Raw genomic sequence first — 72089 nt, forward strand, 5'->3', positions numbered from 1 at the left:
TTGAAATTGCCATTTGTCAAACACATCAATGGAACACTAGCTTAGCTTATATTTATTTACAGGCATTTTACTAAATATAAAATGTATGGAGTTGTGAATGAGGAAATTTTTTAAAATACAAGCTACTTCTGCATATTGGCAATTTTTTGTCACTAACTATAAATAAATAAAAAGTCCTGTATCGCTTTTTCATTATTACTGGAGCAATCAGAGCCGATCCTGACCTCCCTGGGGCCCTAAGCAAAATTCTGCAAAGGGGCCCTCCTACCTGACCCCTTGAGCCATGTAAACCATTTGCCACACATTCACACATGACACCCCACTGCTCCCACTACAAACCTCCCTCCTTTTAAAAAAGGTTTGCTCCATCTCTCGGTCAATGAGTAAAACAATACAGAATTGAATGAGGTATAAACAAATCTTCATTGATTGGAATATTTTAAAAAGAGTTTTGAAGAAATAGAACACAGCTTTGGATTTTGGGATTAACTTTGGCTCCTCTATATGGTCAAGAGTCTATCCCCGACTTACAGTAGGCGCAGATCAAGTTCTCTCCACTTAATCATGTTGTTTGTGTGTTCAGAACTACCCTCATGATGTTTGACCAGTCATTTACACCTTCCTAACTCAGTCCTCATTAAGTCTGTTAAGACTGAGGGCCAATCTGCTGGATCATTTGGTGGAGCAGCAACCAATAGGGTCTGAGCTGCTTGCATCTGATGCTGGCTGTACATCTCTGGTTGTTCTAGTACTGACTGAAGCTGTCTGTACTTCACCAGGGTCTGTGTTAGTACTCGCTGAAGAAGTCTGTCCTGGGTCTATGTTAATATTTGCTGAAGCTGGCTGTACTGGGTCTATCCTAGTACTGCATGAAGATGGCTGTACTAAGTCTGTGATAGTATTTGGTGAATCTGGCTGCACTGGGTCTGTGCTAGTACTCGCTGAGGCTGGAAGTGAATGAACTGAGCCTGTGCTTGTACTGGCTATTGATCCAGCATCTCCTCTACTAAAAAACTTGAGCATAGCACCTGTAAGTTATAGATAACTACTATTATTCATTTTATAAGCTGCATTAAGCCCCACTTAAACTGCCTCCCTCAGATTCCTCTTTATCCATTTTCAAATATAAAATACTATTTATAATATGACTTGGCTCTTGCAATATTCAACAGCAGATATCAGAAATGACGATTTTACTAGTGTAAAATGTAATTCCTGATATCAAAAATATGGTTACTACTAAAAATCACACTCTTAATATTTACATTTTAATTATTGAAAACTGAATTCTTGATATCAAAAATCCATATCATGTGAATGTATAAAAGCTAAAATGGCTTGCCATACCGTATCACTGTGTTTTATAGTATGCATGAGAGCAATACTTGATCCCTGATGGTTATTATTTACTGAGGGATGTGCATTCATATTGACCTGGCATTATGCCCATTCCAATGTAAATCTATTGGTTTCCATATTGCATTAACGTTGTTGTAACCTTGATTGAGAGACTATAAACATTGTCATTTAGGAGTGCTATCACGCTACTTTTTGTACTGGTCCCACACGCAGATGTTGCTGCTGGAAAGCGCGCGTGCCATTACTGTACGTACACGATTGCACGCGCATATGAACGCATGCTCACGCGCGGCGCGGTTATCGAGCTGCCGTTTATAAACACCGTTGCCCTTGGGCGTTTATTCACGCGAATGTTCACGCAATAAATTGTTGTGTGACAGACAGGCCAGGAGATGCACTGGCAGCAGTGCACAGCTAATTTAGCTAGTCAGATAGAGACTAGAGACAGAATCAACTTAACTTTACTGTTATTTGCTCTTGCTGACATCAAACTTGAAGAGAACACAAGTTTACCTGATTGCTGTTCTCGCATTTCACTCTCATTTTGTTTCTTTTTTCTCTTTTCATGGCCAGATGGATAGCTCCGCTTCATTATTGTCATCTACACAGTAAACATTAACACGCGCTGTAAAATGAGGCAGGGGGAGGCGGGGCCTTGCGTAATTTGCGGGGCCCTACGCAACTTGCGTAGTGAGCGTATAGGGCCGATCGGCTCTGGGAGCAATTTACTTTCTCTTTTTTAATGCTTACAGTAGGTGTGTTATTGTGAGTTAGTTAAGTACCAGACACTCCAAGTGTCCCGGATGTTCCGGGAGTCTCCCGCATATTGATAGCGGCTCCCTGATCGCGGCGAGCGGCGAGCGAACAAGTGCGCGCATGCGTGACAGAGACTGCGCTCCAAACCTTGTAGTGCGCGCGCGGCAGAGAGAGAGGGGGAGCGAGAGACCTAGCGTGTGTGTGCTAGTGTGCGTGTGTGCGTCATTAAGCGCATTTAAGACAGAGAGAATCCTGATTGCACTGTTTCTGTAAGTCAACCAATCAATTGTCAGTGTGGGCGGTGTGGTACAGTTTGTAACAGTGACTTCAGCATTGCCCATGGCGGGGTAAATGATTGTAAAAGACATGGTGACGTGACCTCAACACTCTCACTCTCACTCATTTTCTACCGCTTATCCGAGTGAGTTCAACACGTTTCATTTAATTTCATTTCAGCTTATATAAATAGTAAAAGTGATCTACATATTTTAATATAATTAACAAATAATTGGGTAACACTTTACAATAAGGTTCATTAGTTAATATTAGTTTACTACATTAGTTAACATGAACTAATAATGAACTATAAAGCATTTATTTATCTTTGTTAATGTTAATTTGAACATTTACTAATACAATATTCAAATCTTGTTAACATTTGTTAATATATACATGAACAAACCATAAACAGCTGTATTTTTATTAACTAACTTGTCGTCCTTTCTTTTATTTTTATTTTATTTTAATTGTTGTGTGTGTTTTCGGAATACCTCCCGGAAAATACTTTTTGCAGGTTGGGATGTCTGTTAGTACCATTACCACCTCACATCTACAAGGTTCCCAGTATGATCCTGTAGTCAAGATGCTGCTTATTCAGAGGTTCAAACCCAGTGTCCCCAAGATAAGCCCAGATCCTGTTACCTTGCCCAGTTGTTTTTGTTGGGTTTTTTTTGTTTGTTTGTTTGTTTTAACTTAAGGACCCTTGAAATAATTTAGTAGAAGACATTTAGTAGAATTTGGAAAATTTGTGGCTTTCATGTACAAAACAATGAATATTAAATTGTATCTGTTTTATGAATTTTATGAACTTGATCCTTACATCTCACAATAAAAAAATCTTTATTACAGTTTAATTTATGCATTATTAATATGACCGCTAATCTTGCTGCTAAGTCAATAAAATAACAATAATAACAATAATAACAATAATAAATAAACAATCTCACATCAAACAGTCTCACAGCTCCATAACTAGAGTTCTCCCCATGTCCATGTGGGTTCCTCTTAACTCTCTGGTTTTCTCCAACCACTCAATATCTCTCTCTCTCTCTCTCTCTCTCTCTCTCTCTCTCTCTCTCTCTCTCTCTCTCTCTCTCTATCTATCTATCTCTCTCTCTCGGTCGCTCTCTATCTCTCTCTCTCTCTCTCTCTCTCTCTCTCTCTCTCTCTCGCTCTCTATCTCTCTCTGTGTGTGTCTTTACAGTCTGATAAATGTATTGATGACTGGAGGGTGTGATTGTAAACATACAGTCTGAGAAATGTTGTATTGATGACTGGAGGGTGTGATTATAAACGTACAATCTGATAAATGTTGTATTGATGACTGGAGGGTGTGATTATAAACATACAGCCTGATAAATGTTGTATTGATGACTGGAGGGTGTGATTATAAACATATAGCCTGATAGATGTTGTATTGATGACTGGAGGGTGTGATTGTAAACATACAGTCTGATAAATGTTGTATTGATGAATGGAGGGTGTGATTACAAACATACAGCCTGATGTTGTATTGATGACTGGAGGGTGTGATTGTAAACATACAGTCTGAGAAATGTTGTATTGATGACTGGAGGGTGTGATTATAAACGTACAATCTGATAAATGTTGTATTGATGACTGGAGGGTGTGATTATAAACATACAGCCTGATAAATGTTGTATTGATGACTGGAGGGTGTGATTATAAACATATAGCCTGATAGATGTTGTATTGATGACTGGAGGGTGTGATTATAAACATACAGTCTGATAAATGTTGTATTGATGAATGGAGGGTGTGATTACAAACATACAGCCTGATGTTGTATTGATGACTGGAGGGTGTGATTATAAACATACAGCCTGATAAATGTTGTATTGATGACTGGAGGGTGTGATTATAAACATACAGTCTGATAAATGTTGTATTGATGACTGGAGCATGTGATTATAAACATACAGTCTGATGTTGTATTGATGACTGGAGGGTGTGATTATAAACATACAGCCTGATAAATGTTGTATTGATGACTGGAGCTTGTGATTATAAACATACAGCCTGATGTTGTATTGATGACTGGAGGGTGTGATTATAAACATACAGCCTGATAAATGTTGTATTGATGACTGGAGCATGTGATTATAAACATACAGTCTGATGTTGTATTGATGACAGGAGGGTGTGATTATAAACATACAGCCTGATAAATGTTGTATTGATGACTGGAGCATGTGATTATAAACATACAGTCTGATGTTGTATTGATGACAGGAGGGTGTGATTATAAACATACAGCCTGATAAATGTTGTATTGATGACTGGAGCTTGTGATTATAAACATACAGCCTGATAAATGTTGTATTGATGACTGGAGCTTGTGATTATAAACATACAGCCTGATAAATGTTGTATTGATGACTGGAGCATGTGATTATAAACATACAGTCTGATGTTGTATTGATGACTGGAGGGTGTGATTATAAACATACAGCCTGATAAATGTTGTATTGATGACTGGAGGGTGTGATTATAAACATACAGTCTGATGTTGTATTGATGACTGGAGGGTGTGATTATAAACATACAGCCTGATAAATGTTGTATTGATTTCTGAAGGGTGTGATAAACATACATTCTGATAAATGTTGTATTGATGACTGGAGCGTGTGATTATAAACATACAGTATTTTTTCTACGAAGGACAATTAACATTTAATTGTATGTAGCATACTTTTATCTTATATCCAGTTTTAACATATAACAGTGTCAAATCCCCAGGAGTGACGTCACTTCCTGTACAGGTGTCTCGTTGTAACGGCTGAAACATCCACAACAAGAGCAAAGCGGAACGTTTCAGCGATTACAGTAAATATATATTTTACCATTAGACCCACTTAATAACTGTGTTTTGGCTGTTTTTTTGTTTGTTCTGCTGTGTAAGTCATTTTGCAGGTCATTTATCTAAAAGCTCCGGTTTATATTAAAGGCGCTGGTGTTTGTAGGGTTTATTTACAAGCTAATTTGTGTTAACTGTCAGTTACAGCCAGGTTACCAGGTTAGCTTTCTCCTAGAAGGACAACACACGATGCTAATGCTACTGTTTCACACGTGTGTAACACGTCTGTTAGCCTGCAGTGCGTTACATTTTTATTTCTATTATTTCTTTTAAGCCGAATGTTCAGTCTAATGAATGATCAGGCTGTCAAACATAAATGATAGACTAGGGTAGGAATAGAAGATATGTCATATACATCACTGTTTTATTACATTTCTACGATGCGAGATACGTGTGTATATATACACTGGTTTTATATATATATATATATATATATATATATATATATATATATATATATATATATAAGGGCACAATATGTGTAGCGAATGAGGAGTATAAAAAATACAATATGTAATATGTACATTGTATGTATAATCATACAGAAGTTATATATGGGGATGTGGTAGCTCAGTGGTTAAGGCGTTCGACTACTGATCGGAAGGTCATTGGTTCGAATCCCAGGTCCACCAAGTTGCCACTGCAGGGCCTTAACCCTCAATTGCTCAGGTGTATAAACTGAAAAATGTAAGTCACTCTGGATAAGAGTGTCTGCTAAATGCTGTAAATGTAAATATATATATATAGTAAAGAGAGAGAATCTCTCTCTCTCTCTCTCTCTATACATATATGTATGTGTGTGTGTGTGTGAGAGAGAGAGACAGAGAGAGAGAAAACCAGAGAGTTGAGAGGAACCCACATGGACATGGGGGAAAACTCTAGTAATCCTGGAGCTGTGAGACTGCACCATCTTCCCACTGATGATTTTTTTCCATTTAATTTCACACGTATTAAATCCATTTTATTTTTTTACCTTATACCATCTTATCCCATTTTTCTTTTTTTTATAATACAATCCAAGCATTATCAGGAGAGATTAGCTGACTAAATTGAGAAGAGATGTACAGATCTGACACTAATTACTTTTGCTGTTTTACTATACTTAGCAATTGATTTGGGTTCAGTGGTTAAGGCATTGATTCCTTGAGCAAGGCCTCTCAACTGCTCAGTTGTTACACCTGCAAGTTGTTTTTGATAAAAAAAGCGTCACCTATTGTTTTTCAGGAGTTTCCACAGTCCCTCCACTTAAATCTAATTGCGCTGTTTAAATACAGTGAGCAGAGTGGCTTTTCAGGAAACAAGCACACCTTCGCGAGTGGCCCGCCACTTCAGCTTGTTACAGATTTGTAGACGTGCAAATTACACCAGGTAAGAGGGGTTTGTTTGTGTTGTTAATTTTTAGACAGATACAAATGCATGTGAGAAACAGAACACATTTCGTGTGGCTTATATTGGTACGATTAGTTATGATTACATTCATATAACATTAACTTGAGCAATAACTGAGCTGTCTATTGTTAATTTGCTTCTGTTTGAAATCTATTTTCAAATGAATATAGAATTTTGGGTTATTTTATCACAGCAGAGCAGCGGTTGGCAGGGAGTGTTGGACAGGGCCATGGAGGCACCTGAGGGGGAAGGCCGCACATTTATGCAGGTGATCAGTGAGAAATACAGCCCTGAGAACTTCCCCTACCGCCGGGGCCCTGGCATGGGGGTGGTTGTACCGTCAGGCCATCAGGGATCCCCTATGAAAGGTATAACCAAGTCAGACACTGACACACAGTTGCTCTGTATTGTTGTTTATGAAGTTTAGAGATAATGAATTAGGAGGTCATATTATTTTACTACCCTAACAGACCGACTGAACCTGCCCAGTGTGCTGGTCCTGAATGGCTGTGGAATTAGCCATGCAGGGGATGAAGGAGAGATTGCAGCTTTTTGTGCTCATGTGGTTGAACTGGACTTATCTCATAACAAACTCCAAGACTGGCATGAGGTAAGAGTCTTTATTTGCGCTAATTTATTTGGACTGCCAACACATTATCACACATAGCCAGTACAAGTTTTAACTCTGTCACTTTCCTCTGTTCAGATCAGTAAGATTGTTATGAGCATTCCAAACCTGGACTTCCTAAACCTTAGCTCAAACCCTCTGAGTGACACAGTGCTGGATCCGGATTTGGCTGAGGCTTTCTCTAGAGTGCGCCGTCTCGTCCTCAACAACACTCGGGTTTCTTGGGATGTTGTTCACGCCTTTACACGCGAGATGCCTGAGTAAGAAAGTATAGGACTTCCAAAAAAAATTGCATTTCAATGATTCAAATAGTATGATCTTATTTAAATGTTATAGATCATTTAATGCCATTGACTGTCCTTTACTGTTTCTCTTAGTTATGACAAAGGTGAATTTAAAAGTTTACTGATTAACTAAGTCTCAGTTAAAACCACATCCTGGGAGTGGTTTTATAGCTTTAATAGTTATTTGAATCATGTTTATGTTACTTTTTTACTTATGTTTTGAGGTAAAATTATAATAATAACCAGGAGATATTTCTTCCATTGTATTTTTAATCATGTCTTTGCATCATACTGTATGGTAAGTGTATACCGTATGTACTTTTTTTGAACACTGTTGGAAAAGATTGATTTACTCTTGAAGGTCAGGGCAACAAACCTGAAACCATTTTACATCCTTTTATGATGATCACTTTCTGAATGTACTGTATGTAGTTAATCATTGTTTTTAGCTGACAGTTAAGTCCGTGTGTGTCTTTTAGATTGGAAGAGCTGTTCCTGTGCCTTAATGAGTACAGCACTGTGAAGGTGTCTGCGTCTCCATGTCCTTCCCTGCGGCTGCTGCACATTACAGACAACAGTCTGGAGGACTGGGGCGAGGTGCGCAAGTTTGGCATCATGTTTCCCTCGCTCAGCACACTCGTCTTGGCTAACAACAACCTGAACTCCATTCTTGACTCTGAGGACAATCTTCGCCGACTCTTTCCTAACTTGCGTAGCATCAATCTGCACAACTCGGGTATAGTTTTTGATAAAACTCTTTATGTTTAATCTTTCTGTAATGCCAAAGCTTTCAGCTGTAATTGATCGATCACGGAAATACGATGACATGATATAAATATAGTGATAAATTATGTCATTATACAGCTTTCTGAAATCTGAATACTTTTATATCAATAAATACAATCTCTGTTTGCAAACTAGTCGTTAGATGTTAGTTTGGTCATTACCAATTAACACCCACCCACCCATGCGTCCCATTACAGGGCACCTAGTAAACAGAGAGGATGAGGGCTCACATGTTCTTCTTCTGAGCCAGATGTTGACTTCATGTGCATCATCATCAGAGGATGTCACCCAAGATTGTGTTTTGTTATTGTTGCTCTGATTGAGAGTAAAACCATTGCTCCCTACCAGTGAGCATGACAGTGACTTTGCTGGGATTCAGAATCACAATGTCACAGTGACCGAGATAGCTGAAGCTGAACTCGGTCTTTGTTTCAAATGCAAAAGCCAATCTCATAATAATACTCTATGTAGCATTCAAGTTTCATCAAGTGTTTCCATCATTATTATACAAGCTCAGAAAGTATTATATTAAGTACCACATTTTCTTAAATCAGTTAAACCCATATACAGTATTACCCAGCTATCTCTGATATTGCTTGCATGTGTGTTTAGGTCTGAATCAATGGGAAGACATTGAGAAGTTAAATGTTCTGCCCAAACTGGATGAGGTGCGATTGCAAGGCATTCCTCTGCTGCAGTCCTACACTAACACAGAGAGGCGCAGTCTCATGATAGCTCAGTAAGTGTCTCTTTAGCACTCTGCTACTCATATAAGTTCAACCATTTCCTGCAGGACTCTCAGATCATTTGTGGTTCTGCCTCAGATTGCCTTCAGTGGGCTGCCTCAACGGAAGCATCGTTACAGAGGGAGAGCGCGAGGATGCTGAGAGGTTCTTCATCCGTTACTATCGGGATTACTCTGAAGAGGAGCTGCCTCAGAGGTACAGTGCCTTCAATACAGAGAGGGGATCACTTGGAACATATATTTATTTGGCCAATTTAATAGGAACACCTGTACCCATGCACAGTCATGTAGTTATGAAGCTGTTAAACAGAAGAGGGGAAAATGTGATTATATTGTGCAGAATGTGTATAGCTTTTTGTCAAAGAACAATGTTTTATTTTTGTGTGTATTGTGGCAAACTGCAAATAGTGATCCAAATGCACATGATGAGGACAAGTAATATAAAAGAGTTGTTTTATTATTTAGATATTATAGAAAAAGTCTTAGTGTTATTCTCATTTAATTGGAAGTTTAATTAAATATCAACAATTATTGAATAATTAGCAATTACATTCACAGCTCGGTTGATTTATACTTCGTGATGCCTACTAAGCTGAATGAGAGCTGAAATTGACAACTAAACCATTATACAGTAGGTGGTGTGTACGGTGTTTGAAAGCCAATGTTGACATTTGAAATCACCAAAACAAACACGCCCCAACCCAAATGGGTCCCACCCCTGTATTGATAGCTCCGCCCACACATACATACGTAACCCAGGCAACTAATGGAAAGAAATGTGTCTTTATCATAGCTGAAGGGAAGAACAATACGATTGCAGATAAACAAACAAGCAAAAATGACACACTGTCAGGACTCAGCCTGGACTCTGGCCATGTGCCGGTTGTTTACGTTTTCTGTCACATGTCTGCCCTGCCTTCGTCTGCTCCTCCCTGTCTGCACACCTGTCCGTCACGTGTCTTGATTGTTAGTAGTATTTAGTTAAACCGCGTTGCCTGGTGCAGCGCGGGATCTACTGTTGTTTTGTCTTGTTGTTAGTTTGTGTTATGTTTCGTGTTTTTTGGTTATTAAACCTCCCTTTGTGTTTGTCTATCCTGCATCTGGGTCCCTTTTATCCTGCGTCCGCGTTCATTACACACACATAATCATGCAAAGGACGGCATATATTAGTTCTGAGAAACAAAACAAAACCAATGTTACTCACCTATCGAGAAGGAAAAAAGCAACCTCGGCATCCCATCGCAGGCCTTCCTGCTACTTCAGTTCTCTCCAGCGCTGGAAAGCTGATCCTATATTAACACGGGCCCTACTTCTTGCCTTATCGTAAGACTTTTTTCGCTTTTCGTTTTTATCCGCCATGTCAATGTTTCAATCGCTTTCTGCTAATGTCACTCATGTGCACTGAACACTCTCTCTGCCGCATATTTACAAGACACGCCCCTTTCTGCTCATTGGCTACACGTTTGTTTTGTTTGTCGGCTCGACTCAGTTTTCTGAAGCATTTCTCAAACAACGGGCACCCCAACTTTAACGAGTGCCTCCTTATCATTGCAGCATCCCTTTGCAGAAGCCATTGCAAGATACAATATAAGCTACTCCATACTGAGCCATACTCTTTTTCTTTTTTATAAGGTTTCATCTGTTTAAATGTAGAGTTGCAAAATTTCGGGTATTTTCAAAGCTGGAAACTTTCCATGGGAATTAACGGGAATACACTGTATGGGAATTAACGGGAATATATGGGAATTAACAGGAATATTTGGAAATAAACTGGGAATTAAAAAAATGCAGAGTTGCCTATAACAAGGAACTTAAATGTAGTTTAAAAAAAATCTTGCAGCATAATTTTGATTTAAAACAAGATTTAATGCAATTTAAGTTGAATTTGTACCTTGCATTCCTCAGTCACTTGCACACAGCACACTGCTTACTGGAGGGCCATTGAGGCCACACCCCCTTCATGTACTTGCATTCTTCCATAACATGCACAGTAACACTTTATTTTAGGGTCATTTAACTAGTTGCTTATTAGCATGAATATTAATAGAATATTGGCTATTTATTAGTACTTATTAAGCATTACCTTATTCTACATTCTTAATTGTACCCAATACCTAAACTTAATAACTACCTTACTAACTCTTAATCAGTAAATTAGGAGTGTTACCACATGCACAGATAATTTGATGACCCTCCTCCACACACTCACTCCCCCTGAAATTAAAAAAATCCTCTATAAAATGTTTATTGCCATTATATGTTTATTACAAGCATAATAATGTTTACTATGCTTTTGTGTTACTCAAAGAAATAATCAATTAAAGTTAAGTCAAGTCAAGTCACTTTTATTGTCACATCACCACAGCACATGTGCCTTGGTGAGTGAAATTCTTAGGAGCAAACTCCAGAAATTGCAGAACAGTTATACAGATATACAGGTAAAGATAATGAGTTGACATGTGAAAATGTGCAATTTGCTCATACATATAGTTAGTGCAATATGTGTATACAATATGTACAATTAACAACAATGAAATCCGCAGGTGAAATGTGCAGCATTCTCATACATATAACCGGTACAATGTGTGTACAATATGTACAATTAAGTTCGACCGACTTGCCGGTTGTAAATTTGCGTTAAGCCCGACCAGTTTTTTTTTTTACTCTTCAAACAACTAATACAAAAGCAATAAAATAATATTAATTATATTTTAGTAAGTATTGTAAATATATAAATTGCCTAGGCCTACATACAAACGAAGGCTACGTTCTTTCTTTTAAATAAAAACCCGTGACGTCATCTATGTTTACACTATTGGTTAACGGATGTCACACTATGGCCTGTGCGTTCACTTCGTCTCATACTCTCATTCACTGTCAGAGTCAACGGTTCACGCTTGGTAATGATGGCTGCGGCTGCAGTAAACAAAATGTTCGCAGTCACCGTTCAAACAAATTTGTTTGTGGTCTATATAATCTGCATCAAAATGAGGTTTGCAATGATGCGCCCGAAGGCACGGGTTGAAGACCCAGTCAGTGACGTCACGATATGCTAATTTGTTTAAATTCATACCTACGTTATCACCATCACCAAAATTGTACTTTTTTTTTTTACATTGAAACTTGAAAAAATATAGACCTACCTACCGACCCTTTTTTTTTTTTCTTACTGTTACTGCAAACCAAAATATTTTTAAGGATGGCCTCAACATGAAAGTTTCACAAAATGTTCATTAAATTTGTGTGTGCATTTAACAGAAATAATCCTATAAAGCTTAATTGGATCCATATATGAAACCTGCAGTAGCTCATTGCAGTAATATGATTTCAAGCTAATAATTTGCAGTTCACGTTAAAGAGTCGTCTTGCGATGAGATCTGGTAGGATGTACAAACTTTTTTCTGACCTAAGCGGATTTTCATGAATCTCTTTTTGTATCCAGCTTGAAAAAACCCATATTAGTTACTCTCTGTGTTATAATTTTTATACATACTTAATAAATAAATACTTTGTAAATGGTGTCTATAGTTTTGAAAGGTGTGTGTTTGCATTAGTTATTATAGCCAGAAATTATGTGTATAGATTTTTCTTACACGTTACAGCCACAATCCTGTTTGTCTGTCACAGGTACCACTATTTGGTAGCTAAGTATGGGAAATTGGCACCGTTGGCTGAGATTGACCTGCGGCCACGCTGCCATGCTAAGGTGGAAGTGCACTGTGAGGACCGGGTAGAGCAGGTGAACATCAGGCTGGACCAGACCGTGGCTGAGCTGAAAAAACAGCTGAAAACTGTGGTGAGACTCTCAGCCAGTAACATGCGTCTTTACTACATTGACAAGGACCTGCACTCAGCTTTTGGGCCGGAAGAGATGAAGTATAGCACAAGGGCCTTGCATTCCTACAGTATTCGGGATGGGGACGAGCTCCTGGTGGTGCCCAAGACCAAATGACTGACTGGCACAAGAACCAAGACAAAACTGTGCTGGAATCTTTTGTGTTCATGCTAACACTACATAGATTTCACACTGTGTAACTGAGACAGGATTCCAGAAATAATATTAAAAAAAAAAGAAATTCTAGGCTTAAGTTCTATCTATCTATCTATCTATCTATCTATCTATCTATCTATCTATCTATCTATCTATCTATCTATCTATCTATCTATCTATCTATCTATCTATCTATCTATCTATCTATCTATCTATCTATCTATCTATCTATCTATCTATCTATCTCGCTCTCTCTATCTCTATCTCTGTAGGCAGATTGCCTTGGATTTCAGAGACATTACTTTGTGTTTTAAAGGGCATCTTGCAGCTCACATTGCAGTCCAGTGTGCGCGACGCTGCGCTTGTTGCCATGCCGTACATATGGCTTTCTTTTTATGTTGCCTTTGACCATGAATGAGGTTTGCTCTTAACTGTCAGTTAATGCCTGTTTCTTTAAAAGGAAAGCACAAAGAGCTTTGCTAGTTCAATAAGTGCGTCCTGTGAAACCTGACAATCATCAGCCACCAGTTATATCATGGGAGGGTGTCACATCCTGCGAATGTTATACAGAGCAAACAGTGGATTTGTAGATGGTATATGTGTAGTGTAACTCAGGCCATACCGTTTAATATTAATTTATAATCTGACAGTATAATAACGACGGACATCCTGTAGAGAAATGAAGGTTTCTGTTTATCTGCTTATTTTGTAACGTTTGGTCCATGCATGAATACACTACAAGTTATTGTCTACCCTTATAGTTTTCTGAATTAATTCAGATTAATCCTTAAGTCAGTCAGTGATCTGTTCATATTTTTTTTTTTATATATATATAAAGAGAAGCCGAAATGGGTCAGTGACCAACCACCTTCTGTTTGGATTTTTTATTTATTTTTTTTTTTTTATAGTTTCACTCATAGTATAGTCATATTTACTCATTTTAATTCAAAGAAATATGCAACTCTGCAGACATTATAAAACAAAAGAAGTACATCTGAACTGTTTAGAAAAAGCGTAGGGTTGTAGCATACTGTATGTAATAACCTGAATTATATGAAATATATATATATATATATATATATATTTATCCTACCTCCCAAAGTGCACTGAAACTGCGTTTTCCTTGCTGGTTTTTTTTTTTTATCATTTCACTAGAGTCTGGTTTACTTGATTGGAATTAAAGATAATGCTGCAGAATATATAAATATATAAGTAAAGTACACACATGATACATAAAGCTGTGTGAGGTTTCATAAAATATATTTTTCATTAAAAAATATTAAGTCTATTTAATCTCATGTTGAACAGAAAAAAAATGTTTGGTTAGGACTCATTCAAGGTATAACAGTGTTTGTCATGGTTTTCTTATTTTTCTACAGAACCTGACAATTACATTAAAACCTTGTCTACATTCGGGTAGCAGATTTCTATTTAAAGTGCAGCGGACCTGTACTTTAGTATTGTTCCCCATAGATAAGGGTGAATTTTGCAGTTTAATTTTTGGTTCCAGTGCAGCTCTTCTACATTCCCTTCTTTTTTTTTTAATTGCAGTTACTAATCGCTACAGTACATACAGTAGTATTCTCCTTGGTGAGAATATAAAGATTTCTTGTTTTTCTTGTATAAAATATCACGCTTGAGGTTATTATGTTTATGATATAACAATCGTAATCACAAAACACTGTGTCTATATTATTGATGACAGACACTGTTCTTGTGTCTATGTAGTCATTAGGCTGAACTGAAGTGAAGTGTTGGTGAATCCAAGCTTAGAGGATAACTAGAGGTCTATGTGATGACCTAATCTTGGAATTTTAGCTAGGCTTCCCAATGAACATGAAGCATCGTGTTAGCTAATTTTTTTTTTCCCCCAGAATAGTAAGGAGTAAATTCTCCAGATCATATTTCATAAAGTACTGTGTGTGGTCATTTTCTATATCTTGTAGATGGTATATAATAGTATTGCAGAGTAGTTAATTAGAGAAATAATTAAACTTGGAATTAATCTGTATAATCACATAATCATAACTGGAGAGAGAATAAAATCTATTTGATTTGTAGAATATTTCATTAAGGGACTTGTCCATGTAAAACAAGTTTCCCTGGGGTTTTTTTTTGTTTTTGTTTTTTAAGCGAGTACCTAGAGTGGAATCTATGCTTTTCAGATTTAACCTACAGTAGTTCAGCTATAAGTAAAGAGATTTTTAAATTTCATATAAAATTGTACACACATCTATGTTGAAACCAGAAATGAAGTAAACCACATTCATAATGAAAGTCTTTACAGATAGACATCTAAACTAACAGGAGATTTGTAAAACGATCCATTTTCAAGTGGTAATATAACGGATAATACGAAAGATGCTATTGTGTTGATTTTGGTCATTGCACTTTAATGGTATTCAGTTATTGTCATGCATTATTTATTTGCATTAATGGGAATCATTTGTAAAAAATCTTTCTTTATTTTGTTACAGTTGTTTTGTAGATGATTAATATTGTCTAATTTAATGCCACTTATTTTGTCAATATTTTAAAATCTTGCATTGATTATTAAAAGGGAATTTCCTTAACCGCTTTAAGTTCATGATGAATGTATATTGTGAAAGCTTCCTAACAGTATATCGCAACACAATAGACTTAATTTATTCCCATCTATTGAATGCATTTATTCTCTATTAACACAAGCTCTGAAACTCCAACTAAGTGATTTTTCAATTCAAATGTGACTGGTTTGTATTTGCTCCCACCATTCTTCAATTCCCATGCATGTTAACTAATCTGCTGTTGCTTAAATAAGTTCTCTTTGCGTTAAGTTGCCCGTGATTTTCTGGATGATGAGAGAAATTCCACTAAGGTTGAAGGGAAATAAATGACATTTCTGAGTGATGTTTATATCTTTGAGATTTATTTCTACACATTTGGCATCAGTAACTCTTGGAAAATGAATAATGGTTTTAGTACATAAATATAAGCAAAGTAGTCTCATTTAAAGTAAAGAGACCATGATCAGGCAGTTACTAAAGGTGATTGGAAGCATGGTGTAAATGAATGTAGTCTGAGCTTCATATTTGATTGCTAACTCACTCACATAGTAAAAGCAATGCAAGTATCAGCCAGCTAATAATAATAAACTTTATATAGCGCCTTTTAAAATGTAGCATCTCAAAGCGCTTGACATAACAAGATGAAATTAACAGATACACAACATTACAGGCACTAAAACTAACCATACAAAAAATAAAAAGCCAATAAATAACAAACAAGTAATCACATAAAAGCTACCCTAAAAAAGTAAGTTTTAAGGTGGGATTTAAAAACACCCAGGGATTCGGCATTCCTAATTTCTGAGGGCAGGGAATTCCACAATTTGGTAGCCAAAGAAGAAAAAGCCTGATCACCCATAGTTTTAGCTGTGTTGTTTAGATAGTTAGACCAGCTTCAGTAGAACGTAGCTGCTGTGTGAACTTTTCTGGAAAGATTTCTTTAAAAAACAAACAAACAAAAAAAAACTTGAAGGCATGAATCAAAAGTCTTAAGGCATTTATTATATATTATTACAATTACTACTATAACATTACTACATTTTGTCCACTATGGTTTTGCTATTATGCATGCTTCATAGTATATACACACATCATATAGCCAGACCATCACACCCATAACTGACCCTTTAATAGCGCGTTGCCACAAAGTTGGAAACATGCTATAGCGTTATATTTTCATTTCACTGGAACTAATTGGCCCAAACCTGTTCCAGCATGAGAATGAAGACATGGCTTGCTGACATCCCCACTGATCACTCTTGGGCTATACTGGAACGCCAACTACGCCCCTGACGTCCTCACCAGACTTGACCTCACTAATAGGTTGAATTGGAAAATCACGACACAGTTCAACATGTGGTGGAAAGCAGTTCCAGGAGAGAGAAGGTTATTGTAACAGTAAAGGGAAATAAATCAGAAATTTGCAGATGATACTATGCTCATCTGTCTCATCCAAGATGGCGATGAGTCTGCATACCTGCTGGAGGTGAAGCAGTTGGTGCTATGGTGCAGTCAGAACAGTCTAGAGCTAAACACCCTCAAAACTGTGGAGATGATAGTGGACTTTAGGAAAGACCCCTCAACACTACTCCCCCTCACAGCCCGGTGTCATCTGTGGAGGCCTTCAAGTTTCTGGGCACTACCATTTCCCAAGACCTGAAATGGGAGTGCAACATAAATCCATCATCAAAAAGGCCCAGCAGAGGAAGTACTTTCTACACCAATTAAGGAACTATGGTCTGCCACAGGAGCTGTTGATGCTGTTCTACACTGCAGTCATTGAATCTGTACAGAAACAGACTGCAATGCACAGTAAAAACTGCAGAAAAAGTAATTTGTGCTCCCCTGCCCACTCCCCAGGACTTGTACGACACAAGAACCAGAAGGACACAACCTCTTTCGGCTCCTCCCTTCTCTCAGGTGCTACATAACTTTGCTTACTAAAACTGCCAGACACAGAAAGTTTCTTTCCCCAGGCCCCTTATCACCCTGATTAACAACTCATCATAATTATATTCCCTGCTTCATTGCATAAGTACTGCATTATCAGAACTGTCAGTCATCCCATCATCCGTGTATGTTACACACAACTGCTGCTGCATATTGTACAAAAGCATAATATTGCACAAAATTGTTATTTGCACTTCCCACACTTTATGTACATAACTGATCAGTCATATATTCTGTATTCATATTTAATACTCATAATGTTTATTGTATCACATCTGCATTGTCTTGTATAGTCTGTATTGTCTTGTATAGTATAGTGTTATTTATGTCTGTACTTTTGAGAGTCACAAACAGCTGGAACCAAATTTCTTGTGTGTGTAAACACACTTGGCCAATAAAAAAAATAAACCTGGTTCTGATTCTGATTCTGATTCTGAAATGGTAATGTTCAGCGTTCTGGTTATGAAGGTCATGTCCACAAACATTAGGCCATATAGTGTATAGTATGTGGAAATCTGATTCATATTATCATTAATAGCATTAATATATTATTTCTCCAAAAAAAAAAAAAAAACCCTTCAGATATTTTACACCCAACACTTGAGAACAATGCAGTGTTTACTTCTGTCACCACGGTAACCATGTGGGCGGGGCTACAGACTGACGTTTGAGTGAAAGGTTTGAACCAATCAGTTGACAGGACGGGTCTCTGACGTCAGAGTTAAAGTGAGAGAGAACCGTTATCAGGACACAACAGCCTGGAATTTTACAAAGGCCAAAGGTGCGATAAATTGTGTTATTAATGTATTAGCGACTGTGAATTTGTCAGTCATTTTTGTTTAGTGCGTTCGTAGGAGGCTAAAATTACGGGTTCGAGTGTTCAGCAGCGTTATTTTAAGGAGCACAGTGGATGATACAGTGCACTTTGTGGTGAGTAATGCACGTTATTCTAACGGTTTGCTTTTAGCCTGCTAGCTAACCTGAGTGGGATTGATTAAAGTGTGGATTAGTTTAGCACAGATTTCATAGCAAACGTCTTTTATCTGTGTGTAACTCTTAGTTAACTAGCTGTTTAGTCTTTATGCCTTATGTAAAGCTATAATTGCTGTTTTATGTCAGATTGTATTATTATTATTATTATTATTATTATTATTATTATTATCAGGGCTCTGAAGTCTTTAAGACAGGTAAGAGTGACATATTGTAAATATGTCTAGCCCCCTAAATATGTTTTATGACATAAAACATTCCAAAATTTAATATTTGAATGGAACAAAACATATTAAATTATACAATGTGGTGCTGGTGGTTAGTAGCCTTATTTTTTATGAGATTTAATTACACAGAATTTATGATAAAGTCATATTTTTTTTTTTTTAATAAAATGTCATAAAACCGGGGCCCCCTGGCACCATCTCAGGGCCCCAAGTTTGAGGACCACTGGCCTAGACTACTTGTTCTGAGCAGGCGTTGTCAGTGAACCGGCTGTAAAACTGTTAGCTAAGTTACAGACACTCATGAAAAACTGATGCTGATTATCTGGGAAACGTCTCTAACAGCAGTCAAAATGTCATTGTTTGTGTCAAACAAGTTGTGAATTTGTTGTAACATTACAACAGGAGATCATGACTTACTCTGTGCTCAAAGTGATGCTCGCAGCTCCAGTGGTTTTCTCTGTGGGTGAACGAGGATGTTGCTGAACAATTCCAGGATCTGCTTTTTTTTTTTCATTGGTTGTTGCGTTAAATCTTACCCAGATACAATAGTGCTATTTTCTGATTGCTCTTTTTTTGACTGGCTGATAAGTGTCAGGCTTGACTAAGAACTCCAGGGGAGACGCACTTGGTTCCTGCCCAGTTCCATAGAGACAGCGGTGCGGACAGATACATTTTGGGTGCTGTGGCATATTAAATATATGATAAATAGCAAGTTTTTCCGTGTGAGAAATACAATGTGTGGCGGGAGTTTTGCCCTCAGTGACATCTGCTTCTGCAAAAACGTTTAAGCTTCTACAAGTTTGTCTGGGTGCAGTTCACTCATCTAACTGCACATACATCATCATCATCAGCATCATATGCAGCCTCCATCAAGGACCTTGGGTCTTAAAGTGATCAGTTGGGCTGTATAGTGGGATATACAGTTAATCATTTGGCAGAGACTTTTATTCAAGTGACAAATGAGGTAAAATGTAATCCGCGTATACAGCGTTAAAGGTTAAAAGCTTTGCAGTTGCATGACCTTTGCACACCGGTTAAATATAAACATCTATTTAGAGAAAGTTTTACAACAGCGCTTTCCTTTTTTATATAATATGTTTATCGTTGTCCGTCGATTACGTGGCTTGTACACCATACGTAATTCTGTTAATTGTCAGTATAGAAAGGATAAGATATTTGTATCCTGTGACTTATGGTCAGAACTACTGTAATAGAAAATTGTCAACACTTTAGGGACTTCGAGAGGCCTGTTGTATTACTGTATATGACTGTGTATATAACATCTAAGTGAAGGAATGTTAGTTTAGTTAATGCAGAGTCTTGTAGATATTTGATTGCAAAAAAAATGATACAATACAATATCTGATCATATTTGAATACACTAAAATAACAGGGGAAAATGGTTCTTAAGGCTGTTGTGTATTTCTTAAGGTGAATAATAATAAAGCCTTTTGGAGCATCAGTGTATCAACAATACAATACAGAGCTTGCCACATACCATTTCTATTTTTAATACAATACCAGTTATCATCACAGTTATCTGTTGATGTCCCACATTTCAATCTTTATGAAGTTATTTAGTAACTTAGTTCTGTGGTAAAGTTGCACTAAATCCTGACATGTAGTAACAAGTCATCGGTTCACGTGCATGATCATTGGTCTGTCCACCTAAAGATAAATAATTTTCCATGGCATTAACTTCTTTACTGTTCAACTGAAACATTATCTATGTCAAACCTACTAGCAATCCAGGATTTCAGGCCAGTATCACGACCAAATCAGAAACTGATATCCCTGATATTTCACACACTCTCTCCACAAAACATATCACAGAAAAGACAAGATGTTTGACTATCAGTGTATTTCTCTCCTAGAAGATAAGCCTCTTTATATATTCAATCATGTGAGTGTTTTCTTCAGTGGTATATCTGTGGGGGGTAAGGGTTCAGTGACTGATTTTCTATGTTGGTTATATGTTTAGCAGCCTGGGAAAACATTTTACTATACAAACGCCAGCCTTCCTGGATTTAAATAGGTTCCTCCTTTACATGTGTCTCAAGAGCATTTTAAATTCTGGTTACCGAGAAAAGAGAAAATTTCCGATTATTAACTTCAGTTAAATTTTATTTGCATAGCATTTTTAACAATAGACATTGTCACAATATTTTTATTGAGCAAGACAGAGGTAATGATGGCAGCACCCTGGAATGATATTAGGATGAAATCTTGAGAGGAAACAGAATTAAACCCATCCTTATCTGGGTTCATGTTTTAAGATGAAGTATATAATGCTAAAGTTATCAACTGATGGAAACACGAGAGCAAAACTGCTTGTTGCAATTGCAGTCCTAAAGCTATCAATTACAATCCTAAGCCATCGTAGAAACACATTTTGGCTTAATAACAAACTGAACTGATTAGGCTTCTGCTTTCAGCTATCTGTTTTTACTAATAAAACCTTACTTAATACCTTAACTAGCTCTTTATCAGTCATTATCTTTTATTATTCCATTTGTAAAGATTAACAATTTCCACATCATGTTACTTTTACGTAGATTAAGTAGAAAGTATAAAGTATAAAGTGGTAGTTTATATAACATGCGTGCTGCTTAAAATTTCAGCATATTTTTGTGCAAAATGCTTTGAATTCATCAAAGAGTGCATTCAACTGTCCTTAGTGACTCTTATTGACATACGGTTGACAAATCAAAGGTTAAAAAACAACATAATATTGGTATATGGTCTTCTACAAGTCTCTGGAACTGAACAGCATACTTTCAAAAGATTTATTTTTTTTCAGTCTGATGAAAGGTGTTAGATGATGATGGTGGAGATCATGTCAATTCAAAATCTCCCACAAATGTCCAGCTGTATGTGTTGAGGTCTGGTGAGTGTGATGGATTGTCACCAGACAGTCTTTTGGGACATTTCTAGAAGAGACCACACTCGGATCTGCATATATAAGCTGTTATTATGGAATAATATTAATATTCCACTTCCCTCAGCATGCAGTCACTTCGTCACTTTAGCTGCCAAATACCAGAAATTTTATCCATTACATAAAAAAACATACCCAGATCCTCATATACTTGCTACAGATGTCAACATTACACCTGTGTTTATGGTGGTAACAGAAAGTGTATCGGTGTGTAAATATGTTTTTTTTCCGGCATATTTAAAATAAAAACAATCTTCTTCATATGTTATGGCAGATCATTTAGTTCAGATATAAATACATGAGCAATATTTATTCAGCAGCCTTGCAGGTAGAGGGGGAACAGTTAACACTTGAAGTTATGAACGGTTGTATGGATGGATGGATGGATGGTTGGATGGATGGATGGATGGATGGATGGATGGATGGATGGATGGACAGACAGCTGGACGGTTGGATGGTTGGACAGAAGGCTGGATGAATGGATGGATGGTTGGATGGATGGACGGATGGATGGATGGATGGATTCTTTTATATGGACAACAAAATGACAACAGATCCTTTTTTCCTGTTGCAAGAATGTAGGGCAAAAAATATTAGCATGTCACCCAGTATTCCATAAAAAGCATCAATGCTATTCCTTTAAGAGCAGATTGGAATGCCACTAGTGTTGAGTGACCGAGTGAGGTCGTAGGCAACAGCTATATTTACCATCAGGGTAACATGATCTCTGGCATTCTGGATCATTGTGCACATGCAATCCTTCTGGTCTTCACACTCTGGGCAACAGTCTTCAAAGCCGAACACTGTCGAACTGCAAAATGCGCCACTGGTGAGCCTTAAAGCCAATCTCTAAAGTACTTGCTTTAATTTGTAGCTTTTTTTAAAACTATAGTATTTTCTGTTTGAGTATCATTGACTATTTAATGGGAAATTAGGGGTGTTACTTTTAGGCCATGCTTTATTTTTAACTGTGTGTTTCACAAGGGATTTGTGAAGTGTTCCAGCCATGTTCTAAACTTGAATTGTGCCACTTTGATAATATTTTAATAATACTTTGAATATTTGGAATATTATATTACACGGATGGTTCACGTAGACTGCCATTCTGACTGCCAATCTAAATTTCACCTTATATCTTGGACCACATTATAGTCTCCTTTTTTTATTCTTCAGGTTTGAGCATTAAAGTTTGGATGGGATCTATGGCAAGCTGCAACCCCTGTTTTTCCACTGACTGGAACTGAGAGCGGCTCACCGTACAGCAGGTACCTCTTAACCTAACGCCTGTCTCCAACACGGGCACATACATGATACAGAGAAGCAGGTGGTACTGATCGCATATGTAAAGAACAAAGAGGGCTGCTGATTATTTCTGAACAAGCTTAAATCACATACACTACATGAGCTTATGGAGTTTATTAAATCAAATTTATTTAGCAATTAGTATGTTAATGGGTTTCTGAGTGAATCATAATAAAAAGAAACTAAATTTGAATATAATATATATAAATATATAAAGTGTGTGTTATTCAATGACTAAATTGCTGAGTTTAGCTGAGAAGGGACTCACAGCTTGACTTAAGGTATAAGTTTGGCCATGACACCATACGCTCTTAGCTGCTCATATTCCCGGGTAAATATAGACATGCCTGAGACTTTCGGTTTAAATACTGAACATGCTGACCATGAGCATTGTTTATGTTCTGTAAAAAACACCTCCAGGTCTGTGACACGAAATGATTAAATTCCTTCTGTAGTTTGAGTAAACTGTGTTGGTTTAGAATTTTAGGAACTTCATTACTTTAATATGCACAGAAAAGAATCTGTATTCGACATGTTTTTTTTTTTTTTTTCTATTAAAGATTCCTGTTTATGCTGCATTCTCGTAGTGTTATTGATGTTAGATAGTAACAAACTGTTAAGGCCCAAGTAATAATATCCTCTCACCTGTGTTACTGTAAGACTTTGTAGGCTATTTATTTATTCATGGTGTCTTCAACAATGGGTCAAGAAAGTGTCAAAAAGTAAAAATATCTAAATTCTTTAAAATATATGTTCAAAGAGAATGTAGTGCCCAGAGTTCCTGACTCAAACCATGATCTGTTTATGTGGAATTTCCTCCAAATTCTCTCTAGTTTCCTCCCACGCAGGCTGAATACTCCTATTTGGCTGTGTTTGTGATTGTGTGTGCATTGTGCCCTGTGATGGCCAGATCTACACTCCGGATCCACCACAATAAAGGGGTTACTGAAGATGAAGAATTGATTTTATGTATTTAGTTCATTTTTATTCATTATAAGTGTTCATTTTTATTCATTATAAGTGTTTTACAAAAGTGCGATATCCTGAATTTATTTTAGAGGTCAGAGAGTATAAGAAAAAGAGAAAATAATTCTGTATCTGTTAGGATTGTTTTGCTAGGAAACGTACCTTAGATACTGACCACAATGCTGCATACTATCGGTTAGTTTTTGTTTGCTTTGGTCACTAAAGAAACATTGTTTTAGATTGGTAAATTGCCTTCTAGGGTTTGGTATTCTCAGTAGTGAGGCTTTTTGTAGTCTTAGTATTCCATGTGTTTTGGTCTGCCTCTAGTGCTACCTACCCCAGAACTAAGTGCTGAATTATTGATGGCCCTGTGGACTGCACAGAGAGAGAGAGGCACAGAGAGGAAAGACAGCAAATGTGGATGCATGTCAGTGAGCAAGTAAGAAAGAGCGAGAGCAAAGAGACCAAAAGAGACCAGTTAAAGAAATAGGAGCCTTTTTACTGAACCCAACACGGATCCACAACACCAGATACTTTTATTTATTCAGACACTGCAGTGGCGCCCGAACAAGAGCCTGACTCTCCATGAGAACACGCTGTGCCAGCTTAACGTACAGCTCTGCTCAGGAGACTCTCATGTTACACACACACTCACGCACACACACACACACACACACACACACACACACACACACATCAAGTCACATCAGACCTCTCTAGAAGAATGTGGGAGAAAGCTGGACAATGCAATGCCCTACCTTGCCGTACCCTGTTTGCACACATGTCATGCTTGCCATGTGCAAAATAGTTATGCAATGTTTGTTATGAATAATTGAATGGTTTTAAGAGCACAGTAACCTCAATACTTCTATTTTTTTATCAATACACTATTTTTGCTAATGATTGTATAGTTTTTTAGAGTTTTGACACAGATTTTTGTATTAATGATTATTATTGTTGTTGTTGTTATAGTTCTTGTCATTTAATATTGTAAAATAACCCTGAGTAGGCAAAAATAAACATAAAGACATTATTATTGTTTTGCAGTCGATGCGGCCTGTCACTGTCTCTCCTCTGTCCGAGCTCTCAGCATGTCTCGCGTCTCCTCCACGGCCAAGCGCTACGGTGGCTCCTCATATACCAGCCACTATAGCACATACAGCTCCTCCCTGACGCCCTCACTCGGGGCTTATGATCGTGACAAGCTTCCCTACAAAGCCCCCTCGACTGCATTCTCCTCCTCTAGCTACCTGAGCTCGGGCAGCAGTCGGACACGGAATTACAGCTCCACGGAGCCTGATCGCGGCCGTCCTATCCCTCGCACTGACCTGCTGAGCGGCCGGCGAAGCGAGAGCCTGAGTCGTACACCCTTAAAGGGCTATAGTTCAGGACTGAATGGTGGCTCTGCCTATTCGACCTACGGCTACTCGCCGGCACAGACCAGCTACCTCTCCACTTCTCCTATGCCGTCCAGTGTCTCCCTAAACCGAAGAAAATCCGTTAGTCAGAGCGACCTGACGCGGGAGTTGTCCTCGCTGGCCCTCAATGACACTCCCAGCAGCAACAGTCTCAAGCAGGCCTACAGGACCCGGACAAGTGATGCCACAAGTGACTCCTACAGTAGCAGCAGCTTGCGCTCTGGTTTTGGGATGTCACGCAGCTCCACACAGGATGCAGTGAGCAGCAGCAGCAGTAGCCGCTTCTCCTCCTCCATTGGATGCTCTACTTCACCGCTCAGGGAGGAGCCAGTGAGACCGGTAAGCCATCCTGCGCTCTCTAAATATGTTAGTGGTGTACGTTCTTGCTGGAGAATCTCTGTGTTTTATTTACTTGACCTTCTGTAAGAGGCGCTGTTGCAAAGATACATACAGTAAGTGTAGATTCAGTGCTCGCTGACATTCTTTTTGGGAAGGGAATGTAAGATTATCAGTCTCGCTGAATTTTTGTCTGCTGAAGGTAAATTTTAAACCTGCGTATTAAAAAAATACTTGTATTCTTGAGCTGGCTAGCTAGCAGTTGCAAAGATAGACTAGTTCAATGCTACGGAAATCATCTCCACACATTGGACACTTTATGTGCTAAAACAAACCAGGAATAACTCCAAGACTGAGAACAAATGTATCCAGAGGAACTGTTCCACGTGGAAAGAATGTTGAGTCACCGCTCAGACACATAACACTGAAGTGTTACAGTGTACACGGTAATAACAGTCGCTGAATTATCACTAGCATTTCAGCAGAATCAGTAAAAGAACTCCATGGGAATGTAATCTGAAGTTTACTGCAATTAAGTGACACAAATAGTGAAAGATCTGGACAAAATATTCAGCTACAAATCGTGTTGTTTCAGACAAGAGTACACACTTGTTTTAAAATATATAAATTAAATAATAAATAAATAAATAAATAATCCTGGAAAAAACACATTAAAGCTGCATTACCATTGCTGCTTGTTAGAAAATGAAAATATAATATCAATATTAATAATTATGTCACAACACTTTTCTACGCTATTGAGGGTACTATTATGATTTATTTCAACAGATTAAACTCGATTGGAAGTAGCAGTACATTTACAATTGATAGGCTTGTTATCTGTTACAGTTTTGTATGAAATAGCTTTTTTCTCTCATTTTCTATCCTTACATTATTTTCAATAGAAACATCTGTATCATGGTGCATTTCAGCTATGGAATAAATAATAAAAAATAATATTATAAATGATATTTCTCTCATCTTGGCCACCCCAAAATTAAATAGTTAAGAGTTAAAGAGTTAAATAGTTTTTTGATTGTTGGCTCGGGGATATGTTTGATTCCCTCTTTGTCATCCAAGTTGTTGAATCTTTTTTCGGAAGCCGGGCTAAATTTAGTTTAACGTCTGTCTTACATCAAAATCAATTGTCTGGATTTCGCAGATTAGTCTACACGTCTGGGGATTTCAGAAGTGCACATCTGAGTGCAACTCACTTTAATTCTCCTGCTAATGCTCTGAATATCTAGGACCAATTCTATTCAGTCTACTTATAACACACTGAACCAGGACAATATGCTGTTCATCTAAACGGCAGTAGGGAAGAGTAATATGTTGAACCAGAGCTAAATTGTTTACTCTTGATAACTGAATAATTTGACCAAAGTAAGCCATGTTGTAAATAGTTTGTTTCACATCTTTTCAGATGTGTTTCTGTACAATACTGACACATAAAATCTGAAGGCCAGGGCCTCTTAATTCAAACTACAGGTCTGTAAATGTAAGAAGCAAACACTACTTTTCCAGTAACAACATACTTTGTGGTATTGCAGTAGACCGAGTGTCTGAGTTAGTACTGGAGCATTAACAGAGCTTTCCTGTCTGATTTTTTTGCCAGTTTGAGTTTTTCTTTTATGTTTTTTCTTAAATGAGAATATGTTTGAAATACATGTTTTCCACTTCTGTTTAGCAAGTTCAATATTCAGAGAGTTGTTTCTGTTGTCTAGCGTACGGTGCCGATCGTATCATTGAATTCTCAGAACAAATCTCCAAACTGTCGGGATCGCCTTCACTAACAGCGTGTTCATCAGTAGCGCTTGATTATTAGTGATCACATGGACACCGATAACAGTTCAGGACATTTTATTTTCGTCTTGTTGTGACACGCTAGAGGCAGAGAAAGTCCAAGAGTAATTCTTTAGCAGAGAAACAGGATGTGCCTCTGGTGCTGTGTTATGTGTTTTGCAGTGTTAATTCACACACGTTAGCGAAAAATCTAGAATTATTCATTATGAGGTTTGGTTATAGCTTGAGTCTCTGTGGGTTTTGGTCCAATTATTCAGTGTCCTCTCACCATCAGAGAAAAATAATGCATATGAATGAATGAAAAAATTAGCTTTTTTAAGTTACAAATAAAACCTACAGCATATATATTGTAAGTCTATTGTTGTGTGGAAAACCCTGTTGTTGTGCTCTGAACCTGCTGGTTCTGGTACGGTAATGTATATTATATCTGACAATTTATTTTATATTTTTTATTGATTACCTGTGTACTACCAAACAAGCTGGACTGTAGTATACAGTGATCTTAAATAATAAATTGAATTACATAAAGTGAGACAATTCAAATATTTCAGGGAATATCACGGTGCTTAAACACAAACACAAACACACACAAACACACACACACAGACACACACACACGTTCTTACTGGACTATGTAGAACAAATGCTTAAAACCCACTAAGCAATTTGTGTGGTAAAAGCCTTACAATACCTCATTGGGGTGAATCAATCGATTACAGACAATTGCTTGGACTTGATTTAGTTCTCTTGCACTGTTACAATGGCTTCACTACACTTTCAAACAGAATACACTGTTGCATGCTGATAGGCTGGCTGCTTATTAGACTGCCAGAAGATGCAGTTGTTTTGCTAATACTTAAGGAATTAAACACAACACACTGCTGGTATACAAAAATAATGCATGGCGAGGGGGTGTGATTCAGCATGACGTGCAAGCCAAGTACCACTAACAACGGGAAGTTCTCTCTTCTCTCTCTCTCTCTCTCTTCCATTCTCCTGTTCTCACTTTCTTTCTCTTTTAGACACAGAAACACACACACAGCAGCCTGTAATTTTTCCAAGAAAATTGAAAGTGCAACCAAGACTTCGAGTGCTTAGTTACCATAGATGGAAAAAACATCTCCTAGCAAACAACGTCCCCACAGCAACAATTATAAGAAGTGCTTACACAAGAAAAACAACACAATTTTGTATCTGTTTATCATTAGCCTTAATTTATTCGGATTTCGGAAGCTGTACAGCTGTTACTTTATTAACAATAAGGTATTAGAAGAAGAGCGTTAATGACATTCACATTAGAGACAGAACTATCTGTGCTGTTACACTAAATAACACACACTTTGTGACCAAGGGGAATCGAGCATGTGGTGTAAAATACTCATATGGATGAGGTGTGAATGATCACAGACAATCATCCTCATGCATGTGTATCATCCATTAATTCTGTACAGTGTGCTGTGTTTCTTCCCAGAGCAAAGTGAGCATCGTCCTCCATTAACATTATGTTTATGTTATTGAGCAGTGTTGCTCTTGTAGAATATCTCATTGCACTTTAGGGCAAAATGAATGCGCCGCATAATAACATTCCTTGATAAGCTTCGTAGCATTTGGTAAGCTTTACCATATGCTGTTATTTTGGGCTTTTGCGGAACCAAGCGCCACCGCACCCCTGTTGGTTGTAAGCAAAATACACAGATTGTAAGGACAAAGCAGAGTTATGGCTGATCTCATTCTAACACAGACTGTATATTTATGCAGCCAAATCTCCATTTTCTGTTTGTTTTACTGAAACATCAGGAACACGCCATCGGCCAGTGACTCCATACAAAGCTTAAAATATATAGCTTAAAAATAGTAAAATACGGCTGGAAGCAACATTAATAATCTCATTTTTAGTTCATTTTAATCTTATAGTACGAACTAATAAATAGACTTGACTAGATGTAAGAAATGATTACTTCATAATCCTGTCATTTTTTGCAGTGAAACAATAAAAAAAAAAAAAAAGTCAAGAATGCAGCTTCTAGTTTTTCTTAAGTTTGTGTGTGTAATAGTTTGTCCCACTTTGTTGTCACTATGCTTGTTGATGCAACCTTTTGAAATAAAGCATTGCTCAACCCAAACCTATTCCAGTCTAATTGATGCTGTTGATTAATATCAGATTTTACCTTCTCATGTATTATGAACAGCTCTCTGAACAGTTGCATAGGAACAACACACTTCTCAGTGAGGAACTGAGGTTATTATTAATTGCTGTGGCACCCATGTGCTCACACCCGCCTTCCTCTGTGTACCAGTGTGCAACATGTAAAGTAACTTCTTACACATTCCCAGACCTAAGGATTGTAAGTATTGTCCTACTTTCATTGCCATCAGCACTGCAGTGTTACTCGTAGCTAATTATAAGGGTTAGATGGCTCCCTGGAGTGTCTAGCAACCCCCTTTTTCGTGCCATATTTAGCTCAGAAACGTTATAGTTGTCCCTTCTATGTTAATAGTGTTGTGCAATGATTAGCTTTTGTGCATCATTAGATCTCTTTAGGAATATTTGTTATGTGAGAATTGCATTATTTATCTCCCTTTTATTAAGGTTTCTTAGAGATGGGTCTGCTTTCTTTATCTTTCAGAATGTAAGTTATAAAAAGGTGTCCTGGGAGGCTATGCACAGAATGTACTGTGTGTGTGTGTGTGTGTGTGTGTGTGTGTGTGTGTGTGTGTGTGTTTGTTGTACTAAACTGACGTGGGTTCTAGCATGAAAGTGGAAAAACCTGCAGCTGCAAATATAGCAGCCGGTAATGTGGGAAGTGTCTTGTTTTACACACACACAACTTTCCTCGCTGAGCTCCTGACGGATTTTTTTACCGGTTCATATTATTGTAGCGTGTTTCTTTTGTGGATTACTTATTTTTCTATTCACCTGTGCGATCGTGCCTCCAGGTTAACAAGCTCAGATTCTCTACATGAGCACTGGAGAGTTCAGCTGAAAGTCATTCAGGAAGGAGTAAAAAAAATCTCTCTGTGGTTATCGTTTGTAGCTCGTTGTATTTAAAGACCAGAATGCACCAGTCGTACACTGTGACTGTGACTGCTGAGCGCTCCGTTTCTTTATTGCCTTTCATGAAAGCACACGAGCTGAGGCGGAAGAGTTCTATGCCTGGCTCCGTGCTCGTGTCCACCTTCGTGGGGCTCCTGATTAACCAAGTCAAGGTATGAGTGTGTGCTATTTATAAGGACTTTTTATCATTGATATAACACAAATGTAATAAAATAAAAAATGTTTTCTGTAACTGGTTCTGTCCTTAGAGCTTCATTAACTACAGTTGAATTGCTAGAAGTGTCTTTAGTGTCTTTGATTTTAATGTTGGCTACAAAACGAATAAAATATGATCCTATTCTAGCATTACAATAGCCGATAATACAGAACAGCTGTTTTTTCAGTAGCAACCGGAGACTTGGGTCTGAAAATGCATTGGGTCTGAAAATGCACATTAATTATTAATATTTAGGCCATATATATGTCAGCTCAGACTCAAAAATATGTATTAATAAATAAATAATGTACATGAAATAAATCCATACAGAGTGGTTAGAGTTAAAGAGGACCCTGGAAAAAAAACATTTTTCTAAAGCAATGTTAAAATATTAAAACAGCATCATGCCATGCTCTGATTCAAATGCCCTTCAAAATGATAGAACAGGAGTTCAGCTCGTCTTGGCACTAGGGGACCTCGGTGCTGGTGAACACACCACAGGCTATGAATGTGCAGGTGGAAGCTTTTCTCATCCCCTGATTGGTTGTTTCGATTGGTTTTGCAGTGCTTTCTTCTAGCAGTATTCATTTGAAATCATTCATAGCATTCATTTGAAATCTCTAAAGCAAATGTCTCGTGCTTCTATAAGAAATAAAATGTTATTTTTACTTATTTTACGTACTTTTATTTCATTAGCTGTTATCTGTCAAGCCTGGTATCTCTTGACCATTATGTCATCCTTGCTGTTCGGCATGTCTTTAGCTGCAGTACTTCTGAGTATTGGCCGTGGAATTCTGGAAAGTTTCCTTTCCCAGGAGCAAACATAGCAACACATCTTTGGAGTTGTTCTGTCAGACCCAGGCTATATTGTGGTGTATAACTCACGGAAACCTGACTGAGAATGCTATGAATGAGTCCGCAGGACTCTGTAGTATCATTAGCATGTAGCGCTGTAATAGAACAGGTTAGCTTTATAGTTTCTGTACGAGTAAAGTGATATTAGGTTCCTGTATTTGTTGCTTATATAAACAATATACACTATATGGTCGAAAGTTACACTTGGACACTTGACTGTAACACTCTTATGTGCTTGTTGAACATCCCATTCCAGATTAATCTCCCTTTGCTGTTATAATAAGCTTCACTCTTCTGGGAAAACTTTTTATTAGGTTTTGGAGCATGAATGTGAGGATGAGCCACAAAAGCATTAGTGAGGTTAGACACTGATGTCAGTTGAGGAGATCTGGGGTGCAGTCAACATTCCAGTTCATCCCAAATGTGTTCAGTGAGGTTGAGGTCAGGGCTCTGTGCAAGCATTCAATATCTTCTACTTGTGTTGTCATGGAGCTTGCTTTGTGTGCAGGGGTATTGTCAGGGGTATGAACACAGGGGTATCGGAACATGTTTGGAACCTAATTCCAGTGGAGGAAATTGCAATGCTGCACACATGAAGACTATTTTCGTTTGGATGTGATGGTCAGGAGTCCATATGCTTCTGGACATATAGTGTGTATATATAAAAAAAATAATAATATAAAGGTCAGTAAATTAATAAGAATGAAACAGGATGATAGTCTGTGTGTGCAAGTGTTTTGGAAATCTAGATATTACCTAGCATTGACTTTGACAGGAAATAGAGTGATCTTCAGCAGGGATTCATTGGGAGGAGTGACAGCATTGACATTATTGATACAATAATGCTCCTCTGTCCTTTTCTCTCAAGGAACACATTAGAGGCCGGTTTGTATATACAGCGTCATCGTCAGCTGCATCCTTTAGTCATGTCACATAGCTTTCTGTGTATTTTTGTTATAGTAATGTTCTAATGAACATTGTTTTTGTATTAATCCTTAACGTGTTATGTTAATGTTTAGGATTAAAATCAGAAGTTAGCCATTACTGAGCTCGCATGCTTTGTGATTGTGAATGTGTCCTCTATGTGCTTACCTCCTGTGGGCCTCTGTTCTGGCCCCTTGGGGTGTTGGCAGAGTGACAGGTAGAGAGTAAGTGTGGCTTGTTTATGAGCAGCTGGCTGAAACAGGAAGGACTGGACACAGTGTTCTCCAGCTTTCTAAGACGTTCTGCCAGCTCAGTGTGACGTTTTGGGAGCAAGGTGGAATCTCATTTCAAGTTCATACCCACCTTTTTTTTTTCTCCACAAGTCACCTTAGGAATCTTGTCGTAAGTTTTAGGATGAAGTCAGTGATTCTAGATTTCCTGAGCAAATGGATGAAGTAAGCATATAAAATATATAATTTATTTAACTTTGGTCCTTTGAAGCAATTGCTCGCTTTTGATGAAAGGGGAATAACTTATTTGTACCAATGTACTGAATGCAGGGTGTTTGCTAGTTTGTGATTTTTACAAACAAATGTTCTGAAAAAGTTTTCAATTGTATTAGATTCGCTTGCACATTTGAATACAAATCGCATGGCAGATATGCTCCAGTGCATTTGATTACCATGAAACCAATTTAGACTCGTTTCCAGGTATTTATCAAATAAAGCCAGGACATGCTGCATGACCACCACATCGGTGCTGATTTTAAGGCCCTTTTATTTTACTTCAGATGTTCTATTTCTATGACTCATTTATTATGAACATGTGTGAACAGACAGGGGAAATAAGTACTCAGACATTGTTGATGTTATTTAATATGGCAACCCCATTTAATCATTTCTACCTCACTACCTCTGTACTTCACATTGGGTATGCTTGTTCTCTGTGTAACTTATCATTATTCAGTTATCTTAAGATGTAAAAAATAATAATAATAATATTATAATAATGGTATTTGTTAGCTATGTACTTGTAGTATAATATAATACAGCCATAATGCCACAGATCTTTTTTTGTATAAATTGTATATAATTTTTGTAGTCCAGTTAGAGAATAAAACAGCCATAGGGAAACGTGTCAAAATCATATATAATCATGAGATTATGTTTTTACATATGATTGCATATGCTTAAAGCACATAACAGGCCATATATGACTGTATAAGAGTTTGTAAGACTTTGCACTCATCACCAGCCGGTCCTGTTGGTTGTCTGTTTCATACATGAGTTTTTCTTCTGCAGCACAAAACAAAATACGGTGTAGTACCTGTCGATGCAGTACCAGCAGTTAGATCAAGGGCTAACTAACTTCAACAAAACAGACTTCCTGTTAGAAATAGAAAGAATTTCCTGGTTAGGGGAAATTATTTATATCTGGTGTGACCAAGATGAGGATTGCTACCCTTTTGAGTCTGGTTCCTGTCAAAGTTTCTTCCTTGTGTCTTCTCAGGGAGTTTTTTCATTGTCACCGTCACCTCTGGCTTGCTCGTTAGGGATACATTTATAAACTAATATCCTGAATTTATATGTAAAGCCGCTGAATTTATATGTAAAGCCACTTTGTGACAATGGCCGTTAAAAGAACTGTCCAAATATAGAACTGAATTGAATTAAATGTAGCTGCTGCTCTGTAGTAATAACAAGAATGAATATTTACTTCCATTATAGTGGCTTTTAGAGTGAGCATTTTTATTTGTCTATTTTGAAATGTGATTATTTTTTAAGTCATTATAACAAATTGGGTCTTGAAGCTGTACAAATTACATTGCTTTGGAAGCTTCACTACAGAACTACATGTTGTATATCGCTGTCTTGAAAAAACACTCAAAATAGCACGACCTCAGCCGTATACATTAGAATTATTCAGCTGTTTGAGTATGAATAAACCGACTGAGCTCTTTTTTGTCAATAATGATACTTGATACTTCACTTGATTTCAGCTATATGACACCTTTGGAAATCTAATCACAAAATCATGATCTAAAGCAAGGCCACATCACATTATAGTTAATGCATTCGATTGTTTACAGTACAATAAACGAGTTTACATTTACTGTCTGTACACACACACTCCGAGTAACATGTACAAATGTACCCTCAGTTGTACCCTGCTGTAAAAATAGCTTCCTAGCTGAGAAATCTGTCACCAACCAGCTGCTGTTATGGCATCATAGCTGCAATGTACAACAGATCATCCAATGTGCAAAGGAAACAAGATTCTATATTTGGCATTAATGATAAATGAGCAGAGTACGACAAATCCAGCTGAAGTGTCTACTTTCAAAATGACACAGCAAGCAGGTTCCCAGTATCAGTGCTGTTGTGAGTCTTCACTCAGATGTTTGAAGGAACTGCGAGAACTTTGGCGTCCATCCATGTGCAGAGCATCTTAAGAATGTTCCTAAAATTGTATGTAAATAAGGATTTGGTTAATCCACTCTTAATTAAACAAGTTGTTTTTTCAGCATTAGTATTAGGAAATGGTCAGACTTTGTTCACAGGAACAATGAAGCATCTGTTCGCTCATATTCCCCAGAATTATGAGGAACATAAGGTCGCTGTGCGATCGTGGTGTGGCCGGCATCTATCCGAGGCCTTTAAAAAATATCGTCATCACCACACTGCTCAATTCATTTAAATCAGAGTGGATTGTGTTTCTTCTCCTCTGCTTGAATGCTCAAGAAAAAAAAAAAACAGCACAGTTTCAAGTGTCTACTCTATTAAAGTGCAATTTCTGCCTAACCAGTCGCTCAGTCAGTCTGCAGAGTGTCTGAACAGTCAGAAAACAACGTGTGTAAGTGGAGCAAACATGCAGCTGAGAGAATACTTAGAGGTGACCTTTTGTTGTGTTACTTTTCAGACCCCCTACATATATATTAAAGGAAACATTTCCACACAGTGAAGTTTAATCTGCATACAAAAATGAATCATACAAAAATGAACAAAGGTGATGAATTTATAAGTGATCCAATGTCTGTTTACACATTTTACAGAACTCCAAAGCAGCCCAAGGTCTGGTGGGATTAAAGAATCTGGGCAATACAGTGAGTACCACAAACTTTCTTTCCAGTGATAGTATTTTTAAAAACCATATGACTGTATATATAAGTCTGATTTCTTAAAAATGGATCATCTGGTGTAGTAGTAGGGAACACAGACTCTTCGCCTTGTTCAATCTTTTTAATCTGTCCTACTGTTTTTATCTTCTGTTCTAGACAAATCCAGCAGGTCAAAGTGTTTCAGTATCACGTTCACATTCCTTTTCATCCCTCCACTTGAGCTTATTTCTCATGCTATCTCATTGCCTTGGAAATTCAGTTAGGTTGCTTTTGCCAGGCAACAGTAATCATGCGATCCAAAAATAAATCATTAGGTCATTCATGCTAAACTAGACTGAGCCGGTGTTCCCACTGCTCTTCCAGCTCCTACCGAACCTTTTTTAGAGCTTTCTATAACCTACAATGTTGTAGTTTTTAACGCACTGTCTTCTGTCTGTTTTTGCAGTGCTTTATGAACTCCATTCTTCAATGTCTTAGCAACACACGCAGTTTGCGAGACTACTGTCTGCACAACTCCCACCGTCGCGACCTCAACAACAACAGCCGCACAAACACCGCACTGATGGAGGGTAAGAGCACTGACATGATTTCTGTGTTCCTTAATTAAAGCACAAGCCCTGGTCAAGAGCATGCTCACAGCAGTCCACCATGTCTTCCATCACAGAATTTGCCAAGCTCATTCAGACATTGTGGACGTCGTCAACCAGCGACGCCGTCAGCCCTTCCGAGTTCAAAACGCAAATCCAGAGATACGCGCCCAGATTTGTCGGCTATAAGTAAGTCCGAACATGACCTTAAGTTAAACCTGGACACTTGGAAGGAAACTGTTGTCCCCAAGTGTGTTGGTGTATAGGTTTTTTGTTTTAGTTCTGTTACCCAGCCAATACTGAGAGAAAGACTCTGTGTTCTCCAGCCAACAAGATGCTCAGGAGTTTCTGCGCTTCCTGCTCGACGGCCTGCACAATGAGGTGAACAGGGTTACGGTGAGGCCCCGTGCCAACACCGAGGACTTCGACCATTTACCGTAAGCGTGTGTGCTTTTGATAAATATGAGCACCAAAAAGAAAATGCATTTCTTGCTGATGTCCAGAAGCCCATTGCAAGCTGAAACCTACTGATATCCTTGTGGATCATTTAAAGCTCAGCCAGTGGAAAGCATTTTTTTTTTTTGTATAACAGCCCAAATATTGTTATAGTGAAAAGCCTTACTACTAAGTGTAATTCAGGATTGCGATTTTTTTTCTCTTATTGAATTTTGATTTTAGTGTTTTCTTAGATTTATGACATTAATCGGTAACAGTAGATTATTACATTAGTTATATAAATGTTTCATTTGTACAGCACTGTGCTATATTGGATGGAAAAACATATAAAGATATAAAGATATACTATGTCTATTACAGGCAGTGTTAATGACTAACTCTGCATTTCCTCCTGCAGAGATGATGAGAAAGGGAAAAAGATGTGGAGCAAGTATCTGGAAAGAGAGGACAGTAAAATTGTAGGTATGTTTAAACAAGCTCGCCCGCATGTTCTCAGAGTTATTAGGTGAGTTACAGAAGAGAAATATCTAAGCTCTGGGTTGGACAGTACTTATACCTCGCATGCATGAAACTAATAAAAACACATTTAAATATAATATAGAAGTAAATATCTGGTGTATTTCATATGCATTCGTATGTGTTCAGACTTGTTTGTAGGGCAGCTGAAGAGCTCTTTGACCTGCACTGAGTGTGGCTACTGTTCCACTGTGTTTGATCCCTTCTGGGATCTTTCCTTACCCATCTCCAAGGTCAGTTCAGCTCAGAAGCTCTCTTACACTCATGCTGTTGCTGTGTTCTGTAACGTAAATGTGAGAGCATGTAAGTGATGTCTGACAGTGTGTATTGCACCCAGAAGGGCTACGGAGAGGTCAGTCTGATGGACTGCATGCGACTCTTCACTAAAGAAGACGTGCTGGACGGAGACGAGAAGCCGGTGAGGATGCTTCCATTACATCCTGCCTGCTTTATTTTACCATTTAATAGAATGATGTCCCTAAAGATCACATTTGTCTCCACAGACATGTTACAGATGTAAAGCCAGAAGAAAATGTACAAAGAAGTTCACAATTCAGAAGTTCCCTAAAATCTTAGTGCTACGTATCCTTCTGCATGACTATTTTATAATACACTCTTTACAGTGTGTTGTTTTTTTTAGGAAATATATGAGGGATTGTTGTATAAAATGATCATGTATTTCTAAGTGGAAGCATTTTCACTCTGACAGATGAGGGCTGGGACAGTGAGAGATAAGACATGATAAGATATTATTAGTTAATGTTATTTTTCCTCATGTCTGTGCTTACGTGGAGGCGTAGTTATAAATCAGATATCATATCAAGTATCATGTCAAAAGTCATTGCATTTTGTTGGAAGATTATGTTAATAAATGATATCTTTTAAATTTTTAATACTTATTAATTATTTACAATAAAACCAAGGAAATTAACAAGGCAGTTTTGATTTCTGAGTGCCTTTAAGTGTCATTGAATCATTGCTTTGTGGAGGTATCCTGTAACAGATAAGTGCTCAGACTCTAGACGAAAACAAATAGCGTGAAATGCCTCAAAGTCTCGATATTTTTACTCCATTTTAGATCAAATACATCAGGGTACAATGTACAGCTTTGTCAAAACACTGTATATATATATATTGTTTATGTTTATTGCCTGACAGACTGGAGGGACAAAGTCTTTCCTTGATTCACACTTTCAGATCTCAAGCGTTTCTCAGAAGCTCGAGTCAGATCAAGCAAACTGTCCACTTTTGTCAACTTCCCCATGAAGGACCTGGACCTCAGGGAGTTTGCCTCTGACAGGAGCAGTTAGTACATATTCTTGTTACATATTACATTAAATTATTACAAAATATTACAAAAATTATAGAACAACCGTCTCATTTAGTCTAGCTTGTTCCTGTATCACGCAGAATTACATAGAAATGCATTAAAGAAAACAGTACACAGGCTCAAACAAGTGAAGTATAAACACAGTCATTCTGTGACGCAGGGTTTTACAAGATTCCATGTTAAAAAAACAAAAACAGACCTCCTGCCTGTGCTTCACATGTCTCTGGTGGAACCACTGATCCAGACAATCTGAAAATGATACAGTAAAATCATCACGTGAGGAACAATGGGCAGAATGTAGAAAAACAAGTCACCATGTTTTTTGTGATGTATTTGTACGTATAGTGTAACTTGTAGCTCTCTGCATTTCTGTTCTCACTGTGTAAAGTGTGTTTAATGTTCTCTTCAGTATTCCGGCTTGTCTCGCTTTATCCACAGGTAGTGCAGTGTATAATCTGTATGCAGTGTCCAATCACTCAGGCACCACCATGGGTGGGCATTACACTGCATACTGCTGCAATCCGGACTCAGGAGAATGGTACACCTTTAATGACTCCAGGTACTTCTTCCACATGAATATGACATAGAGTTCATAAGCATTTGGTACAACCAGTTCTGATGTGGCTTTGCTTCAAACATCTATCCTGCTTGAAGTTTCTGAATCTGCTTGTTGCCATCGTCCAGCTCCAATTTTTTTCTAGCTGCTGTTAGTGTTTTCCGTTTTCTCTCTCCTCGTGTCGCCCCCACACTCACTTCTGCTCTGTAACCTCTCTCCCACTCACATTCTCTGTTTCTTGGTGAAAAGTGGCTGCCATTTTCATGCTGATTACCACGTCTTTAGATCCGACGAAGCTTCACACTGTTTGATCCTGTAACTCTTCTTTGTGCTGGTTCACCTCGTGCGTCTTTGTATCTCCTATGTATCTACAACGAAGCCTTATTCTTAGCGTTTGATATTTTGTGCAACATCCAACATATCATGACTACAGAATGCACATTACATAATAACCTCTAGGTTTATTAAACTAAAAACACAGATTGGTATATTAATGCTATAACTTCCACATTTTTCTGTGACAATATTTTAGTGTGTAAAATGCTACTAAAATACTGAATTTAAAACAGACGTCCATAGTGGCTGGTGAGCACCAAACATCATTCCAAGCCATGTGCATAAGACAAACATGATCTATAAGACTAAAGTGTACAGGTTCTGACCGCTCTGCGTTTTCTTACAGAGTAACGCCAATGTCCTCCAGTCAGGTGCGCAGCAGTGATGCGTACGTCCTTTTCTACGAGCGATCCGGCTTGTGAGGGCTTACAGGAGCCAGAAGGAGCGAGGCCACGACCCTTGGGGGTCATCACTTCTCAAGCAGCACTCCTCACGGAAAGAAGACACTGTCGCCACATTCTGGACACACGACAGGATTAAACATAACTTTCTTACTGTCGCTCTGCTGCTGTGTCCAGTTCATTTTCATTGAGGAGGTCTGGAGTGTCTTGATGCCTCCGTGTATGTGTGTGAGAGTGTGTGTTTATGAGTGTGCGTGTACGAGTGTGTGTCTGAGTCTGAGGGCAGCTCCTTGGGAGACACCACAGGGTAATAAATCCCCCGTGACTCTGTCTCACAAGTCTCTCGCTATGCACTGCAACAGAACTCTGGTCCCGACTGCGCCTTGCTCAAGATCACCTCAGTACACGGACTGGTTTAACCTTAGTAGTGTTTTCTCGTCAATCGTAACATTTTTATTTGTATTCCCTACACTCGAGGGGAAACGAACTGGTCTGAGGCTTCCTCTGCTGAAGGAGACAAGATTTACAACCTCGAAGCTGCAGCTCATACACGTTTTAGAGCCCATTGGTTTTGTTACACGTCTCTGCTTTTTATTCCGTGACTTGGTTTTTGATTTGTTTCACCTGTCAATTGCTATCCACTCCATTCTCTCCCTCCTCTTACTCTCCTGAGGGCTGAAAGGAGCAGAAGGTGGAAGAAGGTGGTCTGTGGAAGGTGTGTCGTGTCGAGAGGAGGCTGTGTGACCCGCCGCGTGTTTTTATTCAGTGTGGCTGCTACTGATCTGGTACTCAAACGCTGTGAACGAGAGGGCAGTCGAGTCGAGCTGATTATAGTTTGCTTGCTAGTCCTGATCAAAGAGATTTATCTTTGATTTCATGCCGTCGAACAACATGGAAAGTAGGTTTTGTGGGAAAAAACACTATATGTATATTTTTATATATGATGCAATATAGAGAATGTACTATACTTTGGTGCTGAAAATGACCTGTTACTGTTTTCAGTTCATCCAACAGGAGAAAGAGAATGGATACTATTTATGCTCACAAGTCACTTTTTCACAGTGGCAAAGTATATATGAAATAAATTTTAGAGAAAGAACTAACTTGTTTGCCTGTTTATTCAGATTTTGATTTCTGAATTAAAATGAATGTAAAGAATTTTAGATTAATGACCAAATAAACAGTGACTTCATTTCAGATGTTAGACAGACGGTCCAAGTAATGCGCTCTATTGCCCTCCTCAGGCAGAAAACAGAACCTGCTCGTAGACTGGAAAAGAAAAATGACCAGATTTTGTTTGTTATTGAATTTCTAACCTCCAGCCACAAAGGTAGAAATTAGACTATTTGATGGTCAGTACTCAGTTTAATACTCACCAAATATCCAGTCTAAGCCCGGGATTAGTCATGACAGCACTACATAAACATCAGACTCTCAAACACATTTATATTTGATTATTCTCACACTATGGATGATTTATTTCACTGATATCGTGCACCTCTAAATGTTTATAAGACCTTATAAACAAATGATCTTGAACTTTCTTTATTGTGTCAAAACAACTGATTACAACTTCCAGAGAAGAACTTTATAACTAGAGCTAAATTAGTGTTTGCTGGCTGGTCACCGGCTGTGAAGGAGTAAGTATGATGAAGACGATGTGGTGAAGACTGGGATTCACAGGGGTTTTTCCCTCCATTATACTATACTGTATTAATACTAATGGTTTTGGAAAGGGAGGTTCAATAAGGACACATGGGTGGGAGGGTCAAGTGACCACATACTTTTGGCCATATAGTAAACATTCATTCATTCACTTTCTACCGCTTATCCGAACTTCCCGGGTCATGGGGAGCCTGTGCCTATTTCAGACGTCATCGGGCATCAAGGCAGGATACACCCTGGACGGAGTGCCAACCCATCGCAGGGCACACACACACTCTCATTCACTCACACAATCACACACTACGGACAATTTTTCAACCTACCATGCATGTCTTTGGACCGTGGGAGGAAACCGGAGTACCCGGAGGAAACCCCCGAGGCACGGGGAAAACATGCAAACACCACACACACAAGGCGGAGGCGGGAATCAAATCCCCAACCATGGAGGTGTGAGGCGAACGTGCTAACCACTAAGCCACTGTGCCCCCATATAGTAAACATTTAAAAGAAAAAAAAAATATTACAGTGATGCCTCGAGATACGGGTTTAATTTGTTCCGTGATCTTGCTCGTATCTCAAATCGCTCGTATCTCAAAGCAATTTTACCCATTTAAATTAATTGAAATCCCATTAATCCGTTCCAGCTCGAAAAATTCCACTCCATTTGTTTTGTTTTGAATATGAAAAATGTACAGTACCTGTATTTATAAATGACAAATATTGTATAAAAACATACAGTAATAAAAGAGAATGGTAAAAAAATAAACTGGTTTTACTTTATGGAAGATGCGCACGGATGTTGAGGGAGGAGTAAACAGGCTTTCGCTTTTCACTTTCGCTTTCGTTCACTTACTCACTACTGTACACACTTAATGCTACTTTACACTTAAATGGAACTTAATTAAACTTCATTTAGAGCGGGGAGAGCAGCAACTAGAAAATAGAAAAGACCCCCGTATAACAGAACCATTAATGCATAGAATTAAAAATAGGAAAGGAAAATAATAAATTGATAAATAATTAAATAATTAGAGAGGGAGAGAAAGAGAAAAATATGTGGAGATTTATGATGTAAACTGGTACAACGAACACAGGTTCCGGCATGGTGAAGTCGGGTTGGAGGAGGGAGATGGTCGGCACCTCACGCAGCCCCTTTGCGACTCTCCATAGGAAATGAATGACTTCCTGTTTATCGGCAGACGTTTGTCGTGTGCAGTGGAAAGGCGTCTTTAACCGAGTGAGACGCGGGAAGCTGAGGCGGGGGAAACAGAGCACACGTGGTTGTTGGGGATCTTTGTTTCGGCGGCGGCTCGGATGCTCGTATCTCAAAAATTTGCTCGTATCTCAAGCCAAAAATATGGTCGAATCACAGCTCGTATCTCAAAAAATTCGTATGTCAAAGCACTCGTTTCTCGAGGTATCACTGTAGTAGTAAAATGATAAAGATTAATAATAATCTGGTGCTTCAGATTGCAGGGACAAAGTTTCTTTTAAATGCTATTTACAGTGCCTTTCAAAAGTATTCATAACCACTGAACTTTCCACATTTTGATGTTACAACCACAAAGAAAAATGTATTTTATTGAGATTTTATAAAAATAGACCGAAAGAAAGTGGCACATAATTGTGAAGTGGAATAAAAATGATAAAAAGTTTTTTTACAAATAAATATCTGAAATGTGTGGTGTGCATTTGTATTCAGCTCCCTTCACTCTGATACCCCTAACTAAACTCCAGTGAACCCAACTGCCTTCAGAAGTCACCTAATTAGTAAATAGAGTGCACCTGTGTGTAACTTAATCTCAGTATAAATACAGCTGTTCTGTGAAGCCCTCAGAAGTGTGTTAGAGAACATTAGTGAACAAACAGCATCATGAAGACCAAAGAAGACACCAGACAGGTCAGGGATAAAGTTGTGGAGATGTTTAAAGCAGGGTTAGGTTATAAATTAATATCCCAAGCCTTGAACATCTCACGGAGCAATGTACAATCCATCATTCGGAAATGGAAAGAGGATGGCACAACTGCAAGCCTACCAAGACATGGCCGTCCACCTAAACTGGCAGGTCGTGCAAGGAGAGCATTAATCAGAGAAGCAGCCAAGAGGCCCATGGTAACTCTGGTGGGGCTGCAGAGATCACAGCTCAGTGGGAGAATCTGTCCACAGGACAACTATTAGTCATGTGCCCCACAAAGCTGGTCTTTATGGAAGAGTGGCAAGAAGAAAGCCACTGTTGAAAGAAAGCCATTTGCAGTTTGCAACAAGCCATGTGGGGGACACAGCAAGCATGCGGAAGAAAGTGCTCTGGTCAGATGCGACCAAAATTGAACTTTTTGGCCAAAATTCAAAACATTATGTGTGGCGGAAACCTAACACTGCACATCACCCTGAACACACCATCCCCACCATGAAACATGGTGGTGGCAGCATCATGTTGTGGGGATGCTTTTCTTCAGCAGAGACAGGGAAGCTGGTCAGAGCTGATGGGAAGATGGATGGAGCTAAATATAGGGCAATCTTAGATGAAAACCTGTTAGAATCTGCAAAAGACTTAAGCCTGGGGCGGAGGTTCACCTTCCAGCAAGACAATGACCCTAAACATACAGCCAGAGCTACAATGGAGTGGTTTAGATCAAAGCTTATTAATGTGTTAGAATGGCCCAGTCAAAGTCCAGACCTAAATCCAATTGAGAATCTGTGGCGAGACCTGAAAATCGCTGCTCACAGACACTCGCCATCCAATCTGACTGAGCTTGAGCTATTTTGCAAAGAAAATTTCACTCTCTAGATGTGCAAAGCTGGTAGAGACACTTTTCAGATATTTTTTTATATAAAAAAAATTTGGACACCATTTATCATTTTCCTTCCACTTCACAATTATGTGCCACTTTGTGTTCTTCTATGACATAAAATCCTGCTAAAATACATTACGTTTGTTTGTAACGTGTCAAAATGTGAAAAAAGTTCAGTGGGTATGAATACTTTTGCAAGGCACTGTACTGTATGTACTCATTCATTAATCCCTTGCTATGTCACTCATGGACACTAGGTGGTGGTGGTGGGTAGATGTCTGGTTGTGAATATAAATGCTGGAGTATTTCTTTACTAAACCCTATCCACATATTCGATTTTTCTGATCTATTCGAGAGGCTGTTAATTCATTTATATGATATGTGGAGCTGCTAAATCATTAACAGTCACTGAAGTAAACCATGACATGGATAGACAGACCACTTTGTGACAGCACCCATGAGAAGAGGCAGTTACAGTTTACATCATTAGAATTATATAGAAATGATTTTATTTGTATGTTGGGTTGAACTACTGTTCTTATTGGTTGCCCTGTAACAAGTTCCAAGTTATAAAATCTATATTTATGTCCATGCAAGATGACAAATGAACATGATACAATGCATAAAGCGAGCAGGTGGCTCTGATAAACCACAGTTTTGAGTCCACATGGAGCAGAGGTGTTGGTGGTGAACGGATTACAATATTGTCAGTATAAAAAAAATAAAATAAAACAACCTACAGAAGCTTTAAGGTTTGCATTGCACTAGACATATCAGAATGTTATTTACTTCAAGAATTCAAGTGAATCTACATTCTACCCATTCATGACTATGACCTGCTCTGTACACCGGTCACTTCTAAGAAACGTCCTGTGCTTGTCTACAGGCTACAGAACTGTGAGCAGATTCGATAGGACATAAAAGAAAACAGGAGAATATGTTTCTGGCATTTTTTTTTCCTGCCTGTACTATAAAAGATTTGTGAAGATAAAGTCTGAGAATAAAATAACCACAAAATGATAACAAAGAAGAACACACTGGAGACAGCATCAGTGCCAGTGTAGATCTAGAACACCGGGAAGTTCTTATTAACACATGTACAGGTGAAAGCAGGCTGCTTTTGCAGTGCTTTCAGTTCAGTTTTTTTAAACTGGCCTTTAAGTGCACGCGCACACATGCATACACTCTCAAACAAACACACACACACACACACACATATATATATATACAGTACACATACATACAGTTTCATACATACACGCATATATACAATATCACTCTCTCTCACTCTCTCTCTCTCTCTCTCACACACACAGAGCCAGGGAAAGGCTGAGCCAGCTTGGCTGCGTACTGCTCGGCAGAAACAGTTCACATTAGCATTTCTGCTTCGTATCCATATCCGACTCTGCACTCCAAAAGGAACGTACTTCATAGAGCGCAGGTCTTTGAATTGTGAGCTGCCGTGCAAAGACAAACATGAGGTCTCTTCCTTGAGGGCTGCATAAGAGTCTGAATGGCAGTAGTGGGTAAGTATCAAACTGCTAAAAAAAATGACTTGTGCTCTTGGATTGAGTGGCAGGGAATCCCATGACAACTCCTACAACCACCTTCATTCAGAAAAACAAAACAAAAAAAAAAACAAAAAAAAAAAACATCGTATATGCACATTCAAATATATACACAATGCAAATGTCAGTTTATATATATATATATATATATATATATATATATATATATATATATATATATAAAAGAAAATCCAGTATTAATATAAACATAACTCATGTTTTTATATTAACAAATGAAATGAAAAAGTAATTACTCAAGTATCTTGTCTGTTATTTTTGATGAACGTCACGACTGATCGTGACCACAGAGAAAACTGTCATCCCTGCACATGACAAGCGTCTGAATTTCTTTTTACAGTCTTGTGAGCCAGGCAGCAAGTCAAGCCAAAGAGAATAGCTCAATGTGGGTTCTAGCACAAGTCTTTTCCATGTCTGTGTCAATAAAGTGCATTTGATTTTAAAAGAAAAAAAAAAAGAAAGAAAAAAGATTATGTTACAAATGTCAGGCTGCCGTGCTAAAGACAGCTGAGTAAAACACGTGTGCGTGTGTGTGCTAGCGTAGTCCAACGCAAGTCTGACTCGCGAAGAGAATCCGATCATAACATAACACTAACATCCTCTTAAAACCAATAAATAACTGCAACACCATCACAGAATACGATATTTTAAAAAAGTCATTAAAAAAAGATCAGATCTCAGTGTAAAAAGAGGGAAAAGCTAAAAGAGGTGTTCTGAGCAGAACTGCGGAAACGAACAGGAAACGGCTCACTGAGTCCAGAGCCTCTGTCTTCAGAACAGAATGTGTATTGTTGTTGCGGCTTATCTTTGGTAGTGATTCGGTGGAAGAGGTCCTATAGGAAAAAATAATACTTGTTCTGTTGGTTCAGGTGATTTCATGAAAAAGAAGAATAAAAAAGGAAAAGTGCTCTGGCTGCTACGAAGTTGGAGAAGTAGGAGTGAGGGGATCCTCTAGTCTGAGTGAGCTGGAAGGAGGATGGTCCCTGTGGCCAGTGGTGTGTGTGCGTGTGTGTGTGAGGTCTATTCATACAATGTGACAGTGCAGTAACACAGCGCAGAGATTCTCCGATCCACGCTCGCCTTGTCTGTTTATAAAAACACAGAAAAGACACTATCAGCAGGGAGAAGACTGTAACAGATAGAACAGACATTAAGTCCTTACTAAGTCCTTAGCTCTGCCTTTGTTCTATGTAGCACCATGATCCTGGAGAAACATTGTCTCATTTCACTGTGTACTGCAACCGCTATATACAGTACAGTATGGTTGAAATGACAATAAAAGCATCTTGACTTGTCTTGACTTTAGACAGTGTTTGAGTTCCTCCTATAGAAAGAGGCTCTCAAAGTTTTGTAACCAGAGACTCCTTTAACTGTCCAATACAGTTCTCAAACCCCTCAGGACAGATTTATTTTAGAAACATAGATCTTTTTATTCTGTAACTTGCTCCAGCAGAGCACATTAAGTCAAAACATCATTCAATTCAAAAGTAACCAGACAAACAGGTTAATAGCTATAAGAACTTAGAAATAAGTAAAATTTTGATAACAGCATGTTGTGATATTAGGACTAAATTAAAAATGACTGGATTACCAACGGTCTGTTAAACATGGCCAAGGGGTCAAAGACCCTACTTTCATACGTGCTATTTTAAGGCTTAGGGCATGTGCTGTGATACTCACACTTGGTGACGTTCTCTACATCTGCCGGATCATGAAGGATCTTAGTGAGGCCTTCCAACAGCATAGCAGCTTTGTTATAGCGGTACGCAATGTCCTCTGTCTGCTGGAACATTTCGTCCAGCGCTGCCGACTGGACCTGTCCCAAACACAAAGCTTGTGTCAATCCTTTACACAGAGACAAGACATATGTACGAGTGCATGCTATTGTTGGTTTTGCTCACCATCTCCACAGCATGGTTGTATATGAGCTTCTCAGCAGTCACACTGTTGATCTCGTCCACAAAGCGCTGCTTGTCTGAGAAGAAGTGGTTCAGTTTGTCCGTGAGCTGGCGGCACAGGGAGATGCAGCTCTTATAGCGCTCGTTCAGGCTTTTAACCACTGCAGAACACAGGAGTGGAGATTAAGGACATTTGTCTGTTTTGATGAGCCGGTTTTTATGTGTCTTAATGGTAAATGACATTTGTAATTAATTCTGTCAAATGGCAGAGCATATTGTCACTGCACTATTCTGGAGTAGGGCAGAGGTTCCCAAGCAACAAGCCACAAATCGGTGTTGGGTTGTAAGAGTGAGCCACTGAGGGCTTTAAGTTTCCCTCACAGGGGCAAAGACTGAGAAACATATCACAAATGAATATGAAGGAAAAACTATTATGAAAGGTTTCTGAACAAATGACAACATGTCATTACTGTGTGATATCCCTGTCCTTGTGAGGACATTTGGTCCACACACACACACAATCACACAATCACACACACACACACACACACACAATCACACACACACAATCACACACACACAATCACACACACACACACAATCACACACACAATCTCACACACAATCTCACACACAATCTCACACACAATCTCACACACAATCTCACACACAATCTCACACACAATCTCACACACACACACAATCTCACACACAATCTCACACACACACACAATCTCACACACACAATCTCACACAATCTCACACAATCTCACACAGCTCACCTTGTTTTACAGCAGTGGAGGGGTTCAGCTTGGCAGATTTGATCTGAGCTTTGGCCAGGTGCAGTGAGGATGCGAGCAGCTGAGCAGCCTTCATGTACAACACCAGCTGCTCTACTTGCCTACAGTGGGTGATATGATGGGGGTATAAATGAGTGATGGGTAGTTTCTGGTAACTCTGTATGCAAATTAACACTTGCATGTTAGTAGAATACATTTGATACCATTTGAATAAAATACACTGTGTAAGTTGAAAAAAAATATATTGAACTATTTGAATTCAAATAGAAACTTATTTGGCTTAGTTTTACTGAAAAACAGATTCAATCAAGTAGAGCTAAGAATTCTTTTTTGATAAAACCTCAGGGTGATATGTGTGTGTGTGTGTGTGTGTGTGTGTGTGTGTGTGTCTTACCCCCACTCCTTGCTGAGCTGGCTAATCTGGTCCACCACCACACTCTCCTGTGGAGGATAAAGCGAGGCTGCAGAAATGCCAAGGTCTGCTCCTCCTGCTCTCACAGCAGCCATCTCCAACACACAGTCCGTAAAGGACAGCATCATCCGTAGATGCATTAAGGTGTCTGTGTGTTCTCTCTGCCATCACAGACCCACACACACACACACACACACACACAGACACAGACCGGTCAGTGTACCTTTTTAAGGTCAGCCTGTATGCACTATTCTCTATGCGTTACTCTGTTTTAATATATTAAATATTTATATATTGTGATCTACATAACAGACTACAATAAGTAATGATGAGCTCTTTTAAAACAGGGATACTCATATCTCGTACCACATCTGCACAGAGCCTAACATTTTCCCTACCTGATCAGTTAAATATCAGGTCCATTATGAAACAGATCATGTTTGTTATTAAGAAAAGAATGAGACTCTTAAATACAGATGGTCCTCAGGGATGTAGCTGTGAGTTTAGCTTTACAGTGAATTTTTTCCCTTCCTCGCATTAGTGTTAAACAAAAGGTGGTCTCTTACCTCCATCAGCGTCTCCTCTGGGAGCTCAGGGGCCTCAAAAGTGATAAACCCATCAAGGCTTGGTGGAGAGGTGCCGTAGGGGACATAGCGTAGGCTGCTAGGGGCTGCTTCCGCCCCAGGGGGAGAACTACCCATGGCCATAGCAGGAGGAGAGCCCATGCATACCTTTCCACTGGTGGAATACACAGAGCCTGCTGAACTGTTGGACCCCACTGTGGAAAGACACACACACACACAACAATACATCAACGATTGCACCTCCATGAACAATAAATCTAAATGAATGGGCTGGTGGTATTAGAGCCTTCACCAAGATTATACCACAAACCCAGCTGCCTTACCTCACGACTACTTATTTAGTAGTTCTATCACTTGAGGATTTGAGGACAAATATAGCCCAATTATGCATTTGGATGAGTGAAATATGATTATGGTGTATGAAATGTTTGTTTGTAAATGTATGTAGAATCTGAGCAGACAGATAGCACACATGCATTGTCCAGTACCAAACTAAGCCCTATTGCTGATGCTGCTGGTGGTGGCCTGGTCAGCAGAAGCGAGGTAAAGCTCTCACCTGATGTGGTGCGAGGGCGTGTGCTCAGGTGACTGCAAGCGGGAGGGGTGCTGCTGTTGGGGGGCGAGCCTACTGTGAACACTACAGTACGAGGACTCGAACCCCCCACTGCCAAACCACATGACCCTGCAGGGGCTGAGGGTGGCGCACACACACATACACACACACAAACACACATTCAAACACACACACACACATTGAAACACACACACACACACACACACACACACACAAATCACAGGGGTCACTCACAAACTCAGGGCAAGACCCAGGGCAGCATGACACATGCCAAAAGCCAATCAAAGTGTCCCATGCAGAGCACAAGCTGAGATATGGAAACATACTAAATGAGATTTAGGACAATGCAAAGCTACGTATAAAACAACCTCTGAGATTCCATGCCATGCCTTATGATCTTGGGCATTCAATGACTGATTCTAATAGATATCAGTGGTTACTAAGCAGTGTTAACATAGCTGGGGAATTTGTAAAAGCAACACATCATATCCTCATGAAGCAGATTCTAAAAATGTGTTCCAAAAAAGATTCTAAGATGTGTTGTAGAACTGCGTTGTACCAATCAGCAAAAACCAGACATAGTAACTCTTGACCCTTCTGCTTAAGGTATATCATATCTTATCTTAAAGGCCAAAAAATATTGGGACATTGGCCTTAATAACAAACATGAACACATTTTTTTTCCCATCATTCATTTGTTTAAGTAATTCAATGTTGAAATGTTTCTAATGCTTAATGATGGTTTTGCTGTCTGATTCTCCTTAAAACCTTAAAACCTGATCTGCAACCTTTATTTACTACATTTTGTTGTAGCACACTGTCTCCCAACCTTTTTTAGAAGCTGGAACGACACAGAATCAGTGCAGGCAGAGCTTGAATGGCCAAATATTCTAACAGCAATGCTTACTTGCTTTACAAGCACAATAAATACACGGTATAATGTAATGTCGGTGTCGAGTTACCTGTGTCCATGGGTCTCTCTGTGTTGAGGCTGTCTGTACTGCCTTGGTATGTCTGTCCTCCCAGAGCGATTCTTACCGGCTGCTCTGACAAACGCCCTGTACTCACAGACCTGAGGAAAAGCATACATACTGTGTAATATATGCATATTCTGTACGGTGCAAGACTAAATGCCCTGTATGATATCAGTGCCTGGTGTAAAAGGAAAGGCATAACTGAAATGATGTGACATGCTACAGCACGCAGCAGTGATTCTGATGAACAGGCTGACTGCAAACCTATTGTTTTCTATTCAGACATGTTTAATGAAGGGGACTGGAACCGTAATGTCTCTTTTGTCTGACTGCCTGCTCTTAGAGTGAGCATTACCTATGATGATCATCACATCAGTGCTGCTCTCTGCATCAACATTTTTGCCACACCTGGCTTTTCTATTTTAGTCTCCACCTATCTATAGTGTATAATGAATGCCCAAATAGCAAATGTAGGAATCATATTATGATGCCATAAATGGTTAACCCATTAGAAAACCCAAGCACAGTATACTGTAATATTTCACATGGAGGATCCAGAAAATCATCCTTTAGAATATTAGAAAATTGTGTTTTGTTTTATTTTTTGTACCTGCCAAAAGTTGTTTTGGAACTTTCTGAAGCCGAGTGTCTCCCGCTGGGGTACGGTGACCAGTGATGGGGGCAAATCTCCCGGGCATCAGTAGACATCTTACTGGAATTGGGGCTGTCCACTATGCCCTGTTGCGAAGCCAAGGCCATGAGGTTGCATGAGGCCTGAGTTTTAGGGATTTTAAAGGGAGCAGTTGTCTGTAAAATAAGGACGGGTAACATGATGAGTCTAGTAATATGTACAAACCTACTCTATTTGATAAGTTTTCATCATGATTACCTTAGTTGGTGAACCAATGATAGTGGGGAGGGGGGATTTCTGTAGCCAATCAGATGTGCGGGGAGAGGAACCAAGATGCTTGGTGGGAGATGTCCCCAGGTTGCCAGGGCGTCCCAGCTGTGGTGAGTGTGTTGGGGCATAGGCTATGGCAGTAGGCTGAAGAGGATCGGAGAGCTGCTTGTGCAGCTTCTGCTTGTTTTGGTAGAAATCGGTCAGGGTGGGTGCGCTCTGGAGTCGGGCACCCAGCAATTGAGACGTGGGCACAGGGGAACCTGTATAAAATAAAATAAAAAAGGAAAATAATGATGTAATTAAATTAAAATGTATATGTGGTTTAAATGTCTGATAATATTCCAGTCATTTAAAGCTATTCTTTCTCGCTGGTACACTGCATTATATGCCCATTAGGTGGCACCACCACCACATATGAAATTTCTACGCTTCAGAGAACTGCCAATGACACTGCAGTGGAAGAGGTTACGGAGTTCATTTCACCTTCATTTCAGCATGTAGAGTTCATGTCCACTATCGTAAACACTTGACACACCATTGGTTTTAAGAACAGGTGTCTGCTGTAAACCAGAAATACACAGTCCCTGGAAAAGGCCCTGGGTTGCATTTCCACTGCACTAAAAAGGCCATGATTATTATGTACAGCTGCAAGACTCGTGTGTACTGTATAATGGATCTGATAACTTTGCTTTGTGTTGTGAATATTATGTTAAAATCACCATACACTAAATGGCAAAGATGTCACACTCAAGTGGTTATTCCCCAAACTGTTGCAACAAAGTTGGAAGCACACAGTTGTATAGGATGTCTTTGTATGCTGTATTATTACTGACCCAACAAACAAGCCCAAACATGTTCCAGCAAGACAATGTCCCTGCACAAAACAAAGTCTAATATGACATGGCTTGCCAAGTTTGGAGTTAAAGAACTTGAGTGTCCTGCACATAGACCTGACCTCAACCCCACTGAACACCTTTGGGATGAACTTGAAGGATGAGTGCACCCCAGGCGGACTCACCAAACATCAGTGCCTGACCTTACACATGCTCCTGAGGCTCTATGAATACAAAACCCCACAGCCACACTTTGAGGTGGTCTAAAAGCACATATGAGTGTGTGATGTTCAGGTGTACACAAACCTTTGCTCATATAGTGTAAGTTCACAGGAAAATCTAAACCGTCATGGTTATTCCTAATTTCGTGTAGGTTTAGTTGGAACTTTTGCTGTACCGAAACATTGGTGTCATTAAAGAAATGGTATAAAGACTATACCACAGACAGTGTGACCCAGGGTAGAATTCAGAGGAAACAAAGTCTCATGGGCAAAGTTATGGGCAAAGTCTCATTTAATAGGCTTTGGGAGAAAAGAATCCCTCTCTGTCACACAGCATGCCATCCACTTACCACCAGATGAGCTGCGGCTGCGTGCCTCATGGCTGTGGGGATGTCCACAACAACAGTGACCCAGCTGTTCAGGAATAGTAGCCACTGAACAAAACACAAAGACAGACATGTCAGGACATGCATGCTAAAGCAAACAAACTGCTCCTTCTAAAGATTATACAGCTATACAGCTCCCTGGTAACGGCTACAAAAATTAAGATAGATAGATAGAGAGAGAGAGAGAGAGAGAGAGAGAGAGAGAGAGAGAGAGAATAGTGATAGAGGTGAGGGGATGGGAGAAAAAACATGGGAAAATACAGAAAAAAGAAAAGGGGACATAAATGGAGAATGTATATTTTTACCCAGTGGAGAAGGTGAATAGGGGCGAGAGCTACCAGTGGAGAGTCTTCGACCCACAGTCTGGGCAGCATCAGCAGGGCTGGGGGATCCAGAGGCAGTTTTTGGAAATCCCATAGGGCTGGTGTTAGAACGCCTTACTGTACCAGACCTGCAGTTATACAGCACATGATCATGATATTACAATACATTCGCTCATCATACTGTAAATTAGTGGCAGTCCAAAAACAACATGTATAGACTTTATGCATAGTTTCAATTTTCTAACTTTAATATGTATCCTTAACAATCACATGAATCAAAATCCAAAATGAGATATAAAAATTGACAAGTTATATTAGAGCACATTTCCATCAATGTTTCATGTGTACCATTACCATCTAAAATTCATGAGTTGGTTACAAATGTCTGCTGTAATTGTAAGGCAAAAATGTAGGGCACTAAAAGCAAAGCATAAAAGCATATGGACAACTCAGTTATTCACTTTCCTCAAACATCTTTCCTTGGCTTTAACTTACCAACTAATACCAAAATCCTTACACTGGCATACAGTGCCTGTTCCTCCCAGAAAGCAATGAAATGCTATTGTAATTTGTCCTGCTAAAACTTGTTAGACATTTTGTACAGCTATCCCAGTAGCACTGAAAAACAAACGTGACTCATGAAATGATGGTGGCATTCATCTCATACACGCTGGTATGCAGTTCTCTTTACTGCAGCCGGTAGCAGTGTGGTCTAATAAGGAGCGTGAAGCCACATGCGTGAATCCGCGAGTCTAGGACGGTGAGTTTAATCCTTGTTTGAGATGGAGACAGAAGAACAGAAGTGGGGCAGCAGCTGTAGTCTGGCAGCAAGCACAGACTTGGGGCTGTTGGGTAGGTGGAGCTGGATTAACCTCTAAGCTCCCACTGGCCAACTGTCTAAACCAAACCAGCCACATGCTGAGACAATCGACCTGCAAACAAAAGCTGCATCTTTCTTTCTCTTCCTCTTTTTAATTGCTATTGACTATTATATCCCAACCCCTCTGCTCCACCACCACCCAGAATTTGTACTTTCTGGTTGGCCGCAAATTCTATACACACAAATACCACTGCAAAGACAAAGTTGATGAACCCAGGATTTTAATATATTTAGTATATTTAGTATGTTATTTTAGTATATTATTTAACATATAATAGTATTTTAAGAATCAGCCATTCACAAGTTAAAAAAAAAAAAAGCATACCACCTGACCCATAATTAAAATAACAATCTGTCAGAACATTACACACAGGTAGTGTTTAACCCAAAATCTCATACACAGTGCAAAGTGTCTCACCTTGGTGAACCATAGAGAGTGGTGCTCGGGCTGCTGGAGAGGTTCTGCTTGATCCGCTGGTAGTTGCGCACCTGAGTGGGCACAGGTATAGGAGTGGTCTCAGTTCGAGGTGACACCACAGGGTTCTGGCCTGTTGAGGGTTGCCTGTATAAAGTAGAAGAAAATCCATATATTCAACCATGGTGCCTGTTTAAAAAACCTTTAAACACAAAACATGCGCATTTATAATAAAAATAAAAATGAAAAGCTAAAACTAACAGAGGTAAAAAAAAACTCTGAGGTCTTTCCTTCACAGAACGCTGGTGGTGAGCTTGTTTAGATGCAGTGTAAAAACCTTTTCCTGTATAAAGCAGCAGAGGGAAGAGAAACCATGTAAACACATGCATGCCCAGCCTATCAGCAAGCAAGGAGGGGTTTAAGGTCTGGCCATGTGCAAATGAAGGCTGAGCTTGACTGGACCTCCCACTTCCAGTCACACAGAGAGAGAAAGAAAGTGCTCATTTGCACTCTTTTGTTTTCTATAGGGTACAAAATGTCTTTGGACAAAAGTCATGCGGGGGTCACAATGGGTACAAAGTGTTATGTAGGAATCATAGTAAGGCAAGGAACAGCTAAAACATCCATAGTGTTTTTTTTTAGAACAGAGGAGGGTCATAAAACGAGAAGTAAAGCCAACGTTACACATGAGCTGCACAAGATCAGCCAACTACACAAAGACAATCTCTTTGTTTGATTCAAAGTCAGTTCATCATGGAACGACAACATGCAAAAAAGAAATCTGAGGAGGAATAGGTAGCTCTAACTGATTTACAAAAAACACATAATAGATCTTTTTAAAGGATATTGGAAATGCAAAAAATGTCAAATAATTTAAAAAAAAAAACAAAAACAAAAAAACACCAGACAGAAGAAGCTGCCTCTGAGTTTTTCCAACAGGTTTTCAATAAATGCCTCACCTTATGTACATGTTTTTACAGATTACTGTGAACTATGTTAACTAGTTGCACCTACAGTAGTTACCTGCCTGGAGGTAGCACTATGCTGCTTGCTGCTAAGAGCCACACACTGTAAAATCAACACAAAAATAAGGAACATGAGGTGCTACAGAGTGCACATCATGAGTACAATGTGTTGGACTGCAGCTCAGAACTCCAGGAAAAGTCAGCAGCTCTCCTGGAGGAGCTGGCACACTTCCAAAGTATTGCATGAGACTTCGCACACAAGTGTTGAGAAACACTGCGTGGCCTGCTGCTCAGCCAGCTCACCCACAAGTACATACACAAAGAGTGTCTCATACTGCACTCAAAAGACTGAGGAGGGGGACAAACAAAACAGTGCATGTGTGTGTGTGTCAAAGAACAACAACATGGCTAAAAGGGTTTAATTTCAGTAGCTATACAGACTCTCAGAAATACTGCACATAAAGATGTTTCCTCTTTGGCATTTATGTATATACACGTATACAACATGTCTGTTTTTGTAACAAAGTAGTGTTGCTTATCAGTGCACCAATTCTATCAGCTTCACAGAATATGTATAATATGGTTGTCTGCGAAAATGCTGTAAGATGTCACTGTGGCTGAATTGTAAATAAAAACAAGCAAAAATTACAATAAAATGGGTTTTAAACAGATTTCTTCTTCCAATAATGTGACTTCTCTAGCCTTGCCTTGGTTTTTAAATAGTTACATGCCACAAGTCAGTTCATAATCAAATACCGGCTGACAAATCGTCTGTGATGCTCAGAAGAGATGAGTCCTTACAAAATGTGTACAGATGACAGCGGACAATGATTTGAATATGTTTGAATGTTCCGTATTAATTAATAGGAACATGAATTCATTACTTCAACTGACCGAATTAGTTTGCAATTACTTTCCCTTCGGTGTCAAGTCATGAGTCAATGAGAAAGCTCTGACGAATCACTGAGAGTGATTTTTACCTCAGGTGAGGAGACAGATACTGATGTGGATGATACTGTTTATCAGTTTGTAACTTAACGTGGCAGTTGGTGTTAATGTTGTTTTTTCATAAGTACATGTCTTTCAGTGGAACTGAAATGAAGCCAAGTTTCTGCCTTTTCACTTTTTTGGGGTAAGCAGACTCAACCAGCATCTTGTGCAGTGTCTTGTCTGTCAAAAAGAAAGCTGAAACTTGCATTAAGGTGTTCTCATTTAGACAGCAACTGCAGGCCACATAAAATCCCAGAGTGTGGTTAGCGCATGCTGAGACACACAGTGCACAGAAGTCATGAAACTTCTGCAGAGTCAATAGCTACAAACCTCCAAACTTTTTTGTGGCCTTTAGATTAGCTCAAGAACAGTTAGTAGAGAGCTTCATGGAATGGGTTTCCATGGCCGAGCAGCTGCATCTAAGCCTTGCTGCCATGGACTCTTCTCTGTAGTGACAAATAACTCTTTGTCTGGCAATCTGATGGACGAGTCTGAGTTTAGTGGTTGCCAGGAGAATGATACTTGCCTGACTGCATTGTGCTAATTGTAAAGTTTGGTGGAGAAGATTTGGTTTGGAGTGTTTTTTTAAGGAGTTGGGCTTGGCCCCTTAGTTCCAGTGAAAGAACTCTTAATGCTTCAGCATACCAAGACATTTTGGACAATTTCATGCTCCCAACTTTGGGGGAACAATTTGGGGATGACCTCTCTGTTCTAACATGACTGCACACCAGTGCACAAATTGAGGTCCATAAAGACATGGATGACAGAGTTTGGTCTGAAGGAACTTGACTGGCCTGCTCAGAGTCCTGAGCTCAACCTGAGAGAAAACCTTTGGGATAAATTAGAGTGAAGCCAGGCCTGTGAGCTCGTCCAACATCATTGCCTGACCTCACAAATGCGCTTCTGGATGAATTGGTTTAAAAATTCAATTAACCACACTCCTAAGCCTTGTGAAAAGCCTTCACAGAAGAGTTGAAACGGTCATAGTTGCAAAGTGTGGGCCAACATTATATTACACCCTACAAATTAAGATGTGCATGTAAAGGCAGAAGTCCCAAAACTCTTGGCAATATAGTGTATTTTGTTATAATACAAAAACAATATATTATATTAACTAACTACAATACAGTCTTTTTGTCATTAGAGCGACAAATTATAATTTTTTTTCTTCCATATTTAGAACCGTTAAAATTACTGCCACTTATGACTAAATGATTTTCATTCTGCCAACATTCACAATAGGCTATGCTGTCACCACAAACACTCTCTTTTACAGCCTCGTGATTCACACCCTGGCTGAGCTACGTCAGCTAGCTTCAGTGCAGAAATAGTAGATGCATCACGTTAGGTCATGTTCCCATAATGGAATCTGAAGTCTTTTTCACCTTCATGATGAACTTAGAACTGAATATATCTGCATTGAGAAGACAAGCAGAAGCACATGGAAATCCACATTATCTTGGTGCTCTAAAGTAAATAGAATTAACACATAAATAACACAAACCTAATGCACATCCTAATCACTTTAAATTCACTGAGTGATGTTTATTCAACCATAAATTAATCTTTACCGAATAAACAATACACTGTTGTCACCATTCATTCCCAGGTTGAGGCGAATTCCCCTGCAATGTATACTGCATGGTCTTAGCACACAGGAAAAGACAGTTTGGCAGTTCATATTGTTTGTGTAACTTTGTGTGTGTGATTTGTTAATGTCAGTGAGTTCGCACTCACCCTCCACACAGCAGAAACTCACTGGATGGTCTACGACCAATGGCCCCCATTGGCATGTCATCTAAGGACAGTGAGACAGAAGTCAGTAAATCCCTGTACACACGAACAGTTGGCCACATTTAGAACCAAGAGTGTGTATTGAAGTAAGTCTTACTCACAGGACTGTTCTCCAGACAGGTGAGGCACCAGCACAAAGTCATCTGTATCACAAGAGGAGTTCTTGCTGCTGGTGCTGCCACCCGACTCTTTAGACAGCTGTAGGTAGTTGGGAGGGCCGAGAGGTGGAGAGGAAAGCACGTCTTCAGGCAGGGTCTGCATGTCTGGCAACGACTACATCAAAGAAAAAGACAGTGAAGTGGAAGGAAAACAACTCAAAACCTGGAGTTGAGTCAGCAATAACGCTGTTAATCATTTCATCATGCATCATAATATGGTGGCGATCACCTAACAGTGCAGAACATCTGCAGTGGCATGACAGTTTAAATGGGATGAAGTGATTAACTCACCGGAGGTGAGGCATAACGGCAGGAGGGCGAGCTGCCACAAGTGCTCTCCAATACGGAGCTAGGGCATGCAGGAACTGGCACAGGGCAAGCTGAGAGAAAAGAGAGCAAGCACCCATTTAGTTATCAGGTCAACAGTTCTCTGGCTCTAAAACATGTTTCTGTGTGATCATTATTCTCACATTTTTTGATGTTTGATGTTTGCTCCAAGAAGGGATGGCTGAAGAATGTGTCTAAAAGAATTATAAAAGAGGAGAGTGCAGTGAGAATCAACAGGCATTTCCAAATCTCCTAAACAAGACCTACACAGTCCTTGTGGAAAGGATTTTGAGTCTTCACTTCACTGTAGGGAGCAGAATCACAATATAACATGGCACAACAAAGAGGACCAAAAGGAGCTTGAGACTGGAGTTGCGTTGTTCTCCACTGATTCAAATGTGATGCTAACAATAATGTAACTTTCTACAGAGATCAATTTCATGCTTTGCAACATTCACAACATTCTAAATTTGGGTAAAAGCAAAAGTGCGGTGAAATGTTCTACTTCACCAGTCATGCATTTCTGCGTCTAATAGAAAACATCCTTTAGTAATTGCTCATTTGCTAAACACAGGGAATAGTCTCAGTCACTATGAGGCAGGAAATAAAATGCTTTATGGAATTGCAGCCCATGAACCAAAATCAGGTTTGTTGCCTTGGGCCAAAGTTAATGTTGAAAAGTTTTTGGGTTCCATAAAAGCTGGAAATGTGCCATATATTGAAAAATGCACATTTCAATAAAATGAATGATAATAAGCAATGCATTAAATCACAGCCCAATATACTGTACATGTAGACAATCTGCACGTACCAAAATCCATTCGGTCCTTCTGATTCCTCTGTAGTAAACCCAACAGTAGTTCAGCAAGGGGGGGAGATGTTTCCCTTGGGATGCTAAAAGCAGGAAGGAAGAGCTCTTAAAGGTAGGGTCTCAGATTTTTGAGAAATGCTTCAGAAAACGAAAACTAAACAAAAATCAAAACAAACGTGTAGCCAAAGAGCAGAAACAGGCTTGTCTTGTCAATATGGGCGAAGAGTGTTCAGTGCGCATGTGAGACATTAGCAGAAAGCGGTTTTAACATTGACATGGAGGATAAAAACAAATAAAGTAAACGAAGAAAGGCTTACGATAAGGCACGAAGTAGGACGTGTTAATATAGGATCAGCTTTCCAGCGCTGGAGAGAACTGAAGGAGCAGGAAGTTGGCTACATATTCACAGATTGGAGTTTCCCGAGTCAATAACTCCTGAGCTAAACACTGTTACTACACAAATAACACCTGTTTTCCATCGTAGTAATGTAGAGAGGCAGCTGCAACCATGTTTTGCTAGTAACAGCGTTTAGCTCAGGAGTTATTGACTCGGGAAACTCGAATCTGTGCAAACTTTACTTAAGACGCCGAGGTGCTTTTTTCCTTCTCGATAGGTGAGTAACGTTGGTTTTGCTTTGTTTCATAGAACTAATATTGCCATCCTTTCCATTATTACGCTTGTGTGTCATTTTTGCTTGTTTGTTTATCTGCAATCGTATTGTTCTTCCCTTCAGCTATGATAAAGACACATTTCTTTCCAGTAGTTACGCCTGGGTTACGTAAGTATGTGTGGGCGGAGCTATCAATACAGGGGTGGGACCCATTTGGGTTAGTGGCACGTTCGTTTTGGTGATTTTATATGTCAACATTGGCTTTCAAAAATCGGAGACCCTGCCTTTAAGTTATGATGAAAATAGAAGCTGTATTACATACACAAAACACACAACACTATTTTTACATTATTTACTTAAAATACATACTTACTTATTTATATTTCAATTTGCACATTTATATTTCAATTTGCACATTTTTTCCACTGTACATACAACTGTCTATATTATATTATATATGTGTTCATGTCTAGTCAATGCCATTCTGTTTACACTGTGGAGCTTCTGTACTAGAACAAATTCATCGTATGTGAAAACATAGTTGGCAATAAAGATCTTTCTGATTCTGATTAGTCTAGCTTTGAATTTTATGAGTTTTATCTCCTCCAGTAACCGTCTTTTGAGTAATGCTACTGCTTACTTTGGCACCAGTGTCTTATTTTTCTCATAGAACATCCTCAGGTCTTGTGGGCTGTTCGCCTATAGGAACAGAGCAGAAAAAAAGATTCTGGTACATACATTGCCAGGCATTTGGCTGAATTACAGCAAATCTGTTCTACCACAATGACTTGATATTAGAATACACCAACACTGTGGTCTTCACAATGCTACTAAGAAAAAAACTGGCCCCTGTGTCTTCTTAAAAAAGGAAAAGAACTGGCTGACATACATCTATCACAAGACTCTGACCTGAAAAGGTGGCTTCCCGACGAGACACTGATAAATAACAGTCCCGATGCTCCACAGGTCTGCTTTGGCATCATAGTTCTGGGACATTATTACTTCTGGAGCCTGAACAGGAGAACAGGGGGAATGTTCAATAAACCAACACAAACAATATGTCAAAGTATCAAGCAGCACTGAGGTGTGATTAGACCTGATGATGCTCACCATGTACATAGGTGAACCACACAGAGTAGCTGCCATCATGTTACTTTGAAGATATCGTGCAAAGCCAAAGTCAGCTGTAGAACACAAAAGGTTGCATTTATTAAAAACACCACTGTCTTCATGTTATGCATTGTACAGACAGAAATCCCTCACATGAATGATGCCCTATGTCATACATAATCGTTTTTTAACAGTCTAGCCATATGTGCACAGTGTAGTAGTGAGTATATGTGAGACAGATCCAATTACCAATTTTAATTCGAATGCCACTGACACTGGATTTCTTGCGGCTAGTGTAGGACAGGAGAATGTTCTGGGGTTTGAGGTCACGGTGGATGATACCCTTGTTGTTGAGAACACGCATGGCTGCTGCGATCTGCTGGAGGAAGACCCTCAGTGTGTCCTCCCGCAAAGTGCCCTTAGCTGGAACAACAGAAAGGCAATGCTGCTGAGAAAGCAATTCCCCCATCACACACACACACACACACACACACACACATCCCCAACCCTCTACTCTGAGGACTGATGAAACACGTGAGAACTACAGCTATAGACAGCATACAGTACTCCAAAATATACCCTGCAGCATTTAATGTCCATTAACCTCTAGACTGATAAACATACATTGTGCAGGTACCAAAACTATGCAACAATATTCATTGTGGATCCTGCTAGGAGTGTTTATCACAAACAAATGGGTGCAAGGCTCAGACATGCTGCACCATGCCATATGACGTTGTAGCTTTTGCCTGTTATGTAGTGGTAAAAACTCCAATCACACACAGTACTGAGGTACAGCTGTTCTTTATCTTGTGCACACAAAGTCACACAAACAAATGCTTGGTGGAGGTCACCTGACTGGTCAAAACAAGGCACCGAAAGAGACATCACTGCTAGATGACCTTTAGGACTGACTGCACTATATACTACAGTACACTACAGGACGGTGCATAAAGGTTTATCAACTCTACCAAAGATGTGAGGGTACATGCAATAATAACTTATAGTGCTTACCTTGTAAATAGTCTGCCAGATCTCCTCCGTTACAAAACTGTAACACACAAGATATGCATTCTGATTCTCAGCATATAAAATATATAAAGTATATAAAAATATAGTCTCATACATTTGTGAAGAGAGACAAGGGGTTAGAAATACGAGGGGTGGAGAGCAAAGTAAAGAGATCGTCAATTAAACTGATATGAAGCGATGCACTGTTACAGCTTCCTTCGCACATGGGCAGTTAATCTCTTTATGACAGGAAGAGTGTAACAAGAAGAAAGGATATGCATTCTGAGTTGTCCATACAGAACAGCATTAGGCACTGCCAAAAGGCTTCGACATGTCTGTACTCTTTCAGCAAGGACCACTGACATAAGATACTCAGATTCCATGCTGATCAGACTGTTCTTAAAAGTCTCTGTTTAATGAGATTGACTTGTCAGCAGTACAGAACTGTGTTGGCTAAATAAGGGATAAAACACTGGTGACGTGCTGTTATAAGATGATTATCAGTGCTGGGGTGATGGTGGAGTTGACATGTAATCCAGACCAAAACTGATTGTTTTCCCACAACGTGTGTTTTTTCTCTGTACCATGGCAAATTAAAAAAAATTGTGATTACAAATTGTAATTTACTGTTTGTTTATTTCCCCTCTTGAATTTAATAGGACGACACAACTACAGTTTGTTATCAAGTTAACACCGGTTTTATGGCAGAAAATGTACTGGCAGAGACATGCTGACACTCAAGACTCAATTGTTATAAATATATTTTTAATCTGTTTATTATTCTGCTTAGTTTATTTAGTTCTTCCTCCATATACATCCCTGGATTATAATTATATAAAAAAATTTATAAAATTCTGCAGTACTGTCACTGCTGTGCTGTTATAGAATCAGATTTAAGTCTAATAACACTTAATTAATATAGACTTGGTCAGATTGCAACATAAAGATCCTCCGGCATCTATTACCTTAACCAAACACTCAACTCAGCTGAGTCATCTCTGTGGTCATACACACTCAAGTGGTCACTTATTCTATCAGCAGGACTGAGCTAGTATCAAAGTTGATATTCGTTTTTTCAGGATAGACTTCCCTGGAAAGGTATTTTTAGTTTGGTAGACAGTTTGTTTTTCTTGCAACCGTTCCTGTATTGAGTAACACTGGTCACTGGGTCTTGTGATTAGGTTTAACATGAACATTAAGGACTTCAGGAAGGAAGACAAAAAGGAGAGGACGTATCTGAGGATAATGAACTCACCTCCATTACAAGGAAAACAAAATTTGGTGTTTCCTGGAAGAAAAGAGAAGACATTTTATACCTTGATTTGCAAATCAGACATTGTTTATCTTTATCCATATACACATTTATGGTGGATAGAAAAGGAGGTCTCAGACAGGGTATAAATTAAAGCTAGATATAGTGTTACCATAAACACTGTCTCTGATCCTACAGGGTTTTGATGATCGCAAGACCTGACTTTTTGCCAAGGGTCAAAATCCATATTATGTTTTATTATATATGAGCAGTCAAGCATGTTTTTAATCTTCCACTCTGAAACCTGGCATTTATTACAGCTAAAAGGGCTGAATGCATGACACATTTTAAAGTCAGATGATTGAGGTTATTGTTGGGATACAAACAGCGGTAGAAAAGCATGAAAGCAATAGAGCAAGCAAATGATATGAATATCATATGATTACCAATCTCTATCTTTCCTACAGTTTTATTTAGAAACTGCATTGATTCTCTGACCTGGTGGTCTATTATACAAGAAAATGTGACAGGTTTCGTGTTAGGAATATACAGTAAAGTCTGCAGGAACAGCAATCAATGTTCCAGCTGCTGTCCTGGCTTTAGTTCCTCCCTAGAAATCTCATTAACTCCCTCTCACAGGCTGAATTTCTCACACACATTTGTATGCTGTAGGTGAACTCGAGACTATTCATTTGGCTCAGTCAAAGAGGGCAACAGAACCTATACAACCCACTATTCATCTCAGCAGCAGAGGAAAAAATATTCTCTGTTAATGACTCCTCAGACAAGCCTGGCTTTAAACCAGCCGAGATTCACTTTATGCTAGTCTAAACGGTTTGGTCCATCCTCCCCCACTCTTCCTCACACTGATGATGAGGCTGAGTGTCCTTCCTGCTCCAATTCCACTGTGTTTCCAGTAATGGGATGTGCAGGGGGATTAACACTGACCAGGGAAACGTGTGACAGTCAATAACTGTACTTTACACTAGTCAGCAATTATATGAGTTGTTAAGAGCGAGCTGTGGCTATGGGAAAAAGGGAAGAGCTTGGTAAATATGTGTAATCTGTCCACCAATGGATAGAGGCAGACTGTTGTGAGGATAATGCGAAGCTGCCGCACTTTCCTTTCTGGACTCCTCAGAAAGGATGCCAAGTACTTTCAGACAGCACACACTCATAAGGGTTGATGTGATAGGACCTGGTGATCAAGTGTGGGTTGGGAAAATTTTTTAAAAACAAACAGCACTACGTCCAAAAACACACAGTGTCTCTCTCTCTCTCTCTCTCTCACACACACACACACACACACACACACACACAAACAGAACTGTGTTGATCTCCTGGCATTTCTGCTATTTCAATTGCCAAGAGATTTACGATTTATTTGAGACTTGAAAAATGAAGTACATGGGTTACAAGGTTTTAAAGTGTACCTACTACAAGCTTGGAAGCCTTTCAAGACAATATGGTCTTGTTTTATCAATATACGCATATATGGGCTTGCTGAACATCCCGATGAAAAACCATTGACATTATCATTGGCAGTCAGTTGCCCCTTTCAGCCACAAGATCATTAGTGAGGTCAGGCACTGATGTTGGGTGAGGAGGTCTTGGGTGCAATCAGTTCATCCTAAAGGTGTTCAGTGGGGTTGGAGTCAGAGCTCTGTGTAGGACACCTTGCCTTCATGAAGCTTACTTTGTGTATAGGGGAATTTCATGCTGGAACAAGTTGGAGTCTCAGCTCCACTGAAGGGAAATTATAACGCTTCAGCATACAAAGACAACTAAACATTTACGTGCTTCCAACTTTCATGTAACAATCTATGGAAGGCCCACATATGGGTGTGATGGTTTTTGACCATAAGAATAAGGACAAATGGAATAAAAAAAACACTAGACAAGCTGTTCTAAGTAAATGATTAACGACAGGATGTTTTGATGCTGCCTGCAGTAAAGTGGAGTTAATGTTACCAGCCCAAATTTACCAATAACAGAACCAAGTGTTGCATTTTTCTTGCACAGCTTCAGAATGACATTTTTTACTTTAATGTTGCAAAACATTTGTACGTAAACATTCATTCTTAAACGTTCACATACCCATATACTGTACACATCAGAACCTGTGCTTTCAACTCTCCTTCACACATGGAGCCAATAAACACACACAGCCTACACTGGGAATCTCAGCAAGAAGATTCATGGTAGGAAGCATGATAGCCAAAAACAAGGTCCTGTGATATCAACCTGTAGTTAAATTATAATGGCACAACATGATGAACATTGTGTTAAGCTATGTGACTTGGTAACATTCCTGAAAAGCACAAACCCGAGCCCCCACTGCTCCTCATTTTTCACAGTGTGTTTGTTCACACAAACCCCTCCCTTTGCTTTCCAAGAACTGGAGAGAAAACCATGGAGCAAACCCTTACAGACGGGACACTGTGTTCCACAACAGGAAGTTCAGGTTCTGCTGTGATGAGTCGATAGGAGGACCGTGACTCTTCAAATTTACAGTAAACAAACTTCGAACCTCTTTCTTGCTCTCTATTCTAATCCGTTGACCCCTCCCTGTTTATTATCCCACGTGTCTTAAGTTCATTTTAATCACACAGTGTGCTTGAGAGGTGAACGTTCCATCTACACATTATGGGTTTCAGTTACAAAAATATATCTGAACATTTTAACTGCTCTATTAGAGGAATATGTAGGCTTAATATAGGCAGACAGCTCCCTGTTCCTGTTATTACAGAGCATCGAGCCCCCCTCCACCACACAGAGCTTTGATTGGGGCTATACAGCTCTTACTACAGGGATATAATTAAGTCTGCTCTGCTCAGACAACCCCATTCAGAAAAAAAAATACAGCGGAGAACAGTACCATTAACTCTTAAACTTTAAACCTATGCAATAGGTATAAGGATATGTTTTTTAACAGCAAGTTATTCACTTGGACTTCTTGCTGACAATTATTATTCAAGCTTCTTATTCATGTTGCTTTATAACAGAAACAAGAGCTCTGGAGCTGGCTTGGTGTTCGCACTTGAATATAAACTCACAAGTGGTTTAATTTAAATGCAAAATAAGTGGTGTCCTTTAAGACAAAATAAGACCGAGTCACTAAATGCATTGCCTCCAATAAAGTGTCTATGGCAGGAGAAAGAAAGTTAATCCTGATCTCTCAATGAGATGAACAAAGCTGTAGCTGAGAACAGACATCATAGAGCTCTTAGAAAGCACAGGAAGTTTGTGGGTGATTCCTCGGTCCTCAATAACACCTTTGACTTTGTGTATCAAATATTAAAACTTAACAACACACAAAATGCAGGTTTTAATAAATCAAGGCTCATATTAGTTCTGTTGGGACGTACAATATATTTGCAGTATGTGTTATACTGTTAGTTGGAATTTTCCACTAAACAATTACATTATATAAACTATCAAAGCTCATTATTTACACATACTAACCAACACTGCTGTTTTAATAATGTCCATCAGTTGACCGAGCATGTGTATTTATAGCTCCCGGTCAAATATCACAGCACGTGGTATCCTGACAGGCAACTAATGAGCCGCTGCATGCTGTTGCAGGCCCCAACTTCTCCTTTCCAACGTGGTGGAAAAGCATTAAAACCAGTCAGCTGGCACGACAATAACAGTTCAGAGCCACGTTATTTTTCACTCCGATCAAATTATGCCCGCCAACATCTTATTTGGAATGCAGGAAAATATATATTCAACTTTCGTCTAATACAGAGTACAACACAAAGACTCAATTTCCATCAGGTGATGGAATGGGAGATATGATGGAGGCATACGAGACAGAGTGACTGATGCTTAAAGTTAAAGGATGAAAAGTGTAGCTTAAGGGCCACGGTCAGCACTGCTGTTCCCAGAGTGGGAGTGTTATATAAGGACGTTACTGTATGTGGGATGAGCTGGGAACAGCTCTCCTCTCCCAAGCATGTGGAAATCTGGGGCTATTTTCTCCTCAAAGCCAGAAGACATCATGCTACTGAATCCAGATGAGTCCAATTAAACCAACAGCGCTGGCTTTTATACCCCAGGCAGCTTCACAGCATCCCCATTAATTCATCCAGCTGTAGATATAGGTGCACACTTCAATCTTTCCAATCTTTACCAGACATAGGATCAGTTTCTTCCCTCAGGCAATCCATCTGATGAACACTTAACATACACAGAACACACACTATTCTTACACACTATTTACTTAAAACACATACTATGTATCTTTCAAGTGAACATTTCACACTTGTACATTTATACATACAAATTGCTATATTGTATATTTCCATTGCAAATTTCACACTTGTACATTTGTACATACAAATTGTCTATATTGTATATGTCATTCTGTTACACTGTGGAGCTTCTGTCACTGCAACCTCGCATGTGAAAAAATGCCTGGCAATAAAGCTCTTTCTGATTCTGATTCTGATTCTGATTTCAGCTAAGGATTAGAGCGAGCGGGGTGACGTATCCATCCTCCACCGTACCCACAAAACACTAAACATGTCTTCCCTACATGCTGTATGTAGAATATTTCTTTCAGAACAGTCTTTAATGCATTCCATATCATACAAGCACCTTTGAACAATATTAATATCAGCAACATTCAGATGAACGTAGTTCAGGATAAAACTGGGCATATCATTTAAGAGGAGCCTAGTTGATAACTAGCCTGGTTGGTCACTATGTAAGAAATAAAACACACCAGGACATTATTAAATAATTAATAATTCTTCTTTAACGGATGATCCTAGGAGCGCTTTTTTCTCCTTATACCACAGCAATCTGCCAACAATTATTTCATTCATTCATTTTCTACCACTTATCCAAACTATTCTCGGGTCACGGGGAGCCTGTGCCTATCTCGGGCGTCATTGGGCATCAAGGCAGGATACACCCTGGACAGAGTGCCAACCCATTGCAGGGCACACACACACAAACACTCTCATTCACTCACGCACTCACACACTACGGACAATTTTCCAGGGATGCCAATCAACCTACCATGCATGTCTTTGGACCGGGGGGAGGAAACCGGAGTACCCGGAGGAAACCCCTGCCAACAATTACATTTTGACTTTATTATCAAACAGCAGTTCTTTTTGTAGCTATTTATAGCACCATTTAATGTTGCCGAATGTTCACAAGACATGTTAGTTCCTGTTTTAACTTATGTTACAGCACTTTTTAACAGTTGTTTCCTGACAAGAAATCAGGTTTCCTGAAGCTTTTTTATATCTTACTGGTAATGAACTGCGAATTAAAAAGACTCTCCAGTGGAAAAATATATTCACTTTGATACTAGTGACTCCTTCCATTATATTCCAAGAATATAATATGTTATTATTATAATATATATTATTATATTATATTTCTTGTAATATAATATTACAAGAAAAGTATATTTTATTAATCAGCATAACAACAATTAAATATTTTTATTAGTTAAATTATAAAAGTTAAACACATTTTATTTCTTTAGCCAAAATTCCAATAATCCCTGAAGATGCATGTATTTAACCAGACAAATGAAACATGGAATGTTGGACAATTCATACACACATAAATTTGCACCTTTCTTACGAGGTAAATATTTCAAGACGCCTAACCACACTCTGGTGGACAAATCGTCTTACAATTTTCCTTTAAATTAGCCTAGGTTGCGAGATTTGAGAATTCAGAAGCAGTTTGGTGTAGTTTTCGTTAATGTTTGTGTCCCGTGACTTTCTTATTCAAAGTCTGAAAAAAAAAAGGGTTAGTTTTGACTTTTTTGTGTTTTTTGTTAATTTGATTTTTGAATGAACAGCAAAAAAATCTAAATGTAAAGTTCTCATACCTGGACATCATAAAGCGCCACAATGTTCTCATGCTGCAGCTCCTGGAGAGAAGAAATCGGATATCATTTGTAACAAACCCCGACAGCTGAGTTGTCCGAAAACGCTGATAAGGACAATTTGAACAATAATGAGACTAACAGAACTCACCTTCAAAATTTTTATCTCCTTCCCAAGCAAAATCTGAGACTTGGAGAGGTTCTTTTTGTTAATGCTCTTGATGGCCACCTCCCACTCTGTCTTCTGACAATGGATTGATATGAAAAAGTGAGACAGCCATTGATTAAACTTTTATGCTTCACAGGAAATGAAAACAAAGACAACAGAATGAAGGCTATGACAAGATAATTTATTTTAAGCCGATGATAGGTCCTTCCTTATAGCTCAGCGCTTACTTTATTCTGATTTGGCACTATAACCCATGCAGAGGACACCGCATTAACCAAAAGTATGTCCTAAAGGGATTTATTCCACTTGCACCACAGCAATTTGCTGATGATTATTAATCAATGACACATTATACTTTTTAACCATTTACCATACGGTTGCGTTTCCTGCAGGTTCAAGTTGCTTCCTGTTTTCACTTGCATTAGAGCAGCTATAAACAGTCACTCATTCTCAACCTCTTTATATTAATAAGCCAAAAGTAAACATAGCTTGTTATGTTTCTTAGAAACCGGAAATGTACAACGTCCTGAAAACTGTGGTAGAAAAGTTACTGGCACTGACAGCACACAGCAAAGTACAGCAATACATGCGTTAATTATTAGGCTGATTATTTAAAACAAAACTTCCTGTGAGTTAGCTGTTATAACAGAAGCAAGAACCTATTTATACATGTGCTTTAATATACACGTATAAAAATGTCATTAACACCTTATGACCTGGCAGATCTGTGAATTCAACAATGATGTGATATAAAAGTAACTCAAAAAGGAAAAGCAGAAGCAGAGCATCAGGTGAGTGGAGGTCTATGAGAGGATATTAATAGGAGATGTTACTGTGTGCACTGGGTCATTGCCTACATGCAAGAATGACATCAGTAAGATCGTTTTAATGAAAGGCTGCTCAGCAAAGAACAGAAGCAAAAAGGCATAGACAGGCCATTTCTATAGAGACTCAGCCTCCTCTGCACAAAAAGCCTTTTTTGGGGTCAAATCAATTACACTTCAGCTAATCTAGCAAAGAGCCCATTTAGTCTTTCCCGAGCTTCAGATTAAACACATCCCTAACATCCACTACAACACCATCTACACATCATACAGACAGGTGTGTGAATTAGACCATTGGTGTGACAGAACAGTCCAAATAATTACTCTGTTAAATGTACAAGGGAATCTTTTAGCCATTTTCTCTCTCACTGTGTATAAAAAACCTGAGTCCTGAAATCCTACCAATAAGCGAGCAAACTAAAAATGAAATCATGAGGAAAAAAAAATAAAAAAATCAGCCACACTTCCCAAATGTGCAATGATTAGTCGATGGTCCTGGCCTGGTTCAGGATCAATCAGACATGGCATTTTCATTATATTATATTATAAACATATATAATATAATAAACAATATATTATTATAATAAGCCAATTTCTGTGCACAATTCACCTAATCGTCAGTGTGCTCTTGTCATGTTGTGGTTATAAACTATTCTCTGTTAGTGGTTTCACAACACAATCCTGCCAAAAAAACTGGCACATCTAGTATGTTTTGAATTTTTTTATTCAGGGTACAACTTGCCATGAGCCAAACAAGTGTCAGGTTTCTGCTTCATCCTTCTTGGCTTAAATCATGGATAGTTTACTTACAAATACAGTTAACCAAGAGCTTAAGTAGTATCCAAGAGCAGTAAATCTCTTAGATTGAGGATTCAGTCCCCTGATCTACATGATTCAACAAATATTGCTAACAATATTGCTAGACTCTGTTAGCTGTGGCTGTTGTGGAATTGTGGGGCAAATCCAGTGGGAGCACTAATAACTAATAACAGAATCATAACTGCAATTATCCCACTAAAAAGTCAAAGCTTTATCACACTTCTCCTAATCATTACATTACG

At 38.9% G+C, this 72089-nt stretch overlaps 3 protein-coding genes across 12 annotated transcripts in view; 2 read left to right on the top strand and 1 right to left on the bottom strand.

Moving 5' to 3' along the window:
- Positions 1 to 5161: 5161 nt before the first annotated feature.
- On the top strand, positions 5162 to 15984 carry tbcela (tubulin folding cofactor E-like a). 2 transcript variants are annotated; one of them, XM_060888602.1, is made up of 9 exons: positions 5162 to 5241; positions 6497 to 6640; positions 6855 to 7029; positions 7132 to 7271; positions 7368 to 7549; positions 8053 to 8309; positions 8972 to 9098; positions 9184 to 9300; positions 12732 to 15984. In XM_060888602.1, the coding sequence occupies exons 3-9, from the start codon at positions 6891 to 6893 to the stop codon at positions 13054 to 13056; spliced, it is 1287 nt and encodes a 428-aa protein (XP_060744585.1). In that variant the 5' UTR covers positions 5162 to 5241; positions 6497 to 6640; positions 6855 to 6890; the 3' UTR covers positions 13057 to 15984. The 2 variants fall into 2 exon arrangements, with proteins under 2 accessions (XP_060744585.1, XP_060744584.1); XM_060888601.1 differs by lacking the exons at positions 5162 to 5241; positions 6497 to 6640 and having other exon boundaries at positions 6784 to 7029.
- Positions 15985 to 18314: 2330 nt separating this feature from the next.
- Positions 18315 to 41000, top strand: usp2a (ubiquitin specific peptidase 2a). 6 transcript variants are annotated; one of them, XM_060888320.1, is made up of 14 exons: positions 18315 to 18521; positions 22920 to 23011; positions 25062 to 25771; positions 35654 to 35704; positions 36165 to 36288; positions 36384 to 36495; positions 36633 to 36743; positions 37160 to 37224; positions 37408 to 37511; positions 37616 to 37696; positions 37782 to 37860; positions 38476 to 38583; positions 39047 to 39167; positions 39847 to 41000. In XM_060888320.1, the coding sequence occupies exons 3-14, from the start codon at positions 25106 to 25108 to the stop codon at positions 39920 to 39922; spliced, it is 1698 nt and encodes a 565-aa protein (XP_060744303.1). In that variant the 5' UTR covers positions 18315 to 18521; positions 22920 to 23011; positions 25062 to 25105; the 3' UTR covers positions 39923 to 41000. The 6 variants fall into 6 exon arrangements, with proteins under 6 accessions (XP_060744303.1, XP_060744304.1, XP_060744305.1 ...); XM_060888322.1 differs by lacking the exon at positions 18315 to 18521 and adding an exon at positions 22266 to 22575 and having other exon boundaries at positions 37619 to 37696; XM_060888319.1 differs by lacking the exon at positions 18315 to 18521 and adding an exon at positions 22267 to 22575.
- A 3845-nt stretch (positions 41001 to 44845) lies between these two features.
- The window catches only part of ulk2 (unc-51 like autophagy activating kinase 2), a 29364-nt gene continuing 2120 nt past the window's right edge, over positions 44846 to 72089 (bottom strand). For 2 of the 4 annotated variants that reach the window (XM_060887588.1, XM_060887587.1), the window contains exons 3-28: positions 70187 to 70279; positions 70039 to 70080; positions 64179 to 64211; positions 62927 to 62963; positions 62162 to 62335; positions 61913 to 61986; positions 61712 to 61813; positions 61443 to 61501; positions 60192 to 60274; positions 59524 to 59574; positions 59345 to 59433; positions 58997 to 59168; positions 58839 to 58899; positions 55150 to 55293; positions 53834 to 53979; positions 53493 to 53576; positions 52077 to 52348; positions 51798 to 51994; positions 51176 to 51285; positions 50196 to 50330; positions 49622 to 49833; positions 49038 to 49216; positions 48626 to 48744; positions 47847 to 48004; positions 47626 to 47761; positions 46106 to 47030 (exon numbers count right to left, since the gene is read on the bottom strand). In XM_060887588.1, coding sequence (XP_060743571.1) covers positions 46966 to 47030; positions 47626 to 47761; positions 47847 to 48004; positions 48626 to 48744; positions 49038 to 49216; positions 49622 to 49833; positions 50196 to 50330; positions 51176 to 51285; positions 51798 to 51994; positions 52077 to 52348; positions 53493 to 53576; positions 53834 to 53979; positions 55150 to 55293; positions 58839 to 58899; positions 58997 to 59168; positions 59345 to 59433; positions 59524 to 59574; positions 60192 to 60274; positions 61443 to 61501; positions 61712 to 61813; positions 61913 to 61986; positions 62162 to 62335; positions 62927 to 62963; positions 64179 to 64211; positions 70039 to 70080; positions 70187 to 70279 — 3027 coding nt within the window. In that variant the 3' untranslated portion in view covers positions 46106 to 46965. Of the gene's footprint in view, positions 45967 to 46105; positions 47031 to 47625; positions 47762 to 47846; positions 48005 to 48625; positions 48745 to 49037; positions 49217 to 49621; positions 49834 to 50195; positions 50331 to 51175; positions 51286 to 51797; positions 51995 to 52076; positions 52349 to 53492; positions 53577 to 53833; positions 53980 to 55149; positions 55294 to 58838; positions 58900 to 58996; positions 59169 to 59344; positions 59434 to 59523; positions 59575 to 60191; positions 60275 to 61442; positions 61502 to 61711; positions 61814 to 61912; positions 61987 to 62161; positions 62336 to 62926; positions 62964 to 64178; positions 64212 to 70038; positions 70081 to 70186; positions 70280 to 72089 lie in introns of those variants that run through there. The other 2 variants (XR_009649597.1, XM_060887589.1) reach the window with 2 other exon arrangements.

The sequence above is a fragment of the Tachysurus vachellii genome, chromosome 15 (genome assembly GCF_030014155.1).
Source record: "Tachysurus vachellii isolate PV-2020 chromosome 15, HZAU_Pvac_v1, whole genome shotgun sequence".
In the NCBI taxonomy this organism is placed as follows: Eukaryota; Metazoa; Chordata; class Actinopteri; order Siluriformes; family Bagridae; genus Tachysurus; species Tachysurus vachellii.

What these genes read in the sequence shown, in the direction of transcription:
- usp2a (XM_060888320.1), top strand. Translation starts at nt 25,106, where the DNA reads ATGTCTCGCGTCTCCTCCACGGCCAAGCGCTACGGTGGCTCCTCATAT. An exon ending in TAAAGAATCTGGGCAATACA is followed by an intron (nt 35,705 to 36,164) that starts GTGAGTACCACA and finishes CTGTTTTTGCAG; the next exon opens with TGCTTTATGAACTCCATTCT. An exon ending in TTTCCTTACCCATCTCCAAG is followed by an intron (nt 37,512 to 37,615) that starts GTCAGTTCAGCT and finishes TATTGCACCCAG; the next exon opens with AAGGGCTACGGAGAGGTCAG.
- tbcela (XM_060888601.1), top strand. Translation starts at nt 6,822, where the DNA reads ATGAATATAGAATTTTGGGTTATTTTATCACAGCAGAGCAGCGGTTGG. An exon ending in TTTACACGCGAGATGCCTGA is followed by an intron (nt 7,550 to 8,052) that starts GTAAGAAAGTAT and finishes TGTGTCTTTTAG; the next exon opens with ATTGGAAGAGCTGTTCCTGT. An exon ending in GAAGAGGAGCTGCCTCAGAG is followed by an intron (nt 9,301 to 12,731) that starts GTACAGTGCCTT and finishes TGTCTGTCACAG; the next exon opens with GTACCACTATTTGGTAGCTA.